At 42.8% G+C, this 60,948-nt stretch overlaps 2 protein-coding genes across 6 annotated transcripts in view; both read right to left on the reverse strand.

Annotated features, from left to right (window-relative positions):
- Nucleotides 1–13,159, reverse strand: part of incenp (inner centromere protein) — a 53,254-nt gene extending 40,095 nt beyond the window's left edge. For all 4 annotated transcript variants that reach the window (XM_034176341.1, XM_034176343.1, XM_034176340.1 and 1 more), the window contains exons 1-7: nt 12,989–13,159; nt 6,651–6,799; nt 6,392–6,502; nt 4,889–5,490; nt 4,741–4,768; nt 3,466–3,535; nt 240–366 (exon numbers count right to left, since the gene is read on the reverse strand). In XM_034176341.1, coding sequence (XP_034032232.1) covers nt 240–366; nt 3,466–3,535; nt 4,741–4,768; nt 4,889–5,490; nt 6,392–6,502; nt 6,651–6,790 — 1,078 coding nt within the window. In that variant the 5' untranslated portion in view covers nt 6,791–6,799; nt 12,989–13,159. The remainder of the gene's footprint in view (nt 1–239; nt 367–3,465; nt 3,536–4,740; nt 4,769–4,888; nt 5,491–6,391; nt 6,503–6,650; nt 6,800–12,988) is intronic.
- Nucleotides 13,160–27,383: 14,224 nt separating this feature from the next.
- On the reverse strand, nt 27,384–54,244 carry pgghg (protein-glucosylgalactosylhydroxylysine glucosidase). Of its 2 annotated transcripts, XM_034176345.1 has the most exons (14): nt 54,121–54,244; nt 50,920–51,174; nt 50,602–50,812; nt 47,276–47,711; nt 47,085–47,204; nt 46,849–46,980; nt 46,654–46,765; nt 40,416–40,488; nt 40,204–40,340; nt 37,463–37,596; nt 32,778–32,873; nt 32,593–32,690; nt 32,277–32,500; nt 27,384–28,728 (listed from the first exon to the last, which is right to left on the reverse strand). In XM_034176345.1, exons 2-14 carry the CDS (start codon nt 51,155–51,157, stop codon nt 28,652–28,654), a joined length of 2,088 nt encoding a protein of 695 aa, XP_034032236.1. In that variant the 5' UTR covers nt 51,158–51,174; nt 54,121–54,244; the 3' UTR covers nt 27,384–28,651. The 2 variants fall into 2 exon arrangements, with proteins under 2 accessions (XP_034032236.1, XP_034032237.1); XM_034176346.1 differs by lacking the exon at nt 54,121–54,244 and having other exon boundaries at nt 32,277–32,458; nt 50,920–51,206.
- Between the last annotated feature and the right edge of the window lie 6,704 nt (nt 54,245–60,948).

A 60,948-nucleotide genomic window follows, 5' to 3' on the forward strand; every position in this document is an offset into this window, starting at 1 on the left:
CACACACACACACACACACACACACACACACACACACACACACACACACACACACACACACACACACACACCACACACACACACACACACACACACACACACACACACACACACCCCTCAGTACCTGTCATAAAACACTATTAGGACAAATTTTCTCCATGTGTCCCAGGCCCAATATCAAATGTGGCCTACATATAACAAGGAGCTGGGGAAGAGGGGGAGAGACAGCATCCTCATACCTGTTCTATTGTTCAGAGTCGTAGCAGTGGTGTGATCAGCAGCAGAGCGTGCCAACTTTGGTGAATTTGCAGCCACAGAACGAGTTATGCAACCAGTAAACTGTTGTAGACTTTGGTCGTTTTGGATCTAGAATTTGTAAAAAAAAAAAAAAAAATTTAATAATAATAAAATAATAGACAGCTGTTCACTCAGCCAAAGTTTTATTTTGTTTGACACAAGGACTGAAAGATTTATCACATTGCAACCACGACGTGAGCCTGTACAATAACAGCCAGAAAAGGCTGTGAATTAAATAAATCCTCTTCACCAACTGAGCCCACAGACAGGATACTGTACTTTATGCAACACCTGGATTTGCCATTTCTTGCATGTAAAGGATTGCATCTCTGCCTTTTCTCTTATGTTGCACACACTTCTGTGTGCAGAAAAAAAACTGCTAACATCATTCTAAACTTTATGCAAATGCAGTGTCATGCACTCATTAACTGATTTGTAAAACAAATCAGTTACTCTGAACGCTTCACAGATCTCATAAAGTTTCTTAAAATAATGGCAGTAGAACTTCTAACCAAAAATATAAATCTAACCAAATCAGAAAGTAGGAACAGATTACAGCAGAGTTCCGACAGCTTAAGATCCTTTTTTTTTTTTTTAAATGGTCGCCTGAATGAAATTTAAGACCAACATCACATTACCCAAAAAATATAACATAATGCTAAAATACCCTCAGCCATATGAGCATGTACCTTTAAACAGTGTCTGTGGGATGGTATGCGTGTGCACATACACAAACTTTTGTTACATCTGACTGTGTGTGATGTGAGTGCATGCTGACCTCTGCCAGTTGTTTTCTAAATCACTCCATAGGTGTTATCAGGTCACAAAAACAGCGTTTTCAGTTTTAGAAGTGTATTTCTCGCTAGTTTTTACACAATATATGAGAAATATCTTAGATTTACACAGAAATGCAGCCGTTTTGGATGAACCAGATTCCGCCATGTTGGATTAGCCAGTGACGTCATGTTCAGGAACCAAATATTTATTGTAACACAGAATGCAATTACTTGCTGAAGCCACACTGCAAACTCTTCCCTGAAAAGATACTTGCCATGAAATTTACAATTCTATGTCATTGTGAAAGTTGCATCTAGCCAGTTGAAAGTTCTCTGCTCTGAGTATTTTTGCAACAAATAAAGCAGATTTCTTGGCTCCATTGCAATGATTAGCATTACGAAAGGCATTTGAAAAATTTTAAGTAGATGCCCATTGTTAAAAAACATTTGAATTGCAATGTCAGATGAAAACATGAATAAAATCCTCCTTCCCATGTCACTGCATTTATAAGACTTTTGAAAAAACAATTTAAGACATTTTAATACATTTTAAACAAATTCAATGCCTTTTAAGGATCTGCGGGAACCATCTACAGGCTGTACGCACACAAAGCAAGTCAAAATCGACTCCCCCTTTCTTCTTCATGGGCCCTCTGGTCCTCGATTACTCGTACACCCTTAAGTGTGCATTGTGGAAGTCTAGGACTTTAAAGACAGACTTTCTCCCCTTTGGCTGCTTCCATGGAGGATTTTAAACAACTGAAGCATCTATCTCCTCATACAAATTCTTTGTAGACGTCAGGTGGAGTCTGGCCACATGTGACTGTGTTCAGGCTGCTGCGCTCTGATCGCTTCCTCCATCTTTTATTACGAAATAATGCTGAATTTATGTGGAAAAGGTTGTTGTACAAAAGCTTCAAATAGCTGTCGCTGAGATAGATGATGACTGGAGTGCAGTTTTAAGCAGAAACAAGGTGATAATTGGTGAACCGTGGCTGACGTACAGAAATGACGCATGCACAGTGAAGGGAGGCTGACCGATTTTTAGGGGGGGCCGTTTGGTTGGCGCCACCATAGCAAAAGCGACACTCCCACCGAATTGGATTTGAAACCAGCACAAACACACAGGCAGCCTGCAATATTGTTTGTCTGGAGACACAGACACCACAGATTAAAAATACTAATACAGAGGATATCTGACAGTTGGAAAAACTGATGTCCTTTACTGACAATAATATTCTGCATTACACAGTCAGCAATGACATTAGTTTTGGAGTTAAGCCCCTGTCACACGAGGCCTGCATAGAGTTGCATATCTAGTACACAGGAATGTCTGCGTAAATTAAAAGCAGGGGAGAAGCTTGGCCCGCCTGTTTTTCTTCCATGGTTTTGAAGCTTAACTGCCAGCAAAGTTCAGCAGAGTCCAGCAGGATGAAAAAAATCTAGCAATGCAGTTATGTACTGATAAAAAACCTAAAAGGATTTTTCACCAGACAGGCGTAGGGCTGCGTACATTTTTGCAGAGGCATGGTGTACAGTGGCGGAGTGTTGTGTAGACTTATATACAGTGGCGGAGTGTTGTGTAGACTTACATACAGTGGCGGAGTGTTGTGTAGACTTACATACAGTGGCGGAGTGTTGTGTAGACTTGCATAGAGCTCTACACCGAAAGTCTGTGAAAAACTTAAACTTTTAATTTTTTGCATCCACTTCGTGGACCCTTTTCGTCCCTCAGTATATTGCCACGTTTGGCTGCATAAGCTCAGCGTAGTCGGTACGCCACTTTACGCAACTCTACGTCGGCCCAGTGTGAAAGGGGCTTTAGCAATCAGATCACTGTACACCAAATTAACTGTAATTGCAATAACCTGTAATTCCAATACTCATCACTGCAATGGATGGGAAAGTCCTATTAAATATTTCCATATTTGCATTTAAGAAATAAATGCGTTTCCATTCTGTAGATTTTCAATTCACTACTTCAAATGGTGCAATTCTGCATTTACATTCCTGAGTGCATGACACAAGCCATTCATGTCTGAAAGTGAGAAGCATGTCAGCCTACGATCGTTCAGTTTTTTCTATAACATTCTAAATATTGTTATTGCAAATTTCCTCAAAATATTGTGATATAATTTTGAGGCTATATCACCCACCCCTACTGGAGGAAAACCAAAATCCACATGATGCTCTCCAGTGTTCCAGACAACTCATTGTTACAGACTGACATCTACTCTGCCAATGTATCCAAAACACACACCACAGAACAAATTCAAACAGGTATAATTTACATACCATTTCTGATGCTTACCTTGACCCACAATACAGATCTTTCATCAAAACATGCAGCCCCATGGCGTAACAGCAGACAAAACATAGAATAAAGTCATACCTCCATTTTCTCCTTGGACTCTTCACTTCCAGCACCGACATCAGACTCTGCATGAACAGTTGGTACTTCCCTAAAGCAATTAACACAGAAATGTAAAATATACACACAGTCAAATGTTTCACCACTAATGGCACAACGGCTGTTAAAAACAGTTCTTCTGAACAAGCTTAAAGTGCAACTGACATACAATAGTTTGTTTTGCTTTACATAAAAGGATAGTCCATTACGTACCAATTCCCAATTTTTACACTAAAAACCTAACATTTCAGGATAAGGCTCAATATCGTCTCTAAACTCGACACACACACGTATATACAAACCCCATAATGACATGAAAAGGTTTTCTTTTTAAATAAAAAACTAAGAAATCACGTGCACATAGGTATTCACACCCTGTGCTCAATACTTTGCTGATGCACCTTTGGCAGCAACTACAGCCTCAAGTCTTCTTGACTACGATGCCACAAGCTTGGCGCACCTATCTTTGGGCAGTTTTGCCCATTCTTCTTTGCTTCACCTCTCAGGCTCCATCAGGTTCAACGGAAACATCAGTGTACAGCTTTTTTTTTTTCAATTTAACCAGGCTGAAATCAAGATCTCTTTTGCAGGGGACACCTGGGCATTTATAAAGTTTCCAATTCACCTAACCTGGATGTCTTTAAATGTAGGAGGAAACAGGACCACACAGAGGAAACCCACGCAAACTTGGGGAGAACATGCAAACTCCACACAGAAAGGCCACAGGTGGGAATTGATCCCATGACCTTCTCGCTGTGAGGCAACAGTGCTAACCACTAACCACCGTGCTTCATGGTAAAGTCTGTGGATACTTATGTACATGCAATTTCTTAGTTGTTTTAGTTTTATTAATCAATTTGCAAAAATCTAAATCCCCCCCAAAAAATTCACACTGTCATTATGGGGTATTGTGTGCAGAATGTTGAGGGAAAAATTACCTCATTCATTTTGGAATAAGGTTGTCACATAAAAAAAATGTGGAAAAAGTACAGCGCTGTGAATACTTTCCAGATGCACCCTGTGTATGTGTATATATACACACACACACACATACACACCAGAGTCAAAGAATTCTTGTGTGAAATAAGAACTAAAAAAGTCCATCAACGAACATCTTCAGTACAGCCCGTAAGGGTCAACTATGATCCATTACACCACTAACATATACACAGACAGATAGACAGAAGTGAGTCGTGTTTGGGCCCTGAGACCCCATCAAGCCAGTGCTTATCCACACTGCAGTCTGTTATTACTTACAACTCTGCATTCTCTTCCCTACCAGAGCCTATGAAGTGTAAAAGTTGGGGGGGGGGGGCAAAACAAAGACAAAGACCATGTCACATGCAAAGTATGAAGCTTCACATTTCTTTTCATATTTTAGGGACTGACAAAACCAATTTCTCACCATGACCACTACTGCTGCATGCAGAGTTGCTCATGCGAGCCGCTTTCTTCTTCAGCATTGAACGCCTTGAAGCGCGGCGAACAGATTCTTGTGTCATTCTGTGGCGTAGACCAGCCATGGAGTGACGCAACTTCAAGGTGCACTGGGTGGAAGTCCGGCGTGAAGTCCGAGAAGTGTCAGCTATTGCTATTTTACTGGCTGTACGGCCAGGAGAGGCCAGCTTTTGGACACTCTCAGCCGATAAGCGGTCTGCTGCAGAGATACTCACAACCACCTCAGGGGACGGTATCTCGGGAGGTGACGGAGCAGCACCATGTGGCTGACTGGGGTGTTTCATGTCTTCTGCATTTATTTGGCTACTTTTACCTCCCTCTAAACTTTCTAACTTGTTCCAACCATCCTCATTTGTACAGCTGCCATGAGGTGGCTGATTCAGAACCTCTGTTCCCTCCGGCTCTACTTGTGCATTTTCGTAGTTTGTGCCTTTAGGTTTCGTGGCACTGGACACAGAGGTAGAAACTTCAGCAACAGCTTCTTCAGCAATAAAGTTCAATGCTTTGACAGAGGGGCGACGAAGGTTGCTGCGCTTTCCCTTTGAAAATCTGGACATGAAATGAAAGCAATAAATTAGCAAAGAAACAGAGCAAAATTGATGCCAAATTCCTCTTTTAAGTTGTGTAAATGAGTAATAAATCAGGGCTGTGAAATGAAAATTGTGAAATCAGAGGAAAATTTGCAGGGGGTCGGGGGGGTCTAGGGCCCTGTGGGGCCCCAGAATTAAATTTTGTCTAATGATACTTTTTCAGCATCTCCTGGAAGAACAAATCTCAAAATTAGTAGATATTTAAATGATCCTATATTCAACCTTTTAATTGACCCGTCAATGATGATGTTGAAATAACAGAATATGACATGGAAGTAGGACCTGGAATGATTTTCCTTTTAATTGTAAACCAAATAATGCATTAACTCAGAACAATTAAACTACATGAAATTTATGAAGACTGAAAAGATTGTTACAGCATTTCAAAAACCACAGCTAAAGCTTGTAGAATATTTGGAAAATCATGGTAAAATATCAATAACATACCTTATAGTAAAAGTCACATATTCTTGTGTAAATTCCTGTAAATCCACTCAAAGCCAGTCTTTTTTCCAATGAAAGAAAGTCAAGACTAGTGAAAAAAAGTCACATAATCTTGTCTAAAATCCTGTTTGAACAGCAGAATGTTATTTTCCAGAGAGAGAAAAATTCTTACCGTGTGTCCTGAGAGAGCACAGTTCACTTTTATCTTTCAGGTGTGTTGATGAAGCCAGCGACAATTCCACGGATTCTTGTCCTTATAAGACTTATAAAACTTACACGATGGCGTAAAAAAAGAGAATTTGCGATAAGCATTTTAAAAACTTAGTGATGTTCACGATTAAAGAGTACATCACTAACACCCCACCCCCGCCCCCCCCATGATGAAAGTTTTCACAGCCCTGATAAATACAACAAACCTTCGTCTCGCTTGGCTTTCTTCTTGACGCCCTACGGATACACGCTTTCTGCGACTATTTTTTTTCTGAGAAGGCGTTTTTGGCATCAGTTCTGGCTCAGCACTGAAATCTCTAAAACCAAAAAAAGTAAAATTTATCATTAAAGACAATCATCTTCACATGATAAAAATTTTCAAATAATTTCAAACTTGTGAAAGGAAAAACAGAATTCTCTTCCAGATAAGAAAAATGCACTCAATGCATGACATTTCAAACTAACCTTGAGAACATGCGGTTGGCTTCTTGTTGGATCTCCTCAAGCCAAACCATGTGGACATTATCAACATCGCTGATGAATTCTTGTACTTTGCCATCAAACAGTAGTATGAGGGACCGCACAGATGAAAATACAGAGTCCATAGTGATAGCCTGAAGGAAAAAGTTGCAGTGTTAAATCTGAAAAACTGGCACAAACTTATAAGAAAACAGAAATAAATAGACAAATAAAATAAAATAAATAAATAAATAAATAAATACCAGCTCTAGGTAAAATCAGTTCTTTAAAAGAGAAATCGGAGTCGACCGATGTGGCTTTTATCAAGGCTGATACCAATTATGACTAATATAAATAAACTGCATTTATATAGCACTTTTCCATCTGAATCAGAAGCTCAAAAGCACTTTATATGGATGCCTCACATTTACACATCAATGCCAGGGTGCTGCAATGCAAGGCGCTCACTACACACCGGGAGCAACTCGAACTGAACACCTTTTACTTAAACTCATTTGTAATAATTACTGTTCTAACAGTGGACTATGAGCCAACTTTAAGGTAGCAATTTGTGAAAACATTTGAAATATGTAATACCCACAAATTTAGTATCTCAGTGCAAGTGAAACTGCAGATTGATCTGAAAATAATTGTTGGTGGTACATTCAGGTGCCGTAGTGACGGTAACGGAAACCAAAACAAGCACATAACCCTTGTCACAGGAATTGTAGTTGAAGAGAACAGCATATGCTCAGGGGTCGAATTAGTAGGTGCATGTGCTAGTTTGTGCATATTTTATTCGAGCGGTACACATAATTTTATACTGCACTAGCACTGGTGCAAGTAACTTTATCGAAGTTTTATCAACTATAAGCAACAGTAGAATGAACCAATAAAGGAATAAATAAGGAAAAACTGTTTCCAGTGTGTTGCCTTCGACTTCCCTGCTTTTTATGACTCTCACACATGGAGCGAGTTGCTGTGCTCTATTTGTTGTGGAAAGCTGACAAACGTCACCAGGGGCACCATCCCTGGGTTCACAACATCCTCATGAGAGGTTCCCAATTCAGGGAGTTTCATTATTTGATACTGGAGCTGCAGGAGCTCCAGTTTGAGGACCTCCTGCCCCGTTCGCGCGTGCACATGTAAACAAAGAAAAGAAAGAAACAAAGAAACAAGGAAGAATAGAAAGAATGAAGAAACGAGAAAGAATAGAAAGAAGAAAAGAAAGAAAGACAAGAAAGAAAAAGAAAGAAAGAAAGAAAAAAAAAAAAACTGGCTCCCACTGCGGTTCCTCGCTCTCTCTCCCCTCAAATTCTGTCATCATTGTTATTAACCAGCCACCATTTATTTTATTATACGTCTGTGTAGTTAATAAAATTATCTTCACGGAAGATTAGTTCACGCGCACGTAAAACAAACAAACAAACAAAAAAAAAAAAACTGGCTGCTGCCACTGCTGCTGCTCGCTCTCCTCTCAAACTCTGTCATAATTGTGAAATAAAGGACAAAAGGGGACATAAGTCCTGCTCACAGGCTGGCTGCCAGAGACAGGACATGTCCATGTCAACTATAACCTCCAGACATCTCCACGTCACTACATATCCAGTCCGATTGGTCATTGTGGAGCGACAAGATGAAAAATTTCAGATTTTCAAAATCGCTTCATTCCTCCAGAGAGATAGAGTCTGACACATCAGAGGAGGAGTTTTAAGGTTGATATAAGACTGACTTTTGGTTGTGCAAGTAACTTTTTTTTGGTGCAAGTAATTTTTTGTTAGATAACATTATATGTAAATCCTTGTTAGATTTTTGATGGTCTATATGTCCCACAGTGTCTGTCCATCACATGCACATTGTCCCACAGTGTCCGTCCATCAGATATTTCAAGACATTCTCTACATAAAACTATGCCCCTTCCAGCAAAACCTCTTGCACGAGGCTTGGGCACTACAGAAGGCATGTTTCAAAGAGTTTTTTTTTTTCTTCTTTCTTCTGGTTGTGTTTTTACACCAAGTGAAATAATGGACCTGTTAAAAAAAAAAAATTCAAACTTAACATACGAGGTCTGTCAATAAAGCAACGGCCCTTTTTATTTTTTTCAAAAACTATATGGATTTCATTCATATGTTTTTACGTCAGACATGCTTGAACCCTCGTGCGCATGCGTGAGTTTTTCCACGCCTGTCGGTGACGTCATTCGCCTGTGAGCACTCCTTGTGGGAGGAGTCGTCCAGCCCCTCGTCGGAATTCCTTTGTCTGAGAAGTTGCTGAGAGACTGGCGCGTTGTTTGATCAAAATTTTTTTAAACCTGTGAGACACATCGAAGTGGACACGGTTCGAAAAATTAAGCTGGTTTTCAGTGAAAATTTTAACGGCTGATGAGAGATTTTGAGGTGATTCTGTCACTTTAAGGACTTCCCACGGTGCGAGACGTCGCTCAGCGCTCTCAGCCGCCGTCGTCAGCCTGTTTCAAGCTGAAAACCTCCACATTTCAGGCTCTATTGATCCAGGACGTCGTGAGAGAACAGAGAAGTTTCAGAAGAAGTCGGTTTCAGCATTTTATCCGGATATTCCACTGTTAAAGGAGATTTTTTTAATGAAAGACGTGCGGACGGATCCGCGCGTCGGGACGCAGCCGACGCGGTGCGGCGGCACAGGAAAAACACCTCCGTGTTGATAACCATTTGTAAAATCCAGGCGGCTTTTGATGGCTTTCAGTGGAGTGAGTATATGAGAAATTGTTTAACAGCAGGACATGTTCCAACTTGTCCTTAAGGCTTTCAACAGAGGTGTTTTTCCTGTGGCGGAGCCGACGCGCGGATCCGTCCGCACGTCTTTCATTAAAAAAATCTCCTTTAACAGTGGAATATCCGGATAAAATGCTGAAACCGACTTCTTCTGAAACTTCTCTGTTCTCTCACGACGTCCTGGATCAATAGAGCCTGAAATGTGGAGGTTTTCAGCTTGAACAGGCTGACGACGGCGGCTGAGAGCGCTGAGCGACGTCTCGCACCGTGGGAAGTCCTTAAAGTGACAGAATCACCTCAAAATCTCTCATCAGCCGTTAAAATTTTCACTGAAAACCAGCTTAATTTTTCGAACCGTGTCCACTTCGATGTGTCTCACAGGTTTAAAAAAAATTTTGATCAAACAACGCGCCAGTCTCTCAGCAGCTTCTCAGACAAAGGAATTCGGACGAGGGGCTGGACGACTCCTCCCACAAGGAGTGCTCACAGGCGAATGACGTCACCGACAGGCGTGGAAAAACTCACGCATGCGCACGAGGGTTCAAGCATGTCTGACGTAAAAACATATGAATGAAATCCATATAGTTTTTGAAAAAAATAAAAAGGACCGTTACTTTATTGACAGCCCTCATATTGTTTCCCACACTGCTGCATAGTGCAACAACTGGCATCAATGAAACTGTGCAGGAAGTTAGCATAGTTCCATACCTATTTGGAAATGTGTCTTTTGATCATCTGTGAATAAAGACACTTTTGTGGGGCAGGGATCATTATTTTGGCAAAATATTCCAGTTTTTGGTCGTTTTCATGCAAAAGAGCGACCAGGATTTTATTCAGAGAATAAAGATTGTAAAAAAAAAAAAAAAACCAAACTACATTCTCAAGACCCCGGTGGTTGATACTTAAAAACATACATGTTCCACTTGTTTTGAAGAATTTTTCTTTTCACTGTTGCTGTTACATTTTGATGCCCAGCTTGGTGAACACGCTCTGGAGTCTTCTATGGCCTAATATGTATCTGTGGTGCACATTTGGTGAGAATCGTGAAGTAGTTTTGACGTAACCCTTCAAAGCCTATGTAAAGTGAAACTTGTTCCAGAATCCGGATCACTCCAAAATTTCAAGGAGTCTTCCAAGGCCTAATATGCATCTTGATGCAAATTTGGTGAGACTTCATGAAGTAGTTTTGATGTAATCCTTCAAAGCCAATATAAAGTGAAACTTGATCCAGGATCCAGATCACCTCCAAAATTTCCATGGCCTAATATATGTGGTGAAAATTTCATCAAAATCCATGCAGTAGTTTTGACGTAATCATGCTAACAGTAATCCTTCAAAGCCTATATAAAGTAATACTTGATCCAGAATCCGGTTCTGGTGTGAGGAGCTCAGCACTCCCCCAGCCGAGCATTCCCCTACTTTCACTGTGCAATGTGCGCATGCATCATTTCAGAGCGTCAGCAGCGATTCATCAATTATCACCTAGTTTTTGCTTAAAACTGCACTCTAGTCATCATCTATCACAGCGACAGATCTCTGAAGCTTTTGTACAACAATTATTTCCACATAAATTCAGCAATAATTCATAATAAAAGACAGGGGACCGATCAGAGCACAAAACCAGCGCATCAGACTGAGTCAGACTCTCTACTGATCAAAGGGAAATGTTATTATTAACCATCAGATGACAAAGTAAAACCTCTTAATTCATTCTAAAGTCAGCTTCAAGCAGAAACAAGGCAATAATCTGCTGATCGCTGCTCATGCTGACATGACAGGACAGATCACACAGCAACACCAGGTTCATGCATGTGAAGACTAGTATAGAGGGTTTTCAATCACGTGACCGATTTGCTGCAGGACAGATGCCGTCTCCATTCTGGATTAAAAGGAGGCTGGCGCGTGATAGAAAAATGGAGAGAATGTACGGTTATTACGATGCTTTAAATCCTCAAGATAAAGCTATTTTTCATGATAGATGTGTAGCAGTTGGTTCAGTGGATCCGTATCTTATACCAGATAGTGAATTTAGTGGTGATGTAACAAACTGGCCGACAGTGACACACTGCGATATTGTGAACTAGGAAGCTGCTGACCAGGTCAACCTCGCCGGCCTCCTGCAGAGCATCACAGCGGAGCTCTGAAAGCGGAGGTCATCTTGAAGTCCTGAGCGATTTCTCTCACCAGGTGTTGGAAGGGCAGGTTGTGGATCAGCAGCTCGGTGCTCGAGGACCACACTGTAAATAAGCATCCGTATTGGAAGCGTTCTTGTGTGATCCTCGGCAGTATTTTTATGTATTCTTATATCATTTTATTGCCGAATAAAATAAAATAAAATAAAATTCTGGGAGCAGTGGATTTCTGGTAGCGGCGGATCTCTCTCAGCGCCACGGTGCCGTGAGGCTTCTTCACACCGACTTTGAAGCTTCTGCAATTGTTCACCAAATGCACATAGCGTAACACAGCGGCCACCACGTCGTAATCCAGAATGGCCGCGGGACACAAAATGACGTGACCGATACGTCACATGAAAACCCTCTATAGTATAGAGGAGTGCTCAGTCTAGGAGAGTGTTGAGCCCCTGACTCCGGATCCAGATCACCTCTAAAACTGAATGGAGTCTTCCTTGGCCAAATATCGATATGTGGTGAAAATATAATCTAAATCCGTGCAGATTTGACGTAATCCTCCTAACAGACAAACAGATGAATAAATAAATTAAGATGATTTTATTACATCCTTGGCAGATGTAATAAAAGAGATGGGATGTTGTACAAATTAAGATGTTACAAGGATAAAGTTACTACCTGATGTTATTCTGTATAATGTATTCTGTGTACAGTTCTTTCTATCAGTTTGTATTTAACTGTCTTATGGTTATGGTTTGGGGATGATTAAGTTATGGTTATGGAAAGGGATCGGGTTGGAAATAGCAAAAATAAAATAATTAAAAAAAAAAAAAAGCTACTAAAGCGTATTTAAGCGTCTAAAGCGGGTTACGTGATGACGTCAACGCGGTCGACCAATGACAGCGTGTTCCGGACAAAAAGTCAAAGTAAATCCTCTTTCGGAAAAAATGTCCACTGCCTAATAAATAAATTATGGAGGCGAAAAGAAAACCGCCTGTTGGTGCCTCGTAATTAAATCATCTCCAAAACAGAAACCATTTCCACGCGGCTTCTCGAGTCTGTAAATAAAACGGATCACGGTTAAAAAAAAATAAATAAATCCCACCCAATCAAGAATATCAATATTCTTGATAGCGTTAAAACAATACAATTGAGAACATTTAGATTATATCCTAATGTAAACATTTTAATGTCCGAGCTTAGCTAAATCAATAGCCTAGCTGTGTCGGGCTGACAATGAAAGAGACAATTGTATGACAGCTTAACTGCTAGCCAGCATTTATCACCTTATACTATATTATTAGTAATCCAGTCACTCGATTGCATGCTCTCAACTCAAGAAATAGTCCGGATTGCTAAAAAACAAAACAGTAACTACATAGCCCACCGTTTTATTTCCAGCTCCTCTGCAGATAAGTTAACGTTACTAGCTAGCCCTCCTTGTTAGACATCTAGACCAACTTACCTTTTGATACCCGGCTTTTAAAAAGATAACCCAATCCTCGTTGCTGAGATAATGGTAGAAACTAACTCTGTCGCATTCTGACTTATAAATACATATGCTAAAATAAAGACGTTCCCTCCTTCCGATGAGATTTCAGCAGGAGCGCTCACGGACCCGCCGAAACCGTTTAACTTGTTCAAAACTTCACTGGCCAATCAGGTGGCGAGATACAGGGACGTCAGAGTAAAGGCGTACACCCAATTCCTCTTCGTCTGCGTTGTTTAATAGTGGTTGGCAAACACCTAAGTGTGATACCGCCACCTATTGGACCTATAAGTAAACAGGAACGTTCTCTCAGCGAGTCTCGAGCTGGTCAACTTCTCCCTCAACTTTTGGCGCAGATCGGTCCAAGGGTCAAGAAGATCAAGGTAATCAAAAATAAAGCTGAAAAAACACATTTTCCATGATATCGCTACAACCAGTAGGGCTAAAGAGGCTATTCAGAATTTATAATAATTGCGTTATTATATGGCATAAGTGGTGTATTGTCCTGATACTCCTAAAAACACATTACTTGGATTCTTGCAGAGGTGAAGACCTGTAGATTACAGGAGCAGGTTCAGGACCAGTTGCTCCTCAGATCATTTCCTAGTTGGAGCAGGAAAAGAAAAACTACAATGGTGCCCTTGAGCAACAACCTTAATTCCAAAATTGCTCCTGGTGTACAGTTAGTTGAGAACCTTGCATGCCAGGAAGATATCGATGAGTGATTGTGTGGTGTGTGTGGTGTGTGTGTGTGTGTGTGTGTGTGTGTGTGTGTGTGTGTGTGTGTGTGTGTGTGTGTGTGTGTGTGTGTGTGTGTGTCCGCATGCGCACCCGCATACATGAGGCATCATTGTAAAGCAATTTGAAACGCCTGTGTCACATTAAAAAGCATTTCATGAATGCAGTCCATTTACCACCTGCAACAATTAAGGCTAGATTAGTAATGTCTTACTGGTCTCATTACATCTACTCCAGCTACACTCACCAGCCACTTTATTAGGTACACCTGTTGTCCTGTTCAGTTGCTTGTTACCACAATTAGCCAATCACATGGCAGCAACTCAAATACATTTAGGCATCTAGATGTGGTGAAGACGACTTGCTGATATTCAAACAGAGCATCAGAATGGGGAAGAAAGCGTACAAATTCAAATTCAAATTTATTAATTTATATAGCGCCAATTCACGACAAAATCGTCTCAAGGCGCTTCACAACATAAAAATAGTTAAAAATTTAAAACACAATAAAAACAACCATAAGAAAAAAACAGCAGTAAAAAAGTACAAGATTAAAACACATCATAACACTAATGATAAAACAGGGAAAATAAATGAGTCTTTAAACGTGATTTAAAGGTCTCCACAATGTCCGACTGCCGAATGTGTGCCGGCAGATCGTTCCACAGAGCTGGGGCACGATAGGAGAAAGCTCTGTGACCGGCAGACTTCTTATTCACCCTGGGAACACACAGAAGTCCTGCACCCTGAGAACGCAGGGCCCGAGCTGGTACATAGGGGCTTATCAAGTCAGCCAGATAGGGAGGTGCAAATCCATGAACAATTTTATAAACCAAAATCAATACTTTAAAATCCAATCTTGCAGAAACAGGAAGCCAGTGCAGGGACGCCAAGATTGGCGTAATGTGGTCAAACTTTCTGCTCCGTGTCAAAAGTCTGGCAGCAGCATTCTGAACCAATTGAAGACCCCTGATCCTGGACTGCGGCAAGCCAGAGAACAGAGCATTACAATAGTCCAATCTAGAAGAGACAAACGCATGAATCAAAGTCTCAGCATCAGCCATAGACAGAATAGGACGAATCCTCGCTATATTTCGCAAATGAAAAAAAGGCAGTCCTTGTAATGTCTCTAATGTGGAGATCAAAGGACAATGCAGGATCAAAAATTACTCCAAGGTTCCTCACTTTATCCGTATGATGTATAACACACGGACCTAAGCTAAATGCTAGCTGATCAAATTGATGCCGATATCTCGCTGGACCAAAAACCATAACCTCAGTCTTATCAGAATTTAAAAGTAGGAAGTTACTAGACATCCAACTTCTCACTGATGCAAGACAATCCTCCAAGGACTTTATGTGAGTAAGATTCCCAGCAGTTATTGGCATATACAATTGAGTTGTCATCAGCATAGCAATGAAAGGGAATCCCAAAACACCGCAATATATTCCCGAGGGGTGCTACATAAAGAGAAAAAAGCAAGGGGCCCAAAACGGATCCCTGAGGAACCCCAAACTTCATGTCTCTACGATCGGAGGAGGTTCCATTACACAATACACAGTAGGAACGACTGGACAGGTACGACGTCAACCATTCAAGAGCAGTTCCAGTAATCCCAAAGTGATTCTCCAGCCTATTGAGTAGAATATGATAATCCACAGTGTCAAATGCAGCACAAAGATCCAGCAGCACCAGGACCGTAGTGATATCCGAGTCCATTGCTCACAAAAGGTCATTCACTACTTTAGTAAGTGCTGTCTCTGTGGAGTGAAATCTTCTAAAAGCAGACTGCAGTGGCTCAAAAAGATTATTCTCAGTGAGATAGTCCACGAGCTGTCGCAAGACCACTTTTTCCAGGATTTTAGAACAAAATGACAGATTTGATATCGGTCTATAATTCTTCAATACACTAGGGTCGAGATTAGATTTTTTAAGTAATGGTTTGATCACTGCAGACTTAAAACACCTAGGAACAGATCCAGAAGTCAATGAAAGATTTACAATTTCCAGCACAGTTGGTCCAAGAATGGGCCACAAGTCCTTAAACAATTTTGTTGGTATAGGATCAATTAAACAGGTTGTGCTTTTAGTAGACGTCACGAGCTTCGTCAGTGCGCCTAACGAGATACTGTCAAAATCTGTAAATCTGGACACCACCTCAGTGGGCGCATCCACCTCCACAGCAGTATGCAGTGGTTGGGCCAAAGCCTGCTGAGATATACTCAACCTAATATCCTCAATTTTCTTCTCGAAATAATCCAAGAAGTCCTGTGCTGAGAAAGGAGAGTGAATAACAGGTGGCTGTCCATGAATAAGAAATGCTACAGTTTCAAACAAAAACTTGGAATTATGCTTATTTTTATTAATCAATTCAGATTCAAGTATTCAAGTGACTTTGAAGGTGGCATGGTTGTTGGCGCCAGAGGGGCTGGTCTGAGTATTTCAGAAACTGCTGATTTATACTGAGATTTTCACACACAACCATCTCTAGGGTTTACAGAAAATGGTCCAAAAAAGAGAAGGTATCCAGTGAGCAGCAGTTGTGTGGATGAAAATGCTTTGTTGATGTCAGAGGAGAATGGACAGGGTGGTTGAATGGACGACTGTGTGATGCCATCATGTCAATATGGACCAACATGTCTGATGAACATTTCCAACACTTTGTTGAATCTAAGCCACAATGAAGGCAGTTCTGGCAAAAACAGGGTCCCACCTGGTATTAGCATGATATTCCTAATAAAGTGTATATTTGTATTGTCAATTGTGTCAGTAGCATGGCCCAAGCAGTGGGTCACTTTGAGTCTGGTCTGCTTGAGGTTTCTTCCTCAAATCATCAGAGGGAGTTTTTCCTTACCACTGTCACCTGTGTGCTTGCTCTTGGTGTTGGTAAGGTTAGACCTAACTTGTGTGAAGGGCCTTGAGGTAACTTTGTTGTGATTCGGCACTATATAAATGAAATAAATGATGTTCCTGGACAATGATGTTTGGCAATGCCTGTAGCTTTGCAGGACAACAAAGGTTCCTGGTGGTTTCCATTTTCATGTATGGTTGTGAGACTTGGTGTTGTGTGGGCCGCTGAAGAGGAGGTACTGCTGGCCCACCACCACCAGAGGGCGCCCTGCTTGGAGTGCGGGCTCCAAGCACGAGAGGGCGCCAGACCCAGAAGAAGTGACAGCTGTCACTCATCCTCTGCACCAGCTGTCACTCGTTTATCATCACGACCATAAAAGCCGGACTGCAACTCCACCTCCCCGCCGAGAAATCGACTACCAGTACCAAGGTAATTTCTCTGCTGTCTAATACGTTGTCTAACATTGTTCTGTGTGCAGTCGCATTCCTGTGAAGACCCAGAAGAGGGACAAACAGGAGCTGCATGAGTGTGTGTGATTTGGAGGTGGAGGTGCTCCCTCCTAACGGTGTCTGGACTCTAAATTACTGAGTGTGCGGACTCACACTCACACATCATATTTCTGCTTTCTGCCAGCAGTACCAGGGTCGACAGTCGAAGACAGAGGCCACCTGGGGACTCGGGACTTGGCGGCTCCGGTGTTCTTCAGACCGTTGGTGGTGGAAGCCGTGTGGGACGCGGCTTCTCTCTCGTCGGGCGTCTTCTATCTTCGAGCCTGCCCACACATCACCTGGTGTTTATTGACTGTGAAAATTACGACACGTTTCGTTGTGTATTATCACAACATTAAATTGTTACCTTTTGGCTTACTCATTGTACGTTCATTTGCGCCCCCTGTTGTGGGTCCGTGCTACGACACCTTCCCAACAGGATTTCTCGGCCATCGTCATGGACTCCGAGGGGCGTCAACTCAAGCTTGAACGGCCAATGGAAGAGCCAGGAGCGCAGGCGTCAGCGGGAGGCGGGTTGAGTGAGCTGCAGCAGATCTTAACCGCCTTCAAGGCCCGGTTAATCGGAGGGTGGAGGCTCTCACCGCCAGGGTGGAAGCGCGCGATCAGGGCGCTGCTGCAGCCACTCCTCTGGCTGGTCCTGGGCCTGTATCAGACGTTCCACTGGTCGTTCAACGAACCCCCCCACCGTCCCCTGAAGCATACATAAGCCCTCCGGAACCGTACGGGGGCTGTGTCGAGACGTGCGCGGACTTCCTCATGCAGTGTTCGCTCGTCTTTTCACAGCGCCCCATCATGTACGCATCAGACGCTAGCCGGGTGGCTTATGTTATTAATTTGCTTCGAGGAGAGGCACGCGCATGGGCTACGGCGCTTTGGGAGCAGAATTCACGGCGCCTAACGTCTTATACTGGGTTCGTACGGGAATTCGAACGTGCTGCTGTCGATGAGACAGGGGCGCCGTAGCGCAGCCGAGTATGCAGTCGACTTCCGCATCGCGGCAGCGAGGTCCGGCTGGAATACCGTTGCGCTCCGCGCCGCCTTTGTAAATGGACTGTCCCCGGTCCTTAAGGAGCACCTACTGGCCAAGGAGGAACCGCGGGAATTTGACGGGCTGATCGATTTGGTTATACGCTTAGACAACCGTTTAAGCGAGCATCGTCGGGAGCAGGCCGGGAGGCGTGACCGGGCACAAGCCGTCCCTCCCCCTTCCGGTTCCGACAAGGTGGCGTCGTCCCCACGCTTCACTGCCAGAGAGCTCCGTGTGGCTACAGCTCCCCCTGCTGAGGAGGCTAGGGACACGAGCAGGGCCAAATTAAAATCAAAAAATCAGACAAGGGAGGCTGGCCCGCGGGGAGTGTTTCGTCTGCGGCTCTTGCGAGCACATGCAGAAGGACTGCCCTAAAACGGTCAAACTACAACGCCCGTCCTTAGAAACTGGGCTAAGGGTGGGTCATAACACGCACGCGGGAAAACCCCGCAAATCTGCACGAATCCCAGTAACAATCCTTTGTGGGGATTTAACCCTTCATGCCCCAGCACTGATAGACACGGGGTCTGAAGGGAATCTGCTGGACAGCAGATGGGTAAAGGAAGTAGGGCTCCCTCTGGTGGCTCTGCCGGCACCATTGCAGGTGCGAGCACTAGATGGCACCCTGCTTCCATTAATCACACATCAGACACAACCAGTGACTTTGGTTGTGTCTGGGAATCACAGGGAGGAGATAGTGTTCCATGTAACACCTTCTACCTCCCGAGTGATTTTGGGCTTTCCATGGATGGTGAAGCACAATCCCCGGATTGATTGGCAGTGGAGCGAAACCTGCCACCGGGAGTGCTTAGGATCCTCGGTTCCTCCCGGCACTACTGCTAATGAGGAGGTCAAAGTTCCCCCCAATCTATCGGCGGTGCCAAAGGAGTACCACGATCTTGCTGACGTTTTCAGCAAAGATCTGGCACTCACTCTTCCCCCGCACCGACCGTATGATTGTGCCATCGATTTGGTCCCGGGTGCTGAGTACCCGTCCAGTAGGTTGTACAACCTCTCACGTCCGGAACGCGAATCAATGGAGACCTACATCCGGGACTCCTTAGCTGCCGGGCTGATCCGAAACTCCACCTCCCCGATGGGTGCTGGTTTCTTTTTTGTGGGCAAGAAAGACGGCGGACTCCGTCCATGCATTGATTACAGAGGGCTGAACGAGATCACGGTTCGCAACCGATACCCGTTACCTCTGTTGGATTCAGTGTTCACGCCCCTGCATGGAGCCCAAATTTTCACAAAATTGGATCTTAGAAACGCGTACCACCTGGTTCGGATCCGGAAGGGAGACGAATGGAAGACGGCATTCAACACCCCGTTAGGTCATTTTGAGTACCTGGTCATGCCGTTCGGCCTCACTAACGCCCCCGCGACATTCCAAGCTTTGGTAAATGACGTCTTGCGGGACTTCCTGCATCGGTTCGTCTTCGTATATCTGGACGATATACTCATCTTTTCCCCGGACCCTGAGACCCATGTCCAGCATGTACGTCAGGTCCTACAGCGGTTGTTGGAGAACCGGCTGTTTGTGAAGGGCGAGAAGTGCGAGTTCCACCGCACTTCTTTGTCCTTCCTGGGGTTCATCATCTCCTCCAACTCCGTCGCCCCTGATCCGGCTAAGGTTGCGGCGGTGAGAGATTGGCCCCAACCAACAAGCCGCAGGAAACTACAGCAGTTCCTAGGCTTTGCAAATTTCTACAGGAGGTTCATTAAAGGTTACAGTCAGGTAGTTAGCCCCCCTGACTGCCCTGACCTCCACCAAGGTCCCCTTCACCTGGTCGGATCGGTGCGAAGCCGCGTTCCAGGAGTTGAAACGCCGGTTCTCGACTGCACCAGTTCTGGTGCAGCCTGATCCTGATCGCCAGTACATAGTAGAAGTGGACGCCTCTGACTCAGGGATAGGAGCCGTGCTGTCCCAGAGCGTGGAGGCTGATAAAGTCCTCCATCCTTGTGCCTTTTATTCCCGCAGGTTGACCCCAGCTGAACGGAACTATGACGTCGGCAATCGGGAACTTCTTGCGGTGAAGGAGGCTCTTGAAGAGTGGAGACACCTGCTGGAGGGGGCATCGTTGCCCTTCATGGTTTTCACTGACCATCGGAACCTGGAGTACATCCGGACCGCCAAGCGGCTGAACCCCAGGCAAGCCTGCTGGTCTCTGTTCTTCGGGCGCTTTGACTTCCAGATCACGTATCGCCCCGGGACCAAGAACCAAAAACCAGATGCATTGTCCCGGGTGCACGAAGAAGAAGCCAAAGCGGGGCTGTCGAACCCCACCGAGACCATCATCCCCGAGTCCACTGTCGTGGCCACCCTCACCTGGGACGTGGAGAAGACCGTCCGGGAGGCCCTGACAAGGAGCCCGGACCCGGGGACTGGCCCCAAGAACAGACTGTACGTCCCACCAGAGGCAAGAGCTGCCGTATTGGACTTCTGTCACGGGTCCAAGCTCTCCTGTCATCCCGGAGTGTGTAGGACCGTGGCAGTAGTCCAGCAGCGCTTCTGGTGGGCGTCCCTGGAAACCGACGTCCGGGACTATGTCCAGGCCTGTACCATCTGCGCCAGGGGCAAGGCAGACCATCGGAGGACGACGGGACTCCTCCAGCCCCTGCCAGTGCCTCATCGCCCCTGGTCTCACATCGGCCTGGACTTCATCACGGGCCTCCCGCCGTCCCAGGGCAACACCGTTATTCTCACGATAGTGGACCGGTTCTCCAAGGCGGCCCACTTCGTGGCCCTCCCGAAGCTCCCGACAGCCCAGGAGACGGCAGACCTTCTGGTCCACCACGTCATGCGGCTGCATGGGATACCATCGGACATTGTATCAGATCGTGGTCCCCAGTTCTCTTCGCAGGTGTGGAAGAGTTTCGAGTATGCCCATAACAGCCAAGTCTCGTCTGCTACCGGCCTCTCCCCTTTTGAGGCATGTTTGGGGTTCCAGCTCCCATTGTTCCCGCTGGTGGAGGGAGAGGTCGGTGTGCCCTCGATCCAGGCCCACCTCAGGAGGTGCCGCCGGGTGTGGCGGACCGCCCACTCTGCCCTGTTAAAGGCCCGGACGAGGGCCAAGACCCATGCGGACCGCCGACGTTCCCCGGCCCCCACATACCAGCCCGGGCAGGAGGTGTGGCTCTCGACCAAGGACATCCCTTTGTGTGTCGACTCCCCAAAGTTGAAAGACAGATTCATTGGACCCTTTAAGATCCTCAAGATCATCAACCCGGCCGCAGTGAAGCTTCAACTCCCGGCTTCACTGCGGATTCACCCTGTCTTTCATGTTTCCCGTCTCAAACCACACCACACCTCGCCCCTCTGTACTCCGGGACCTACGCCGCCTCCTGCCCGGCTCATTGACGGGGAGCCTGCCTGGACAGTCCGCAGGCTCCTGGACGTCCGTCGTAAGGGCCGGGGTTTCCAATATCTGGTGGACTGGGAGGGGTATGGACCTGAAGAACGCTCCTGGGTGAAGAGGAGCTTCATCCTGGACCCGGCCCTCCTGGCCGAGTTCTACGCAAGACATCCGGACAAGCCTGGTCGGACGCCAGGAGGCGCCCGTTGAGGGGGGGGTCCTGTTGTGTGGGCCGCTGAAGAGGAGGTACTGCTGGCCCACCACCACCAGAGGGTGCCCTGCTTGGAGTGCGGGCTCCAAGCACGAGAGGGCGCCAGACCCAGAAGAAGTGACAGCTGTCACTCATCCTCTGCACCAACTGTCACTTGTTTATCATCACCACCATAAAAGCCGGACTGCAACTCCACCTCCCCGCCGAGAAATCGACTACCAGTACCAAGGTAATTTCTCTGCTGTCTAATACGTTGTCTAACATTGTTCTGTGTGCAGTCGCATTCCTGTGAAGACCCAGAAGAGGGACAAACAGGAGCTGCACGAGTGTGTGTGATTTGGAGGTGGAGGTGCTCCCTCCTAACGGTGTCTGGACTGTAAATTACTGAGTGTGCGGACTCACACTCACACATCATATTTCTGCTTTCTGCCAGCAGTACCAGGGTCGACAGTCGAAGACAGAGGCCACCTGGGGACTCGGGACTTGGCGGCTCCGGTGTTCTTCAGACCGTTGGTGGTGGAAGCCGTGTGGGACGCGGCTTCTCTCTCGTCGGGCGTCTTCTATCTTCGAGCCTACCCACACATCACCTGGTGCTTATTGACTGTGAAATTTACGACACCTTTCGTTGTGTATTATCACAACATTAAATCGTTACCTTTTGGCTTACTCATTGTCCGTTCATTTGTGCCCCCTGTTGTGGGTCCGTGCTACGACACCTTCCCAACACTTGGCCAGCAATGTAAGTTGACTACTGGACACCTCTGCTAATCAGTCTTTTTGGAGGATCCTTCACTATCATTAGAATTACTTTGTGCCAAACGATTGGTTACTTTAGAAAACTCAAGTGAGGCCCATCAGTTAAGAAGTGAAAGAACGTCAGCTACAGCATTTTGGCCATGTGGCACATCTGCTTATCAGGGCATGATCCAGCCAAGTATTGTAGACCCTAGCAACTGCAAAACATCAAAAGGATGACCATATTTCTCCTGATACTATGACAATATTTTCCCTGATAGATCCCCACATCAGAAAAGGCTGGGATGGTATGAAATAAAATTCAAAATAAATGTATGAATCACCGGAGGGTTATTTGGGGTTATAGATGGCTACTTTTGATCGCTGGTTATGGACTGGTTGTCTGCCTGAGTGGTTGTCATCCAGGACCCTGGGAGATTCCGTAGTGTGGCAGATACAGCACCAGCGCATACAACCAGACCTGCTCTCACTTTTCTCTCTGTCTCTCTCATCATATGCGTAGTTTTGAACAAGGGCTTGAGCCAGTTAAAAGAATGAAAATGAAAACCAGAAGTAATTGATACATTGGTTGGAACAAACATTAAATAAAAACAAAGTAGATCAGTGGTCATAGACAAAGTCAATCAGACTCCTACTCATACCTACGGTTATTTTTGGTTATTTTTAAAGTTTCCAATTCACCTAGCTGCATGTCTTTGGGAGTGGGAGGAAGCCAGAGTACCTATTGAGAACCCACGCATGCAAACCTGGGACCTTGCGGTAACAGTGCTAACCATTAAACCAGTTAATAAAATATTATTACTATTATTATTTGTTTTGTTCATTATTACAATTTAAAACATATTCTGCTTACACTAATTTGGTGCTGAGTTTACTGGCTGCATGACCACGAGATTAAAGTGAAATATTCTGTGATCTCACTATTGCAAAGAGGTAGATATTTTATAAATGTCAGTCCTAGAAATCAACTTCAAATGTTTGTTGGACAGGGTAACATGTAAGGCTAGTATCTCACGAAGCGGAAAATGCTGACGAACGTTGCAGTTTTTGGATTCATCGACTTTGTTGGCGAAAATCAATCCAGTAATCTCAAGGAAATGCGAATACTCATGAATGTACCAAATTTCTGTGACCCTTGAGGAAGAATTGATTTGTCTGGCTGCAGCTGCTGCTATCCTGCTGCAGTAAAGAAAGGGGAGAAAAAACAAAGAAAAAGAAGAAAGGAAGAAGGTACACTGTTTGGGCCAGAGAGTGGTTGGTAACCAAAACTGAATTTTAGCGGCACATGTTACGGCCATGTACCCATGCTTACAACTGTTTTACAAACATATGTAACTGTTTGCGGAAAAAGAAGAAATTTTGAACATGTTCAAAATGTATTTCCATCAAGAAATAGTGTTTGCGACCATAAAAACCCAGATGAAACCAAAAAATTACTACATTCGTCAGCATTCTCTGCTCTTTGATATGGGCTTAAAGTGAAATAATGTTGACATAATTAACTAGCTCCAGTTAGGATAAACAGTGTGCCCAGCATAGCCTAGCTTGTTGTCTGTGGCATTAGCGATAGAGTAAAATAGTCTATATTAATGCACTTTATAATATACAAAGGATAGATATTGTCACACAACCTTCCATGGAACATTAGTAACTGGTATCTCTTGTGCTTCTAACCAGCTATGATCATTTTCAGATGGAACTCAAAGCTGTCATTATTAAAATATTGATTCTTCTTAGAACAAACAAACTGTGAAAAAAAATTCATGTTTGAACCCATAGCTGGCTTGGTAGTTAGCGCTGTTGCCTCACAGCAAGAAGGTCCCAGGTTTGCGTGAGTTCCCTTCAGGTGCTCTGGCTTCCTTCCACTTCCTAAAACATGCAGGTTAAGTGATTTGGAAACTACAAAATGACCGAAGCTATGAGTGAATAGTATAAATGTGATTGTCTATCTATACGAGGGCTGTCCATAAAGTATAGGTCCTTTTTATTTTTTTCAAAAACTATATGGATTTCATTCATATGTTTTTACGTCAGACATGCATGAACCCTCGTGCGCATGCGTGAGTTTTTCCACGCCTGTCGGTGACGTCATTCGCCTGTGAGCACTCCTTGTGGGAGGAGTCGTCCAGCCCCTCGTCGGAATTCCTTTGTCTGAGAAGTTGCTGAGAGACTGGCGCTTTGTTTGATCAAAATTTTTTCTAAGCCTGTGAGACACATCGAAGTGGACATGGTTCGAAAAATTAAGCTGGTTTTCAGTGAAACTTTTAACGGCTGATGAGAGATTTTGAGGTGACACTGTCGCTTTAAGGACTTCCCACGGTGCGAGACGTCGCGCTGCGCTCTCAGGCGGCGTCATCAGCCTGTTTCAAGCTGAAAACCTCCACATTTCAGGCTCTATTGATCCAGGACGTCGTGAGAGAACAGAGAAGTTTCAGAAGAAGTCGGTTTCAGCATTTTATCCGGATATTCCACTGTTAAAGGAGATTTTTTTAATGAAAGACGTGCGGACAGGTCCGCGTGTCGGGACGCAGCCGGCGCGGAGCGGCGGCACAGGAAAAACACCTCCGTTGGAAGCCTTAAGGACAAGTTGGAACATGTCCAGCTGTTAAACAATTCCTCATATACTCACTCCACTGAAAGCCATCAAAAGCCGCCTGGATTTTACAAATGGTTATCAACACGGAGGTGTAAAATCCAGGCGGCTTTTGATGGCTTTCAGTGGAGTGAGTATATGAGGAATTGTTTAACAGCTGGACATGTTCCAACTTGTCCTTAAGGCTTCCAACGGAGGTGTTTTTCCTGTGCCGCCGCTCCGCGCCGGCTGCGTCCCGACACGCGGACCTGTCCGCACGTCTTTCATTAAAAAAATCTCCTTTAACAGTGGAATATCCGGATAAAATGCTGAAACCGACTTCTTCTGAAACTTCTCTGTTCTCTCACGACGTCCTGGATCAATAGAGCCTGAAATGTGGAGGTTTTCAGCTTGAAACAGGCTGATGACGCCGCCTGAGAGCGCAGCGCGACGTCTCGCACCGTGGGAAGTCCTTAAAGCGACAGTGTCACCTCAAAATCTCTCATCAGCCGTTAAAAGTTTCACTGAAAACCAGCTTAATTTTTCGAACCATGTCCACTTCGATGTGTCTCACAGGTTTAGAAAAAATTTTGATCAAACAAAGCGCCAGTCTCTCAGCAACTTCTCAGACAAAGGAATTCCGACGAGGGGCCGGACAACTCCTCCCACAAGGAGTGCTCACAGGCGAATGACGTCACCGACAGGCGTGGAAAAACTCACGCATGCGCACGAGGGTTCATGCATGTCTGACGTAAAAACATATGAATGAAATCCATATAGTTTTTGAAAAAAATAAAAAGGACCTATACTTTATGGACAGACCTCGTACATGTTGGCCCTGCAATAAACTGGCCGCATGTCCAAGATGTACCCCACCTCTCGCCCAATGACCACTGGGATAAACTCTAACATTCTAACATCCCCATGACCCTTAACTGGAATAACTTGGTGAATGAATGAACCCACGGTTTCACATGCTATGAAATGAGTTTGTCAGTTTCTCTCATGTCCAAAGCGAGGGCTAATGGCCACCAAGTTCACCCCCCCAAACATATGACAGCGAAATGTTAGAATATTACAAACAGATGAAAACAACTGGGAGAAATTAAGCAATGTAACACACAATATTAGAAGTTTATTTTATTTAATTTGCAAGTTATATCCCATTTTTATCTAACATTGCACAGAATGACTTTAAAATATTATATATGAAATGACTACTGGCTGTAATCCACTTTCTACTGAACAAAAATTTTCATTTATCTTCACCTACAAAAAAAACTTGTCAGAATCACATATTTTTCTATTCAACAACAAATACTACGACAAATAATACTTCACTTCATTGTTAATACTGCAGAATGCTATATAATGTTTGGCTTTGGGTTAGGCTTAAACATTTTATTAAACATTTTATTATCTGCGGTCCATCTTCTTAAAACCTTTGTATCAGTTAATTAATAAGAAAAAAAGTTTGACAAAATCTGTGGGTAGCACTTAGGTGGTTTTACATCAGAATACAACACAACAGTCTAAAAATTAGCAGTAGTTTCTACTATTGTTGATGATACTTTTTGGCCCATATGTATCATATTTTTGTCCTGCAGTGTGACAATGAATTCATGTTTCCCTTATTGGTTTAATTTTTACCCGAGGCAGAAATATGGCCATCAGTATTGTGAAGACTTTGTAGCCGTCCATCCGTCCACCCATGCTCACCATAACTCCAGTCCTATTACTGCCAGGGTCTTCAAATTCACAGGGAACATTCTTGAGACACAGACCTTAGATAAGTTCAAAGATGGCTAACCTTGACCTATTCTAAGGGGTCAAAAGGTCACATTCTTTTTACACATTCTTTCATTGATTACGTGCTCATACAGCTAAAGGTAATTTAGTATTGTGTTATATATTATGCATTATATTTGTCATTACTCAGGTGAATGGCAGTATCACCTTTCAAGTAAACATGTAATAGAACCAACATATTTGTGTGGGATACATATTAAGAGCTAATCCATAAGCAAGTTTTCAGTATCACTTGAGATGGAAAAAAACAACAGTTCTACTCCTTTCTCAGCATATCATGGCCTACAACAAGAAATAATAATAATAATAATAACAACATTAAATAAAAATAAAATGAATAGTTTTGTTTGTTTTGAGTGCTTTATCAACAAAGTAAGGGGTAAACAATGTCAATGTCCACTGATCCTGTGATGGATTGTGCCAAGTAATGTGATAACTAAGCATAACAGTGAAAACTATTCCTTTTTAATTCTATTCTTTTAACTAATAATTTGCAAGATTTTTCATCAAACCTTGAGCATCTTTATTTTTTTGTTTTTATCCATGTACAAATTGAAACTGGTTTCTGTCTCCACTTTTGGTGTTTTATCCCATAACTCAACAACTTTAGGATGTAGACAGTAAAAAAAAAAAAAAAACTATACATTTTTGGTCTTTTTATGAACCAATAAATAATGGAGTAACCTTTTCAACATGATTAGAGTATTTTAAGATTTTGATCCCTGTCTGAGGTTTTAGCCAGTCTCCCATTGTCGATTTTTGCTTTCCTGATTCCAAAAATAAGAAAATTGGGTCGATTGTACACAACAGCAGCTTAAAGTTGTGTGTCACAGTGTCATATATGATTATGCAACAGGTTACACACACACACACACACACACACCCCACTGTGCTCCGCTGTCTGCTCCAGACAATGAAAGCGCTCGTCTCCAAAACAGAAAATAATCTGCATTGTATCTTTTTTGTATCTCTAATTTTAGCCTGTAATTTCAACCTGGCAGAGTGACAACACATCCAAATCTTCATTCAAGCAGAAATTCTTAATTTCAATATACTCGTAGTACGGAAATAAAACCCAAAGCCCTCTGTAAAATTAAAGTAAAAGATGCATATTACCCTTATTTGCACAGATGACATCTGATTATTCACTTGTGTAGATTATGATGTATCACAATGCCACAAATGTTTTGCTCATTTGCAACAGAGTCTCAAGTAGTCACACTGATCTGCAATACTACTATTACCACAGATTACACAGTATAGCATACCCTGATTGTTTTTGTTTTGTTTGTATTTTTGCCATGAAAGTAAACAAGTGGGTGGTGGAAATAAGCAATGGGTGACCTGCTTCAATTAAGCCCTGTTTTATAGGTCCTACTCAGAGAAAATAAGTCCAATATCCATGGTAGGCCCAGAGGCTTATTAGTGCTGGTGCTTATCCATAGATTCTGTATTGTACAGCGGATGAGAGTTTACAACTCCCCTAGGCCAGGTAGCCATTCCAACACAGATTAATTTCCCATCTGAGGCTGATACCCATTTACAGTTGGTTAGACTGGGACAATGCTGAAGTGTTTTAGACAAGAACAGATACATGTAACATGGCCAAGAATCAAACAGGTATTTTGGTAGCCCAACTCCTGATCACACTCTGAGTACTACTCTGAGAAAGTTATCATTCATTTTTATGAAGGCTATAATATACTGATGCTGGCTTATAAGTCTCATTTTTCCCACCTTAGATGATACTGATTTGGTCAAAATTGCTTGAGGGTCCACGGACTAATTTGGAGGGTGGCTGCTCCCATTTCAAAATGGCCAGCAGGGAACTGTTGAATCCAGTTTGGAAATGCACCCGGGTTCTCGAGGAAAGATTACTGGCTGCCCTGAAAATAAAAAAAAAAATGTATAAAGAAAAATATTAATTGCTGGTTTTATCTTATGCCTATATACGAGTATTCTATGGTCCTGTAGGCAAACATATCATCCACCTTTTTCGATTTGTTCCTTCCTTCAGGAAGAAAACACAAACAGAAGAGGGACATTATAACCAAGGCACAATCGAACTTGAGGCATTTACATAGTCATGGTTTCAAACCTCTGCTCAAACAGCGGAGCCAACTCATGGATATTGGCAACATTTTGGCACATTCAGGTTGCTTTCTCACATGAGTATCATTATTTTCTGTTAAAGAGCAGTTCATGCAATTGCCATTGCTTTTTTCACACAGACGTCAATGCTCTAAGTAAACTGTTTTGCCTGCAACCCAATCCCAGATAAGCAGTTGAAGATGCATGTAAGTAAACTGTATTTTAAGTGGCACCTGTCAAAAATGCATTGCAAAGAGAAAAAAAAACATGTATACGTCACACTGGACTCAGTTTTTTTTACAGCACTTCCCTGAGGGCAAGTTTTCTAATAGATAAGAACTCACTGTAGCACGTTCACACCACATCATGTGCTATTATTTAACCATTTTAAGGCTAAAAGTGTTAACATAAGAGCTGTAAATTCCAAAAAATAAGCAAGACAAACAAATAAATGGTTGTTGGACAACTTATTATTGATGTTATTTGAGACCGAATTGATAAAAGAAACTGGCAGATGGACACAGGTGGAGACGTGCACAGCAGATTTATGCAAGAAGCCCTCAGCTTTTGGTATTAACATAAGGATTGTCAAATTCCAAAAATAAGCAAGCTGGACAAATAAATGTGCAATGGACAACAACATATTGGATGTTATTTGATGCAGTTTGGGCAACAGAAATTGTCAGATGGACATAGAATGCTGATTTATAGTGTTGGAAACTTTACAATAAAAATGTGAGTCCATTTGATTTTATATCAACTCTTTAATTTGAGATTTCTGTTTTTCTTGTTGCTTAATTTTGACGAATTATACCTTATTTGTTGTCTTTCTGCCGCCTGATTCTGTTTCCCCCCCTCTCTCTGTTTGAGGTGCAATTCCATCCAGAAGTGGGAGTGGGTGTCTTTTTCTGCAAGCCTCACATCCTGGACACCAGCATGGACTCCCAAAATTTCTTGTATATTTGCATTGTCAAGTGTGTCAGTAGCATGGCCCAAGCAAAGGGTCATGAGTCATTTATCTATCAAAGTACCCACATTTCCTGAAAGCAACATCATGTGAGGACCGTTTGCTCTGCTGTCACTCACAATTCCACGCCCGTCTCAATCGAAGCCACGCCCTCCCACGGCAAAAGTTTGAAACTGAAAAAATAAGATCTGAAAGTGAAAAAAAGATCTGAAGGTGAAAAAAAGAAATATGAAACCAAAAAGATAAGATGTGATTCTGACAAATTTAATCCAACTGATAAAAATGACACATCATGTTAAAATATATTTCAGAGTAAAAAAAAATGAAAATAAATTATTTGATCAAAATAATTACAGAGCTGAATCAAAAGTATATTTAAACTGAAAAATATATATCTTACACTTATTTTTATTTTAATAATACTTTTTTAAATGATTAGAAAATTCAAGAACAAACATTGAATTTCAGTTTCAAAATTTATTTTTTCAATCTTATTTTTTATTTATTTATTTTTCAGATTACAAAATTTTTGGCCTGGATTTAGCTCCATAGTTATGAAGGTATCTGGTCAACTCGTAGCATACCAACTCATACAGTCACTAAGATTTTGTTACATCCACTGTGGGTTTGATTTGTTTCATTAATGTCGATTCATGCCATTAATTTATTTTAAAGTCAGTTAGCGTAATAGCATGCTAACGCTTGTTTAGTGTGGCGTTATCCTGCGCGGCAAACAGCGTTTTGGTTACACTTGCTGATTGAGTCACAAGCAGTAACTCGCTCAAATCACAAACTATTTTTCAACACAGCACAACGTATTCCATGTCTGCGCAAACAAGGACTGTCCACGACAGGGGTCAGACATGTACGAGGTCTATTAGAAAAGTATCCGGCCTTATTATTTTTTTCAAAAACCATATGGATTTGAATCACCTGTGATTACATCAGACATGCTTGAACCCTCGTGGGCATGCGAGAGTTTTTTCATGCCTGTCGGTTACGTCATTCGCCTGTGGGCAGTCTTTGAGTGAGGAGTCGCCCACCCTCTCATCGATTTTTTCATTGTTTAGGAATGGCTCAGAGACTGCTGCTTTGTTAGATCAAAATTTTTTCAAAAACTGTAAGGCACAACTGAGTGGACACCATTCGATAAATTCAGCTGGTTTTCGGTAAAAATTTTAATGGCTGATGAGAGATTTTGGTGTGTAAGTGTCGCTTTAAGGACGGCCCATGGCGCCTGACGGCGATCTGCGCTCCGAGGCGTCGTCGTCTCGCTGTTTCAAGCTGAAAACTTCTACATTTCAGGCTCTGTTCACCCAGGTCGTCGTCAGAGAACAGAGAAGTTTCAGAAGAGGTCGGCATGATGAGTTTACAGTTTTACATTCCACTGTTAAAGGAGATTTTGTAATGAAAGAACGTGTGGGCAGATTCGCATGTCGGGCCGGACCCGACCGCGGGGGGTCGCGGCAGTAAAACACCTCCATTGGAAACCTTAACGGACAAGTTGGAACATGCCCAGCTGCTAAACAATTTCTCAGATACTCACTTGTTGAAAGCCATCAAAAGCCGCCTGAATTTTACAAATGGTTTTCAACACGGAGGTGTTTTTCCTGTCGCGGCGCAGACGGATTTGCGGCGTCGTCACGGAACCGACTCGGCGAATTTGCCCGCACGTTCTTTCATTACAAAATCTCCTTTAACAGTGGAATGTCCGCATAAACTCCTCATGCTGACTTCTTCTGAAACTTCTCTGTTCTCTGACAACGTCCTGGGTGAACAGAGCCTTAAATTAGGATGTTTTCAGCTCGAAACAGCCAGACGGACGCCACCTCCGACCGCGCCGCGCCAATCCGCTTTGTGAGCTGTTCTTAAAGCGAAAGAAACTCCACAATCTCTCATCAGCCGTTAAACTTTTCACTGAGAACCAGCTGAATTTCTCGAATAGTGTCCACTCGGATATCCCTCACAGATCATGAAAAAATTTTGATAAAGCAACGCGCGCCGTCTCCAGCAGCGTCTCAGACAAAGGATTTCAGCCGAGAGGGCTGGACCAGTGCTCACTCAAAGCCTGCCCACAGGCAGATGACGTCACCGACACACGTGAAAAAACTCACGCATGCGCACGAGGGTTCAAGCATGTCTGGTGTAATCGCACGTGATTCAAATCCATATAGGTTTGTTTTTTTATAAAACTGCCGGTTAGTTTTCTAATAAACCTCGTACAGCAGTTTTTTCACTTTTATTTACATTTTCCAGAGCTGCCAGCTAACTCTTAGCACTGTGCGCTACGGCTTGACCAAGGTGCTACGAGTTGGCTATAAACTCTTATGAAAAATAGAACACGATGCATTTATGACATTACTTCTTGTCTGTTACCTGGAATTAGGGGAATTCGTTTTCCTGATGCCTTCAGGACAACCTGTAGATTCAGGGCCTTTACGTTTTCAGCACCATTCTGTTCTTCTTGCAGTATGATACACACTTCATCTTGCCTCACTAACCAGTCCATCTTCCTACCCAGGTAGCTGAGACCACAAATGCAAAGCTCAGAAACATCACTGGGAAGAAGTGGAGAAAAGGCCAGACAATCCCTCTGGACTCTATAGAATGATATAAAAAAAAAAAAAAAAAACAGACTGAAGCTGTATATCACTTTTTAAATATAAATTTGGAACATATTTTTTATGCTGACCTGAAGCCAGTATAACCAAACAGCACAGCTTGCAGGAATCCTCCCATACCCGTGAGAAAGTTGACCACACCAGAACCATCTGATGATTCACTCCACACCTGAGGAAAAGTAATTACACATAGACTGGATGTACAGTTAAGAGAAATGTTTTGGTGTTACACTGGTGCATGGGCGAGAGAAACCACCTGGAAGGGTCCCTGAATGTGGTTGAAGCACTTCTGCAGTAAATGTTGAGCTTTATCAGCCTCCCCATGCTCCAGCCAGCCTATTGCAAACATGGCCTTACAAGAGACACACAAATATAAATATTAGTCCAAGAAGAACTAATGTGGTGCCTGTAAAGCTCTGTTCTGGAATATACGAGGTTTATTAGAAAACTAACCGGCAGTTTTATAAAAAAAAAAAAAAAATAAACTATATGGATTTGAATCACGTGCGATTACACCAGACATGCTTGAACCCTCGTGCGCATGCGTGAGTTTTTTCACGCGTGTCGGTGACGTCATCCGCCTGTGGGCAGGCTTTGAGTGAGCACTGGTCCAGCCCTCTCGGCTGAAATCCTTTGTCTGAGACGCTGCTGGAGACGGCGCGCGTTGCTTTATCAAAATTTTTTCATGACCTGTGAGGGATATCCGAGTGGACACTATTCGAGAAATTCAGCTGGTTCTCGGTGAAAAGTTTAACGGCTGATGAGAGATTGTGGAGTTTCTTTCGCTTTAAGGACAGCTCACAAAGCGGATCGGCGCAGCGCGGTCGGAGGTGGCGTCCGTCTGGCTGTTTCGAGCTGAAAACATCCTAATTTAAGGCTCTGTTCACCCAGGTCGTCGTCAGAGAACAGAGAAGTTTCAGAAGAAGTCGGCATGAGGAGTTTATGCGGACATTCCACTGTTAAAGGAGATTTTGTAATGAAAGAAAGTGCGGGCAAATTCGCCGAGTCGGTTCCGTGACGACGACGCAAATCCGTCTGCGCCGCGACAGGAAAAACACCTCCGTGTTGAAATCCATTTGTAAAATTCAGGCGGCTTTTGATGGCTTTCAACAAGTGAGTATCTGAGAAATTGTTTAACAGCTGGGCATGTTCCAGCTTGCCCGTTAAGGTTTCCAAAGGAGGTGTTTTTCCTGTCGTGACCCCCCGTGGTCGGGTCTGGCCCGACATGCGAATCTGCCCACACGTTCTTTCATTACAAAATCTCCTTTAACAGTGGAATGTAAAACTGTAAACTCCTCATGCCGACCTCTTCTGAAACTTCTCTGTTCTCTGACGACGACCTGGGTGAACAGAGCCTGAAATGTGGAAGTTTTCAGCTTGAAACAGCGAGACTACGACGCCTCGGAGTGCAGATCGCCGTCAGGCACCATGGACCGTCCTTAAAGCGACACTTACACACCAAAATCTCTCATCAGCCGTTAAAATTTTTACCAAAAACCAGCTGAATTTATCAAATGGTGTCCACTCAGTTGTGCCTTACAGCTTTTGAAAAAATTTTGATCTAACAAAGCAGCAGTCTCTGAGCCATTCCTAAACAATGAAAAAATCGACGAGAGGGTGGGCCACTCCTCACTCAAAGACTGCCCACAGGCGAATGACGTAACCGACAGGCATGAAAAAACTCTCGCATGCCCACGAGGGTTCAAGCATGTCTGATGTAATCACACGTGATTCAAATCCATATGGTTTTTGAAAAAAATAATAAGGTCAGATACTTTTCTAATAGACCTCGTATTACAACAAAAATCAGTGGTCATTTGCTTTACAGACAAATAAAATGTTAAAAAAAAATACAATAATCATGTAATGGAATTGAATACGTTTTCAATTTGGGTCAAATAGGGGACTTTGGTTAAGTTGTGGAGAAAGTGGGTAAGATATATAAAGCCTTTACGAACAGACTTTGTGGAGGTCACTCATGTATAGTATACAAATAATGAATGTTTATGAGTTCAATGGTATGAATATTTCATGAGGTGGAAGATGGAACATTCCACCTTTCACTGAATTAAATATTCATTCCATTGAAAGAATTAAAAAAAAATTCATCATTTGTTTTATATAACAACTAAAATAGATCCTTGGCATTTGAAATTTTATTAATTTAGAATTTCAATTCAATTTCAATTTTCAAGATACAGTGAGGAAAATAAGTATTTGAACACCCTGCGATTTTGCAAGTTCTCCCACTTAGAAATCACGGAGGGGTCTGAAATTTTCATCTTAGGTGCATGTCCACTGTGAGAGACATAATCTAAAAAAAAGTCCAGAAATCACAATGTATGATTGTATGATGTACGATTTTTTAATAATTTATTTGTATGTTACTGCTGTAAATAAGTATTTGAACACCTGTGAAAATCAATGTTAATATTTGGTACAGTAGCCTTTGTTTGCAATTACAGAGGTCAAACGCTTCCTGTAGTTCTTGACCAAGTTTTCACACACTACAGCAGGGATTTTGGTCCACTCCTCCATACAGATCTTCTCCAAATCTTTCAGGTTTGGAGTTTCAGCTCCCTCCAAAGATTTTCTGTTGAGTTCAGGTCTGGAGACTGGCCAGGCCACTCCAGGACCTTGAAATGCTTCTTACGGAGCCCCTCCTTAGTTGCCCTGACTGTGTGTTTGGGGTCATTGTCATGCTGGAAGACCCAACCATGACCCATCTTCAATGCTCTTACTGAGGGACGGAGGTTGTTTGCCAAAATCCCGCAATACATGACTCCATCCATCCTCCCTTCAATACGGTGCAGTCCTCCTGTCCCCTTTGCAGAAGAGCACCCCCAGAATATGATGTTTCCACCCCCATGCTTCACAGTTGGGATGGTTTTCTTGGGATTGTTCTCATCCTCTAGACATGGTAAGTGGAGTTGATTCCAAAAAGCTCTATTTTGGTCTCATCTGACCACATGACCTTCTCCCATGCCTCCTCTGGATCATCCAGATGGTCACTGGAGAACTTCAAACGGGTCTGTACATGTGCTGGCTTGAGCAGGGGGACCTTGCTGCCCTGCAGGATTTTAAACCATGACAGCATCATGTGTTACTAATGTAATCTTTGTGACTGTGGTCCCAGCTCTCTTCAGGTCATTCACCAGGTCCTCCTGTGTAGTTCTGAGCTTTCTCAGAATCATCCTTACCCCACAAAGTGAGAGCTTGCATGGAATCCCAGACTGAGAGAGATTGACAGTCATCTTGTGTTTCTTCCACTTTCTAATAAATAATCATAACAGTTGTCTTCTACCAAGCTGCTTGCCTGTTGTCCTGTAGTCCATCCCACCCTTGTGCAGGTCTACAGTTTTATCCCTGGTGTCCTTAGACAGCTCTTTGGTCTTGGCTATGCTGGACAGGTTGGAGTGTGATTGATTGAGTGTGTGAACAGGGGTCTTTTATACAGGTAACAAGTTCAAACAGGTGCAATTAATACAGGTAAAGAGTGCAGAATAAGAGGGCTTCTTAAAGAAAAATTAACAGGTCTGTGTGAGCCAGAATTCTTGCTGGTTGTTAGGTGTTCGAATAGTTATTTGCAGCAGTAACATACAAATAGATTATTAAAAAATCATACATTGTGATTTCCGGATTTTTTTTTATTTTTATTTTTTTAGATTATGTCTCTCACAGTGGACATGCACCTAAGATGAAAATTTCAGACCCCTCTATGATTTCTAAGTGGGAGAACCTGCAAAACTGCAGGGTGTTCAAATACTTATTTTCCTCACTGTATTTTCAATTATATAGCGCCAAATCACAACAAAGTTGCCTCAAGGCGCTTCACACAAGTAAGGTCTAACCTTTAACCCCTTTTCTGTTTATAAACAACAGAAAAGGCACTTACATTTTGGTTTTCCACTAGTGCTTATTAGTGCTGAGTGGATCATTGTCATTTGATCGGTGCTTTGTATGTCACGTGACATGCATTATTTGTCCCATTTGTGTTGCATTGCATTTAGAGTGCAATTTGGTTCCATTTCGAGTGCAAATTTGGTCCCATACGTTTGGTACCATTGCAGTCTGCACGTGCACACACACACACACACACACACACGCATATAATATTTAATTCGGTGAAAGCTGGAACATACCATTCAACTCGGCTTTGCTTCATTGAATGGTATGTTCCAGCTTTCACCTCATAAAATATTTGTACCATTGAACTCAAACATCTATTATTTGTACACAGTCCAACACCAACGATAAATTGGAGTCCAAAATTGCGACGATGTAGTCTGTGATGCCATGCACTGACTTCGTGTACTTCCAAAAAAAAAAAAAGGAAAAAAAAAATCAGGTCAGAAATTTGTCCAGCTTTTCATCCTAACAGCTCTTCATGCCCCCAGATGGCTTACAGCATAGTGGATTTTTGTGTGTGTGTGTGTTAGAAGAATTAGCAGCGTCAATTAGCTCCTTCAAATTGTCGTCCGCCAGCAAGACAAACTCCACTATGTTTAGCTAAACGCCACCCCAGGTAGTGTGAGTACGCGTGGTGGTCAGGGTGTGCAATAGCACATTTCATATAGCACCAAAAGGATTCCCTCAGCTGTTATCTAAAAATTATTAGCGTAAAATTCTCAATCCCTTTTTGGTTTTGTGGTAAACCATTATTATTATTATTATTATTATTATTATTATTATTATTATTATTATTGTTGTTTAGGATTTACTGTGCACATTGTTTATCTCTCCGTATTTGTTCAGTGTTTTTTTTATAAAAAGGAAAGGGGGGAAAAAAGAGTTACTGAATGATATGGTTGCACCATTATACTTGGTGTTGTTTTTCCACTTTTTGAAAAGAAAGAATTAAAAAAATATACAATAATCATTATATTTACGATGCAGTCAACAACATAAATTCTGTGTCATCCATAAGGTGAGCGACTTTACCCAAGTCATGGCTGGACCAAGGGGATCTGTAACTGCCTCATATACTTCAAGGTCATTTCTTCTGACCTCAGGGGACATTGGCAGCCCAAGTGGATAGCCAAGCATCACTGTGTCTGCCTGCTTCACTGGCTGACCTGCAAGATAAGCAAAATATTAAGTTTCTTTGGCTGCTCCCTTGTTTTCACTCCGGTTCGCTGCAGCAGATCCAAGATGGATCTGCATGTTGATTTGGTGTCAGTTCTATACGGGATGCCTTTCCTGATGCAACTCCATATTACATGGAGAGTGGGCAGGGGTGGATTTTGAACCAGGAACCTTCCACACTGGAAACAAGCACAGTTACCCACTTGGTCACCATCCCTTGCAAGAACAGCTCATCTATTCCCCAGGGGGTACATATCGTGTCTACCCTGTATTGTTAATTAGTTATCATGTTCACAAGAAATATAAAACTTTATCATCATCTATATTCAATACATTCACGTCCCAACAGCCAGGGGCTGTGAGCATGGACCGGGCCGCCGGGCCACCCGCCCTCGACCGCCACCCAATTCTCTCTGCACCCGACCCCCATGGCCCCTCTGCAGGTGGTGAACCCACAGGAGGGCGGGCCCACGTCGCTCTTTCAGGCTGAGCCCGGCCGGGCCCCATGGGCTAAGGCCCGACCACCAGGCGCTCGCACACAAGCCCCAACCCCAGGCCTGGTTTCAGGGTGGGGCCCCGGCTCCGCCATACCAGGCAACGTCTCGGTCCTTGATTTTTTTACTGGTCATGGAGGACCACTCGGGTGTCACTCGGGAGGAGCTCGGAGACGAGCCGCTGCTCCTCCACGTCGAAAGAAGTCATTTGAGGTGGCTCGGGCATCTTTTCCGGATGCCCCCTGGACGCCTCGCTGGAGAGGTGTTCCGGGCACGTCCCATTGAGAGGAGGCCCCGGGGAAGACCCAGGACACACTGGAGGGACTACATCTCTCGGCTGGCTTGGGAACGAGTTGGGGGAGGTGTGTGTGGATCGGGAGGTCTGGGCGGCTTTGCTTGAGCTGCTGCCCCTGCGATCCGACTCCGGATAAAGCAGAAGAAAATGGATGGATGGATGGATATATTCAATACAGGCACCAAACAACCCTTACATATAATCAGTTCATCGACTCCCCAAGAAGTATCTGTAGTGTAAGTATCAAGTGTGTGTAATGTTATTAAGTTATCATGGTCAAGAGAGTGCATCAATACACACATACTACACACTGACAGATACACATATGGACAAACAGGCATGGTGACATAATTTCCCATATGTTATACGAGGTCTGTTAGAAAAGTAACGGACCTATTTATTTTTTTCAAAAACTATATGGATTTGATTTATATGTTTTTACGTCAGCCAAGCTTGAACCTTCATGCGCATGCGTGAGTTTTTCCACGCCTGTCGGTTGCGTCATTCGCCTGTGGGCAGGCTTTGAGTGAGCACTGCTCCACCCCTCTCGTCGTTTCATTGCAAGGAAATGGCGGAATGATTTGGACTTTTTTCCATCAGAATTTTTTCAGAAACTGTTAGAGACAGGCAGCTGGAAACCATACGAAAAATGTATCTGGCTTTCGGTGAAAATTTTACAGGCTTCACAGAGAATAAGGAGTGTTACTACAGCTTTAAGGACGGCCCACAATGGCGCACAGCACGCCGTACTCCGAGCCGCCATCGAGAGGCAGAAACCACCACATCATTTCTAAACGGATGGCTGTGTGGAGCCGGGACCGTCGTGTGCAATTTCTCTGGTTATCACAAGAGCTGGACATCAGCCATTTTCCGGCAGATTTCACTTTTAACAAGAGATTTTGTCATGGAAAGCCGCGCGGAGGCTTCGCGCGTCACGACCGATTCGCTGATGAAGCGAGACAAAGGAACACCTCCGTTTCGGAGTGTCAGAGGACAAGTTGGGACAAGCCCAGCTCTCCACAATTTCTCTTATACACTCGACTGGTAAGCACTGAAAGCCGAGATAGGCATGTCCCAACCTGTCCTAAACGGAGGTGTTCCTTTGTCTCGCTTCATCAGCGAATCGGTCGTGACGCGCAAAGCCTCCGCGCGAAGCCTCCGCGCGGCTTTCCATGACAAAATCTCTTGTTAAAAGTGAAATCTGCCGGAAAATGGCTGATGTCCAGCTCTTGTGATAACCAGAGAAATTGCACACGACGGTCCCGGCTCCACACAGCCATCCGTTTAGAAATGATGTGATGGTTTCTGCCTCTCGATGGCGGCTCGGAGCGCAGTGCGCCGTGTGCCATTGTGGGCCGTCCTTAAAGCTGTAGTAACACTCCTTATTCTCTGTGAAGCCCGTAAAATTTTCACCGAAAGCCAGATAAATTTTTCGAATGGTTGCCAGCTGCCTGTCTCTAACAGTTTCTGAAAAAATTCTGATGGAAAAAAAAAGCCCAAATCATTCCGCCATTTCCTCGCAATGAAACAACGACAAGAGCGGTGGAGCAGTGCTCACTCAAAGCCTGCCCACAGGCGAATGATGCAACCGACAGGCATGGAAAAACTCACGCATGCGCACAAAGGTTCAAGCTTGGCTGACGTAAAAACATATGAATCAAATCCATATAGTTTTTGAAAAAAATAAAACGGTCCGTTACTTTTCTAACAGACCTCGTATGTATAGTGGTGGGACATAAAAATGATGTCATGTTATGTACAGTTGACGTTCTTCTATCGGCATACGTCAGAAAAGTACAAAAATATACCTTTGACATAGCCATCATACTCAGGGTGATACTGGGCTTCATCGTCAAAAGGTATTTTGATGTGCGCAGCCACTTCTTGCCATTCCTTTGGTGCAGGATACTGGAGGAGATCAGCTAACTCCTCAGCAAACTGGAGACTGGCAGATGACAAACTGTATTATTAATATTTGCAAATTAATAAATGTTCCAGGAACACGTTCATATGCTTGTACCTGAGTTTGGCCACTGTGTTTGTATACACAGAATTGTTGACACTGTTGTGATACTCATCAGGTGGAATCACATCTGAATAGTTAAAAGGGAAATGCTTAACAGTAATACTTTATATGCAGATACTTCAAGGTTACAAAAATCAGTAGCACAGTATAACTATGCCTCATAACCATTGTTTCCACAGTTACTTTGAAAGTTACTGTATTAGTTCAATTTTACAGTTACTTTATACAGTTATTTCATTAGCAGCTATGGACAACGTGTTGGCAGCCGCTGAATGTAAGTAATAAAGTAACTAGTAATCTAACTTGGTTATTTTTAAGATTGAGTACTCAGCAAAGTAACTATTATAACCATAATTCCGATGAACTTGGGACGTTGCGTGAAATGTAAATAAAAACAGAATACAATGATTTGCAAATCCTCTTCAACCTATATTTATTTTAATACACCACAAAGACAAGATATTTAATGTTCAAACTGATAGACTTTTTTGTTTTTGTGCAAATATTTGCTCATTTTGAAAGGGATACCTGCAACACATTTCAAAAAAGCTGGGACAGTGGCAACAACACCTGTTTGGAACATTCCAGAGATGAACAGGTTAATTGGAAACAGGTGAGTGTCATGATTGGGTATAAAAGGAACATCCCCAAAAGGCTCAGCCATTCACAAGCAAAGATGGGGCGAGGATCACCACTTTGTGAACAACTGTGTGAAAAAAATAGTCCAACAGTTTGAGAACAATGTTTCTCAATGTTCAATTGCAAGGAATTTCGGGATTCCATCATCTACAGTCCATAATATAATCAGAAGATTCAGAGAATCTGGAGAACTTTCTACACTTAAGCAGCAAGGCCAAAAACCAACACTGAATGCCCGTGACCTTCAATCCCTCAGGCGGCACTGCATTAAAAACTGACATCATGGGTGGGAACTGAGGACACTAATTGTTGAAGCTTTGTAGGTGGAATTCTTTCCCATTTTTTCTTGATGTGCGACTTCAGTTGTTCAACAGTCCGGGGTCTTCGTTGTCGTATTTTGCACTTCATAATGCACCACACATTTTCAGTGGGCAACAGGCCTGGACTGCGGGCAGGCCAGTCTAGTACCCGCACTCTTTACTACGTAGCCACAGTGTTGTAACACGTGCAGAATGTGGCTTGGCATTTGTCTTGCTGAAATAAGCAGGGACGGCCCTGAAAAAGACGTTGCTTGGATGGCAGCATGTGTTGCTCCAAAACCTGGATGTACCTTTCAGCATTGATGGTGCATCACAGATGTGTAAGTTGCCCATGCCATGGGGACTAACACAACCCCATACCATCACAGATGATGCTGGCTTTGAACTTTGCGCTGGTAACAATCTGGATGGTCTGTTTCCTCTTTTGTCCTTATCAGACCACATCACACTTTTCCACTTTGCATCTGTCCATTTCAAATGAGCTTGGCCCAGAGAAGGCGGTGGCGTTTCTGGATGTTGTTGATGTATGGCATTCACTTTGCATGGTAGAGTTTTAACTTGCACTTGTAGATGTAGCAACAAACTGTGTTAACTGACAATGGTTTTCTGAAGTATTCCTGAGCCCACGCGGTAAGGGCCTTTACACAATGATGTCAGTTTTTAATGTGGTGCCGCATGAGGGATCGAAGGTGACGGGCATTCAATGTTGGTTTTTGGCCTTGCCGCTTAAGTGTAGAACGTTCTCCAGATTCTCTGAATCTTCTGATTATATTATGGACTGTAGATGATGGAATCCCTAAATTCCTTGCAATTGAATGTTGAGAAACATTGTTCTCAAACTGTTGGACTATTTTTTTCACACAGTTGTTCACAAAGTGGTGATCCTTGCCCCATCTTTGCTTGTGAACGGCTGAGCCTTTTGGGGATGCTCCTTTTATACCCAATCATGACACTCACAGTGGTGGGCACAGATAACCAAAAAATATACTTCAATAACAGATAATCAGATAACTGAAAAGTTATATTTGATAAAGCTAAAACAAACTACCCAAAAATGTATCAGAAGTTACAGATAACCGATAAATTCCAGTATTGTCTCCGGTACACTTGCAACTACTAACAAGCTGACTTTGAGTTTTAACACCACGATCGCTTCTGGAAGCATCAAAGGTGATGACAGACCCAAACAATGAGTCAGTACTTCTGTCTTTGAGCATCCTGCTCCCTCTTGGAAGCTCCTGTTGACTACATGGCTTCCAACACAAAAGCAAGCTGAGAGGAGCCACAAAGCTCAACTCTCTACTCAATCACAATGCTGCCATCAGGCAGAGGTCTTGGAAGATAAAGCAGTGCTGAGTTATGGTTTGGTGTATAAATAAAATGAATATTGATAGAATAACTCCATTAATGTCAATTCTGTCATTTGTGCAAAGTTAAGATATAACATATCTTTTAATGTTGAATAATGCACTAATTCTGAAGTTCTGTAACAAACACAGACAGATGGCATTCTGGGTAAAATGTGCCTCCGCTAACACTAATTGGTTGATTCATTCTATATAAACCAACATGTTAATGTCAGGTGTGTCATGTGTTGATGTTTACAGATAAATGTGCTTTTGTAAAATATGCCATTTTTTATTTGTAAAAAAAAGGCATTTTCAAAAAAAAAAAAAAAAAGCCAAGTTGTAATTAGATAACTGTCTGATATAACCGGTGTCAAAATAAATAGAACCCTGCCATGATCTACTGGTGCCAGTGTGAGTTTTGGCCCTTTTTCAGCTGATTTTTCATTCGTGCGAGAATTTTTTGGATCGCACTGTTTCAGGTTAATCGTGCATCCTGCATCGTTTAGTATACATGGAGTAATGAGCTGTGTTTAACATCTCATGACCACCTCCTGATCGCTAATCGTATGGTCAGATGAAAATCAAACCTGTTTGATATTCTGGTCGGCCGTCGTGAGGGTATCCCGCTGCTGAAGCGCTACAAGCGTCCAAGCTCTCGCACTGTGCCTGTGCAAACACTGCAGACCTGTCTTGTAATGTTTTTTGTTTTTTGTTGTTCTTTTTTTTTTTCAACTTTGATGTCTCCCATCAAGAGTTTTTGTAAATTAAGTTTGAAAAAAAGCTTCTGTTTACATTTTGCTTCTGGAAACACGAGTCTGACGTGTGGTTTTTGAACGTACAGTGGGCCTCATGTATCAATGTTGCGCACTTGTGGCGTAAATTTACAGCGTAAACTTGAAATACACCAAAGTTGCCGTGACATGTATCAAGTAGTGCCCATTTCTGGCATACGCCTGATGTGATCTTGATAAATGCGGCGGCTGGAAACGATCGTAATTATAATAAACACGCCCATAAATATTCAGACTCCGCTTCAGACACACCCTCATTTTACGACATGGAAGCCGGGAGACGGCAATGAAAAAGAACTCCACCAATCACGACGCTTGCCAATAGAGCGTCAAAAGTGTCCGTCGTATCAATTGTTTTGTAGTATATAATCAATAAAGTGTTACAGTGGTCCCTCATTAATCGCAGGAGTTACGTTCTAAAAAATAGCCTGAAATACGCAAAACCGCGACGTAGTCAGCATTATTTTTTACAATTATTATAGACGTTTCAAAGCTGTAAAACCCCTCACTACACAGTTTATACACTTTCTCAATCAGGCATGAACATTTTCTCACTTTTCTCTCGTGTGTAAACACTCTCAAAGTTCAAACCTTAGTAGAAAAATAATACCAAACTGTTTTCAGGCCCAAACATTTGTTTGAGAAATAAAAATAGAACGTTTTCCTATAAATAATTATGATGGCATTTAGAACTAACAAATTAATTTTAACGATCAACGAACGAGGTCGGACACATAAGAAATTATTAATAGTGACTGACCAGTATTTCACAGATCGGGCCTCTGCGTCCTGGCGCTGCGCCTTTCCCCACTCACATCTCGCTGCAGCAGGTGTGTGTTTCCGTGTGACAAACACAGTTATGAGTAGCTGTTGGCGCTCTTTTCTCTTCTGGGCAACCAGATTCTTATAAACAGATACGCAGAACACAGAACACTGTAAAAAAAAAAAAAAGGCATGCAAAATTGGACTAAATACTCCGCGAGACTCCGAGGCCACGACAGGTGAATGGCGTTATAGCGAGGGACCACTGTATTCTCTTTGCACATGTCAATAATTCTTGACATGTGGATATTTGCTCGCTCAATTAATAAGACACGCCTAATCTGTCAGATTTCTTTATTTTTTAAATGTATTTCTGTATTTATTTTATTGTGACAACCGAATGGAGACGACAAAACCTGGTTGCAGCACGGGCGAATTAAGGGAATGACGAAACTACAGTTGTTATTATCAATTTCATAGTCTAAAACGATCACACCACATGAAGTTAAGCTCAGCGCTGCTCTGGCTCCAGGCTCGAAGTCTGGAGAAAAAGGCGAGCAGCGCTGTCTTTGCAGTCAGCGCTGTGACCACGGATCGTGCTCCATAACAATCCCGCAAAGGCAGGATTTGTATTGATTATTATGTAGTATAATCAGGAAAGTGTTATTTATGTAACATATGCATTGATTTGTATAATGGCACTGTTTATCATGTTGATCATCTTCATTTTTATGTGGATTCCCGCGCTGGTTCATTTTGGTGTATAATTTATGCCACCTCTCGACCTGGTGTATATTTTCAGCGCAGCGTACGCCAACAACCACATTGATAAATGCCAAGTAGCACAGCCGTTTTGGCGTACACCCCATATACGCTCAAATATCGCCGTACGCAACGTTGATACATGAGGCCCAATGTGTGTGAGAAAATAAATTGGGCGCTCTGAACTTTTACACCATGCGGTTCTGTCATACAGTTTGAGCTGGAACCGAGTACAGCGATTGAAAATATCAGCCCAGCTTCAGGGCGAATACTGTCATGAACACTACTGGCCAGTAGATGGCAGTAGAGACCTTGAAAACTTGCCAAAACAAAATTCCAGATAATCTGTGTTGCTACGTTTAAGATGCGTGGAATTTAATAAACACAAACACAACAACGTCTATAAACCCAGAGAATGTATTCACAAGAGTTTTAGGCCCTAGAGTTTAATGCTGTCGTCTGTGGAGCCTGATCAGAGTGTCTCAAATCCATTTCTCATGTCGTGAACATACTGAGATTACCCTATCCTACCCACAATGCACCTGGACACAGCATGTCCACACTAAAACCTTAAAAATTAGCGCATTACTTTAAAACTAAAACATATATCTGATATTTTCACTTTATAAAACTTCAGACGTGACATTAATTTAAATAACTTGTCTGAAATTAGACTGGTTAAAATTTGAGCCATAAGTTAAAAATGTATGCCTCTGGATGACTTGGGTGATATTGCCCGCTTATCAATATGGGGTTAAAAGAAATTAGTTTGTTTTTCTTTTTTTTTTTTTGGTGACCAGTTCTCCTTTGACTGCAGAGGATAGAGCGGTTTCTTCTAGAAATAGCTCTCTTATGTTTGCGGAGGGTAGGACTACATATCTGCTACAAAACTTTTAACAGGTAGGTGCTCAACTGATTTTACGTTTTATAAGTGTTTGTAGCTCTTCAGTTTTGTTTACCACGTTAACAGTCTAAAAATTATCAGACAAAAATTTATCGGAAGATAATTAGTCCGATAATGGTTTTCAAAGTTATCTGAAAAGATAATCCGTAGAAGAGAAAAGCAGCTGGTGCAACAGAAGTAGGTGCTGAAAAATTTATTAAGGTACTGAAATTTTTCAGCACCTACTTCTGTGTGATACCAGCTGCTTTTCTCTTCTACAAATCAGTCCTACCTGGTTGCACTGGATTTTTTTGTGCTGTACAGAAGCATGGAGAACTCTCTCTTTTTGTTCATTAAATTTCTTGTCTCTGTGGTGTATTCAATGGAATATAGGTTGAAGAGGATTTGCAAATCATTGTATTCTGTTTTTATTTATATTTCACACAACGTCCCAACTTCATTGGAATTGGGGTTGTAGATATGAATATTTCAAGTTCCAAATTGTCTGGAAGGCAGTATAAGAATCACCATTTTACTTTTTTAAAGAAATCCTTTCATAAGATAATGGTATTTTCTAGATAAGTCAGGTGTCTACAATTATGATTTTGCAGCTATTTTACATAGAGGCTGAAATCTGAGCACCAACTTCATGAATTAACTTTTTTCCACTTCAGGTGTAATTATTGCCTTTTAAAACTAGCATAAATAATAATGGTGGGTCTTTACCCAAGATGTGATAGCTCTGCTCCTCAGGGTTCCAGGTTGTTCTGGATACCCAGTAATCTGCCACACCCCAAACCACCTCGCTGCCCTTTCCCTCTGTGAACATGGACAGATCCTGCAACAGCAGCAACAAAAACACCATGAACACCAGATTGTAGGACGACAGTACAATGATGCCTGCAGGACATAAGGTCATACCTCAGTAAGGTAGAAATAATTTTGGAAGGCTAGGCTAACGTCTCCATTGATGTGAATCTCTTGTTGTCCATAAATATCTTTGGGACATACCTCCCTCCCTGACACTGCGCTCTCCCATGGGAACTTTAGTCCCTGCACAGAAAGAACATTTCCTTCGAAAGACTTGTATTTCAGTCTGAAAACAAAACACTTATTTTAAAAATGATAAATCTTGAGTATATAACAGATTATCATACCTTGTAGCCCTGCCTTTGGGCATTGTCTTTAGCACCATCTATAGTTCGCACCCTGTACTCCAGCACAGCACAAGCTAGTTTGGGGTAGAAAAGAGAAATCCCAGGATACATCCAAATGTCCTGTCACAAGAAAGAGGTGTTATGACATGAGACAAAGTAAAGCAGTTTAATATTTAAGGCACAGGTCTCACCTGGTCCCAGAACACATGGCCGAAGTAGTCCTGACTATCTCCACCATTTGACAGCCCACCTGGACTGACACCACAAAAATTGCTGGAGGAGTCATGTATAGAAGGAAAGACACTGAGGAGGTAGAACATACAACCAATCAATGCTTTGTTGAGGGTCTCTGACCCTACAAGCTCTATCGTGCTCTGTAGCCAAAGTTCTTTCCAGGCCTGTTCATGACAGGAACGTAGGTTACCAGTTGCCATCAGACACAGACCCTCATCAAAATTGGCCTTAGCAGAATCTATACTGTTGGCAACAACGAGAATAAAACCCCACTGAGCCTGACTCTGTTCTGGAAGAAGTGTCAGACTGGTTGGTATAAGGGTCCATATAAGGTGTACCATGGGACAGGAGCCCCCTGGGAATTCTGCAGTAGATGTCTGTCCTTGGATATGCCTGAAAGAGGGAGACTTTAGATGTTGTAACTCTTTGCCTATAGCCTGTTTTAGAGAATGCATAAAAATCTACAATCTGCAATCTACAGTTCATCCGGAAAGTATTCACAGTACTTCATTTTTTCCATATTTTATGTTACTGTCTTATTCCAAAAATGGAGTAAATTCATTTTTTCCCCTCAAAATTCTACTCACAACACCCCATAATGACAACATGAATAAACTTGTTTTTTTAATTTACATTTTTGCAAATTCATTTTTTAAAAAAACCTAAGAAATCACATATACATAGGTATTCACACCGTTTTTCTCAATGCTTTGTTGCTGCACCTTTGGCAGCAATAACAGCCTCAAGTTTTTTTTAATATGAAGCCACAAGCTTGGTGCACCTATCTTTGGGCAGTTTTGCCCATTCCTCTCTGAAGCACATCTCAAGCTCCATCAGGTTGGATGGGGAGCATCGGTGCACAGCCATTTTCAGATCTCTCCAGAGATGTTCAATGGGTCTGGGCTCTGGCTGGGCCACTCAAGGGCATTCACAGAGTTGTCCTAAAGCCACTCCTTTGATATCTTGGCTGTGGGCTTAGAGTCACTGTCCTGCTAAAAGATGACCCATCACCCCAGTCTGAAGTCAAGAGCGCTCTGGAGTAGGTTTTCATCCAGGATGTCTCTGTACATTGCTGCATTCATCATTCCCTCAATCCTGACTAGTCTTCCAGTTCCTTCCTACAGCCTCACAGCATGATGCTGCTACCATAGACTATATACGTAGACACCTCATGACGCTGCAATGTAATCCAGCATTGCCACCATATTGGATGGGTCTCTTCACAATAAGCTAGCACCAGAGTCAACCGGAGGCAAGAGTCAGCAAATATGCCAGTATTTTGTGCTGCTTACGGTTGCATAACCAGCGCAGTATAGAAACCAGATCGCGCGGTATTACCTTAGGTTACTACCGTAGGTGCCGATAGCTGTTGCTAATTCTCAAGTGCATTGCAAATACCTCTGCAGAAGAAGACGGTGCTCGCTGGTGCACGCGACGACGTTAGCATGACAAGTGAAACCGAATAGCCATTATTTTGGTAACTAACTTTGCTGGAGTTGATCTCTAAGCATTTAGCTTGCTAGCCAAATGTAAAGTTGGCCTTGAAAAAAATGTTCATCTTTTTAACAAAACCTGGTGAGCAAAGCAGAGGAAATTAAAGTGATGTCCTGTGTGTGTGTGTGTGTGTGTGTGTGTGTGTGTGTGTGTGTGTGTGTGTGTGTGTGTGTGTGTGTGTGTGTGTGTGTGTGTGTGTGTGTGTGTGAGTGAGTGAGAGAGAGAGAGAGAGAGAGAGAGAGAGAAATAAATTAAAATGAACAATCCAAACTTGTTTCTTTACTAAATTATAAAATGAATTGATTTATACATTTATCTATATGCAATTTTTTGTCTTTGTTAAAGAGCATAAGACAAAGTCTTTCAGCATGAAAGTACATATTTTTAGTGTGACAGCATCCTGTATCGTAACTGAATCTCTGCTGTTTCTAACAAACCAAACCGTGGCAAAATCGGGTCAAAATTCAAGGAGGTACAGATTATTGTAGTTGGGGATACAACTTCCGCAGTACAAATAAATGCACTTGGGGCGCAATAGGGACCTATCCAAGATGGCGGCTGCACTGATTCGTCAGCTCCAATAGGCAGTGGCAGTCTATGAGGCGTCTACGTATATAATGTCTGTGGCTGTCACCACCATGCTTCACTGTAGAGATAGTGCCTGGTTTCCTCCAAACATGACACCTGGCATTCACACCAAAGAGTGAAATCTTTGTCTCATCCGACCAAAGAATTTTGTTTCTCATGGTCTGAGAGTCCTTCAGGTGTCTTTTGGCAAACAACAGATGGGCTACCATGTGCCTTTTACTAAGGAGTGGCTTCCGTCTGGCCACTTTAAGATACAGACCTGATTGGTGGATTGCTGCAGAGATGGTTGTCCTTCTGGAAGGTTCTCCTCTCTTCACAGAGGAATGCTGGAGCTCTGACAGAGGGACCATCGGGTTCTTGGTCACCTCTCTGACTGAGGCCCTTCCAATCGCTCAGTTTAGACAGACAGATAGCTCTAGGAAGGGTCCTGGTGGATCCGAATGTCTGGATGCCACTGTGCTCACTGGAACCTTCCAAGCAGGAGAAATGTTTCTGTACCCTTCCCCACATTTATGCCTCGTGACAATCCTGTCTCTGAGGTCTACAGACAATTCCTTTGACTTCATTCTTGGTTTATGCTATGTCATGCACTGTCAACTGTGGGATCTTATATGTAGACAGGTGTGTGTGCCTTTCCAAATCATGTCCAATCAACTGAATTTACCTCAGGTGGACTCCAGTTAAGCTGTGGAAACATGATCAGTGGAAAGAGGATGCACCTGAGCTCAATTTTGACCTTCACGGCAAAGGCTGTGAATACTTATGTAGCGGCTACACTCTGCGTTGTGTTGTTATGACTCCACCTCGGGACGCAAACTCACAATCCTCAGACGGAAGTCAGACTCTCTAACCAGAAGGCTAAAACCCAGGGCTCCAGCTCTTGTGACCAGAGAATCCTTTTGAGCTGTTGGGAGTGAGGTTTACTAACTACATATGTACAGCGACACCTGCTGGCCTCCGTTACACTTATGTACATGTGATTTCTTTTTCTTTTTTTAAATAAATAAATTTGCAAAAATCTTTTAAAAAATGTCACACTGTCATTGTGGGGTATTGTGTGTAGACCACACACAATAGCCCACAATATTCCAAAATGGATTTCATCCATTTTGGAATAAGGCTGTAACATAACAAAATGTGGAAAAAGTGAAGCCCTGTGAATACTTTCCAGATGCACTGTACATGTTTTTTTGAACCTCACCTTCCTCCTTTGTAATCTGGAGCAGACTGAAAAGCAATGTCTTTACTCTGAGGTGTGAAAGAACTGATCAGCTTTACGGTGATCGGCTCATCTGACTTGATTTGCCGCACCAATAGAATCTCCATCACCATCAAGTTGGAATTGCGTCGATGCGCATACCAAGACTGTGAGGCAGTTACTTGAGCTGTCATCTGACTATGAGTAAAAACACCTGGATGAGGAGATGCAGAAGTTAGCAATGATGGTCCTTCATCGGAGAAATGAGATAAACATTTATCACCACCAAACAAACAAACAAACAAAAAAGTGCCAATCTACCTGAGCGGGTGTCCAAGGTGTACATGTGTTGTGAAGGTTCATCAGTTTCGATGTCCACAGCAAAGGGACAGGGGACATCTGCTCTGTGACACTGTCCGCCTTCCCCATTATACACACCACCCATATGCATGATATTATTGTATAATCTCCAGCCCAGAAGCCCATTAGCCAACGGAGGGAGGAAACGAGGGTCACTGGGCAGAGTGTTGGTGTCGAAGATGTAGGGATCAGAGGCCATGACGAACTAATCTCCACCTGAAAAAATTAATTGAGCCAAAATGAATCATTGAGATAATCTCAGAGAGCCTTCATTCATTTATTAATTTCCTGTTGTTTATCTGGGTCCAGATCACAGTGGTAACAGACCAAGCAGTTCAACCCACACTTCCTTATCCTTGGACATGTCCTGTTAATGCTTCCTGAGAGATTTTGAGGGATTCCCAAACCAGTTGGGAAATATAATCCCTCGAGTCTGTCCTTCTTCCTTCCAGTTGGACTTGCCTGGAAGAACCCCCTAAGGAGGCAACCAGGAGGTGTCACCAAATGCCCAAACCAACACAGCCAGTTTCCTTCGATGCAAACAAGCAAGGTTTCTACTCTGAGGACCTCCCAGATATTCAAGCTTCTCACCCAGTACCTGAGTGTAAGCCCTGATACCTGATGGAGGTTTGACCTTACTTGTGTGAAGCGCCTTGAGTCAGCTTTGTTGTGATTTGCCACTATATAAACTAAATAAATTGAATGTCGCTTCTATCCACAGCCTTGTTCTTTTGGTCATTAGCCAAAGTTCATGACTATAGGTGAGGATAGAAGAGTAGGTTGACTGGTAAATCAAGAGTCTCAACTTCTGACTCAGCTCTTTCTTTTCTCTTTCTTACAATCTGGTAAAGCATTCATAGAACATCAGACACATCTCCAATCTGTCTTTGGATTTCACACTCCAATTTACACCCACATTGGCTCAATTCTGAGGTGCAGTTTGGACAAGAGAGGGACATACATACACACACATAGTTCTCTTAGTATATACAGTAGATTTGCTTCCTATAAGTAAATATCCACTATGTTTTTGATTGGATGAGGATTCTCAGACACCCTGTTAAAGGATATCAAATATACTCATATGCAATTAGACTACCTTTCTTAAAGAGGTTTTGCAATTAATTTTATGACTTCTTGAGATTTAAGAAGATTAAAAATCTTGTAGAAGTTAATTCAATTAAATGCAAAATGTCTTGAAGACTGACAAAACTAAGGTTTGATTGTTTTTCAGTAAACTTTGAGCTACCTGGATGACAGAGAACATAAATGGAATGAAACCTAAAAGTCTACATAAAAAGCAAGTGAATCTCGTATCTTCAAGAATTTTGCGCACAAACCAAGCCAACCCATTCTCATGGATTGTGTGATTCAGCAGCACAAAATATACATTAATCTATTGGTTCGCCATATTGTCACGCAAAGTGCAAAATTTTCATCATGGCAGCACAAATTCATTCTAATTCATTCTGTGATGGCTGCACGTAATTAAAAGTACAGCGGGGGGTATGGTTAGGGGAAGGTGTACGGTTAGGTTATGGTTAAGGTTAGGGTTGGGGGTAGGAGTAGGGTTAGTAATAGTGAGTTAAAAAAAAACCCTGTCATGAAAATTTGAATCATTGTGTGACGGGAGGATGAAAAAAAAACTGAGACTGGGCTGCTTCTTCAGTTAAAGGTGAGTATTTTCATTAATAGCTAATCCTTTCAAGCCTATGTGGTCTGTCAGGAAGGAGATTATCTCACGTTTCCACAGAATAAAGCAGATGACACTGATTCCCTTCAATGGGGCAATACTACAGCACATTTTACTCTCCAATGAAGAGCTAAGCAATTACTCATTTGAGTGAACTTGGAAAGTGCATTTGAAGACTGTCCAAGGACATACCTAGGCAGAGTGAAATGGTCATACTGGAGTGGAATCACAATGAGAATGCCAATTGCTAAACTACTGATCTAGTGTCTCCAGTGTTTGAACACCAGTGGGCAATAGCAGATGATATCAGTGATGCCCTAGAGAGTCATTAAGGTCTTCAGTTTTTTTTTTTTGGCCATTGGGTTATGGCCAAAGTAGATGGTCACCCCACTGAGTCTGGTTGGCTTGAGGTTTCTGTCTCTAATTAAAATGCCTGGAGTTTTTTCCTTACCACTGTTGTGAATGTGGTTGCTCAAGAGGTGGATAAGGTCAGACCTTACACATGAAAGGCGCTTTGGGGCAACTTATATTGTACAGGTTTAGAAAATGACCCAATTCACAGGTCATTAGGTGTTTTCTGTTCATTGTCAATGTCCATGTGAAGAATGAGTGCTTATCAGGAGAGACAATCACTTTGAAGGCTAAAACTGCAAATAAGCATTACCCAGTTGGCCTCTGATAGAAGAATCCACTTGGATAGATGAAGACAAAACAAGAAATCCATTTGCTTTTTGTCTCAACGTATAGACAGATAGTTAAATAAATGTTAGCATCTTGTACACGGATTATAATGAAAATGTATATGCTATTTTATTCAAACTAAAGGCACAGGTGTTGGCTAAGCGGTTAGTGCGCTTCTTTTGAGTGCAGAAAGTTCCCAGTTGAAGGCCAGCACTGCCCACTCTTCATGTAATGTAGAGTTGTGTCAGGATGGAAGGGCATCCAGTGTGAAACTTGTGCCAAACATGTAGCTCCGATCTGCTGTAGCAACCCAAGGGAGAAGCTGAAGGAAATTAGTCATCTGTTTTTTTCCTTTCCCCTAACTCTGTGTGTGCAGGACTTTTTAAATGGTAGAGCCAGTCCTTCACAGGTCTGTGCCAGAAAAGGTTTTTAGTAGACTGTGTTATAGGACATGCATCATGCTGAGACTTCATCAATGCAAACAAACAGAAATTAAAAATTAGGGAAATGTTCTTGTTTAGTAATGAGGTAATAAAAATCATTAAAACTGTCTAAAACTGTTAATTACAGTTTGGAGGTTAACATGAGTTAAGGGGGCGGCAGGAATAATAAAAATCACATATCAAGTCACTTATGAAAGAAAGTAAACTGTGTTCTGTCAAAAACGACACAGAACATTGCGAGACTGAATCACTCTCACGCAAACACGAAAATGGGAATACCCCACATTATTAAGATTAATCTTGCGGGATTTGTCAAAAAGGATTCTTTTATAAAATGTAACATACCCCAGAACAAGAATGTGGGTTCTAACTCCTTTTGCAGTTCCTATAACAAGACATAAGTATTGAAAAGTTTCTTTGTGAAAGTGGCTGAAAGGAGTGTGGAGTTCTGCAGGAGGAGGAGACTTTGCAGCTCAGCATGTTGCACAGAAAACCTGGACTATATTTTCAAGTAAGTTCTAAAACATGGACAGCACTGTTTGTAGAGTAAAAAGCAGAATGGCCTCAGCAAGAGCAAGAGGCTGAAAATACAACTCAGGGAAATGTTTATCTTTCTGTCTATTAAAGAATGATCACATTATATTCCTGAGATAATTACATAATTTCTCCTGTTGATTCAATTTACCAAAAGAGGGTGTTACAGCTGGTTTGATGTACGAGGTCTGTCCGTAAAGTATAGGTCCTTTTTATTTTTTTCAAAAACTATATGGATTCATTCATATGTTTTTACGTCAGACATGCTTGAACCCTCGTGCGCATGCGTGAGTTTTTCCACGCCTGTCGGTGACGTCATTCGCCTGTGAGCACTCCTTGTGGGAGGAGTCGTCCAGCCCCTCGTCGGAATTCCTTTGTCTGAGAAGTTGCTGAGAGACTGGCGCTTTGTTTGATCAAAATTTTTTGTAAACCTGTGAGACACATCGAAGTGGACATGGTTCGAAAAATTAAGCTGGTCTTCAGTGAAAATTTTAACAGCTGATGAGAGATTTTGAGGTGATTCTGTCGCTTTAAGGACTTTTCACGGTGCGAGACGTCGCGCAGCGCTCTCAGGCAGCGTCATCAGCCTGTTTCAAGCTGAAAACCTCCACATTTCAGGCTGTATTGATCCAGGACGTCGTGAGAGAACAGAGAAGTTTCAGAAGAAGTCGGTTTCAGCATTTTATCCGGATATTCCACTGTTAAAGGAGATTTTTTTAATGAAAGACGTGCGGGCGGATTGCAGCGTCGGCTCGCAGCCGCCGCGACGCTCCGTCACAGGAAAAACACCTCTGTTGGAAGCCTTGAGGACAAGTTGGAACATGTCCAGCTGATAAACAATTTCTCATATACTCACTCCACTGAACGCCATCAAAAGCCAACTGGATTTTAACAAATGGTTATCAACACGGAGGTGTTTTTCCTGTGTCGCCGCGCCGCGTCGGCTGCGTCCCGACGCGCGGACCCATCCGCACGTCTTTCATTAAAAAAAATCTCCTTTAACAGTGGAATATCCGGATAAAATGCTGAAACCGACTTCTTCTGAAACGTCTCTGTTCTCTCACAACGTCCTGGATCAATACAGCCTGAAATGTGGAGGTTTTCAGCTTGAAACAGGCTGACGACGGCGCCTGAGAGCGCTGCACGATGTCTCGCACCATGAAAAGTCCTTAAAGCGACAGAATCACCTCAAAATCTCTCATCAGCTGTTAAAATTTTCACTGAAGACCAGCTTAATTTTTCAAACCATGTCCACTTCGATGTGTCTCACAGGTTTAGAAAAAATTTTGATCAAACAAAGCGCCAGTCTCTCAGCAACTTCTCAGACAAAGGAATTCCGACGAGGGGCTGGACGACTCCTCCCACAAGGAGTGCTCACAGGCGAATGACGTCACCGACAGGCGTGGAAAAACTCACGCATGCGCACGAGGGTTCATGCATGTCTGACGTAAAAACATATGAATGAAATCCATATAGTTTTTGAAAAAAATAAAAAGGACCTATACTTTACGGACAGCCCTCGTATTAGTGCAAAACTGATATGAGAGATGAAGTCCACACACCCTGTCGGACTTCTGCAACCACATGCTCCAAAGCTGTAGGTACAGATGGAGATTCGTCCCTATCAAAGACAGTTATAGCCATAGGCAGCCCCCAGGTCACCCAGCATTTGTGCAAAATGGGAACATCCACCTGAAAACCAACCCAGCTACAACATGCAGGAGGTCTTGACCCTTTAAGTCAGCCAAAACCACACAGGTGCTAAGAAGCTGGCAAGCAAGAGGGGGTTGAGATCATACAGGTGTGTTCAAAATAATAGCAGTGTATTTAAGGAAGAAGTGAGCAAAGCTCAAAAATCCTTATAATAGCTTTTGTTTCCAAACAAATAAACTGGGAACATTGGACATTCTATTCCAAATCGAAGCACAAAGAAGAATTGATTAAATTTGTTATTACTTCTATTTATTTATTTTTTATTTAACCAGGTTAGTCTCATTGAGATCAAGATCTCTTTTGCAAGGGAGGCCTGGGCAATTGTAAAGTGTCCAATTCACCTAACCTGTATGTGTTTAAATGTGGAAGGAAACCAGAGCACCCGGAGGAAACCCAGGTAAACACAGGGGGAACATGCAAACTCCACACAGAAAGGCCACAGGTGGGAATCAATCTGATAACCTTCAGTGCTAACCACTAAGCCACTGTGCTGCCGGACCTTACAGAAAGTGAAGAAAAAGGAATATTAGGCTGTTCAAAAAAAATGGCAATGTCTGCATTTTTCTTTCTGTGATCCTTATTTAAGGATGAAAGCAGTTGTGTATTTATTTTTGAAAATCTGAGTAAAATGGGTTGTTCTAGACATTGTTTGAAGAACAGTGTACTGTGATTAAAAAGTTGATTGGAAAGAGGAAACATATAAAGAAGTGTTCCTGTGAAGGCTCTCAGTTGTCCAGGTGGTTTTCATAGTAGAGAAGCTTGAATCTTCGACTGGACTAGGTTGCTTTACGCAAGGACACTTCGCTTCTAATCGCAGAAGCTTCCTCAGCTAAATTTCTTGCGCTGGTAGTCTGACTTCTGTCTTGACTCTTGTAGAGAAGAACAAACAGAAGCCAGCAAAAGCTGGAGTTTAAAACCTACCAAGACCCCTCCTACTGAGAGGCAGACTAACAATTGCTCTAATTAGCACCTATTGTACTCTATTTAGCATCCTCCTAATGACAGGGCAGCTGTCCCTCCTAACGATGGGGCTGACGCCTCTCCTGACGTCTCTCCTGATGACTCTCCTGAGAATGTGAATGACTCATTACCATGAACAAAAGAGTGAAACTGCTTTGACCCGAGTACCCCATTGTAAACAGGGGACAAAGCGTGTCTTAGACCCCCTCCCCTGTTAAGGCTGGGTTTCAACTGTTTCACATACAAAGTTTCCTTCACACATCTCTCAAACCATTTCTTTTCACTGGCTAAGATTTTAACTTCCTTGTCCTCATATGTGTGGTTAGTGTCTTTAAGGTGTAGATGAACTGCAGACTGAGGTCCACCGGTGCCCTCTCTGTGGTGCTGGTATAGCCTTTTGTGCAACGGCTGCTTCGTCTCACCTATGTAGTGTTCGTTACAGTTTTCCTGACATCTGATAGAATACACTACATGGCTCTGTTTGTAACTAGGGATCATGTCCTTAAGGTGAACTAATTTCAGTCTCAAGGTGTTAACAGGTTTAAAGTAAGCTGGGATTTGATGCTGTCTGAAGACCCTGTGTAGTTTTCCCCCTACTCCTACTAAATAAGGGAGAGACATTCCTCTTCTTTTTGGCTCCGTCTCCCGTCTGTTTGGTCTCTTTGTTCTTTGGGACTTCTGCACTTTATCCAGGGACCATCGTGGGTAACCACATACTGTGAGGGCTTTCCGGACATGTTGTTGTTCTTCAGCCCTTCCCTCTGTAGTTGTGTGTTGAAGAGTCCTGATCACCCCGAGCTTGTGTTCAAGGGAGTGGTTTGAGCCAAAGAGCAGATATTGGTCAGTGTGAGTGGGTTTTCTGTAAACCCCTGTCTGGAGATGCCTGTTATCTCCAATCGTAACATCACAATCCAAGAAGGCTAAATGGTTGCTTAGTCTTCTTGGACTCTCCACCTTAAAGACACTAACCAGACATTTGGGGACAAGGAAGTTAATGGTTTGAGAGAGGCGTGAAGGAAGCTTTGTATGTGAAACAGTTGAAACCCAGCCTTAACCGGGGAGGGTGTCTGAGACACGCTTTAGCCCCTTTCACACTGGTGTATTCATAGAGCTGCGTATTGCAGCGTTGTGTTTCATTTAAATACGCCCAAAATGCGTGCATACTCAGCCTTTTTCCATGTTCGTTTCATACTTGCAGCTGCGTGTGTTCGCTTTTTTAATGTGTGCACACAGTCGCGTGTACCTTGCCGTAATTTATCCCAGTTCACTCCTGCCGGCTGTGCAGAACACATCAGTGCACTTGGAAAACAGTGGACTGTATCACGAGGTTTTTACAGTTGCAATACTGCCACGATCAGGGCGTTTGATGAGCACATGACATGCAGCGAGTGCGCTTTTATTTAAAGTCACAGGTTTGATCAGACCTGATCGATCAGGGCATTTGATGAGTGCACCGACATGCAGCGAGTCTGCTTTTATTTTAAAGTCACAGGTTTGATCAGACCTGATCGGTTAAGACATTTGATGAGTGCATCGACATGCAGCGAGTGCGTTTTATTTTAAAGTCACAAGTTTGATCAGACAGAGGCAGAGAGAGAGAGTGAGATAGAGAGTGACAGAGGGAGAGAGCGAGCCAGAGTGACTGCTTAAAACTGTGTCCAGTGCTCTACGCCGAAGAAAATTAAACGTTTAATTTCTTCCGTCCTACACATGTAGCCTTCAACATACTGCTGCGTAGGGAGAAAAAACTCGACGTAGAGCTGCTCTTCTCAGCGTAGACGATACGCCACAATGAGCAGCTTTACGAATACGCCAGTGTGAAAGGGGTTTTTGTCCCCTGTTTACTATGGGGTACTCAGGTCAAAGCAGTTTCACTCTTTAGTTCATGGTAATGAGTCATTCACGTCGTCGGGAGAGGCGTCAGTCCCATCATAGAAGGGACAGCTGCCCTGTCAATAGGAGGGTGCTAACTAGAGTACAATAGTTGCTAGTTAGAGCAATTGTTAGTCACTGCCAATAGCAGTCTTCCTCTCAGTAGGAGGGGTCTTGTTAGGTTTTAAACTCCAGCTTTTGCTGGCTTCTGTTTGTTCCTCTCTACAAGAGTAAAGACAGAAGTCAGACTACCAGAGCAAGAAGTTTAGCTGAGGAAGCTTCTGCGATTAGAAGCAAAACGTCCTCGCTTCAAGCAACCCAGTCCAGTTGAAGATTCAAGCATCTCTACTATATAAAGAAGTGCAGAAAATGATAGACTGCTCAGCTAAAATGATCTATTCTAAATGCTTTAAAATGGCAGCAAAACCAGAAAGACATGGAAGATACAGAAAATTGCCATTCAAATGGATCGAAGAATAGCCAGAATGGCAAAGACTCAGATCAGCTCCAGGGTGATCAAAGGTCTAAAGTTACCTGTGAGTACTGTAACAATTAGAAGACACCTATGTGAAGCAGAAGAGGAAATGCAGAGAAATTATGGAATGTTGTCTGGTCGTCCTCTGCTGGAATACCTGTTCATAGGTGCAATAAGTTGTAGCAGGATGAAGGTCCTGGGTCCTGATTGAAAAGATGTTCCCAGTAGCTTGGCTAATAGGGAATTTCCCTTTGGCTGACCTGGTAGAGGAATAGTCATTAGTGCGAGCTGTCCGGGGTTCGATCCCACCGCTGTCCCGGCCACAAAGGTCCTACGGTCACAATTGGCATTGTCGGCAGGATGTGGGTAGTCACAGAACATGCTTAAATGCACCTGTGACTTCGGGACAGAGTCAAAAATGGTGGGGAGATATGTAGCAGGATGAAGGTCCTGATTGAAAAGATGTTCCCACTAGCTTGGCTAATGGGGAATTCCACTTTGGCAGACCTGGGCGAGGAATGGTTTTTAGTGTGAGCCCTCCGGGGTTCGATCTCACTGCCATCCCGGCCACAAAGGTCCTACGTTCACAAAGTCGTTGACTCCATGCAACACAGATGTGAAGCCGTTTTCAGATACAGCATTAGTTCAGTGATTCACAGGAAAGATAAATCTTCAAGCATTTTTTCAGTTTATACAGTAAATGTATGAGTTTCTAAAGAAAAATGTGGACACTGCTACTTTTTGAACAGCCTAATATTCCTTTTTGTTCACTTTCTGTAAAGACATGTTTGATAGTTTTTAATTCATGTCTTGATGTGGAATAGAATGTGAAGTGTTTCCAGTGCATTTGTATGTGATAAAAGCTAATATAAGGATTTTGAGCTTTGCTCACTTTTTTAAACACCCTGCTATTATTTTCAATATACTGTTTGTTTATACCCTGCATGAGAGACACTAGTCCTATTAAGAGTCAAGGCAGTTCCTCACCTCTTAACAGCACCCTGCCCTGTCTTCACTGCAAACACAGACCCACCACCAGTCACATACTATAAAATGTACCTCACCTCATCCACAACTGGAAACCATCTAGCAGGCACACAACCAATGCCCACAAATGTCCATGTTTGCATTCTTAATAGAAAAAATGGCTACAAATCTGGAGTAAATCCAGAAGTATTGTTTAAAAAAAGCACAAAAAATATATGCATTTTAAACAGGATACCAATTTCTCAGACCAGACCTGGACCCTCAAGCCAGTTCTTTCAGCCCCTACATTATTAAGTCCCGATGTGCAGATGACCACAGTGAGGGATGCTTTTGACATTATGGCGTCTCACTAATTTAGAAGATCTTCACTTAGCCTGGAAAAAGAGTCTGTTGCTCTATAAAAAAGCCCTTCGTAAAGCTAGGACATCTTACTACTCATCACTAATTGAAGAAAATAAGAACAACCCCAGGTTTCTTTTCAGCACTGTAGCCAGGCTGACAAAGAGTCAGAGCTCTATTGAGCCAAGTATTCCTTTAACTAGTAATGACTTCATGACTTTCTTTGCTAATAAAATTTTAACTATTAGAGAAAAAATTACTCATAACCATCCCAAAGACATATCGTTATCTTT

This window comes from Thalassophryne amazonica, chromosome 8 (assembly GCF_902500255.1).
Source record: "Thalassophryne amazonica chromosome 8, fThaAma1.1, whole genome shotgun sequence".
Lineage (NCBI taxonomy): Eukaryota > Metazoa > Chordata > Actinopteri > Batrachoidiformes > Batrachoididae > Thalassophryne > Thalassophryne amazonica.

What these genes read in the sequence shown, in the direction of transcription:
- pgghg (XM_034176345.1), bottom strand. Translation starts at nt 51,157, where the DNA reads ATGGCCTCTGATCCCTACATCTTCGACACCAACACTCTGCCCAGTGAC. An exon ending in ACATTCAGGGACCCTTCCAG is followed by an intron (nt 32,691 to 32,777) that starts GTGGTTTCTCTC and finishes ACTTTTCCTCAG; the next exon opens with GTGTGGAGTGAATCATCAGA. An exon ending in ACGAATTCCCCTAATTCCAG is followed by an intron (nt 28,729 to 32,276) that starts GTAACAGACAAG and finishes TTTTATTTTCAG; the next exon opens with GGCAGCCAGTAATCTTTCCT.